Source organism: Capricornis sumatraensis, chromosome 16 (genome assembly GCF_032405125.1).
Source record: "Capricornis sumatraensis isolate serow.1 chromosome 16, serow.2, whole genome shotgun sequence".
Classification (NCBI taxonomy): Eukaryota; Metazoa; Chordata; class Mammalia; order Artiodactyla; family Bovidae; genus Capricornis; species Capricornis sumatraensis.
Window position 1 is genome coordinate 49,039,876 of NC_091084.1, and position 72,089 is coordinate 49,111,964.

The 72,089-nt window shown below is 40.2% G+C and overlaps 4 protein-coding genes across 4 annotated transcripts; all 4 read right to left on the bottom strand.

Annotated features, from left to right (window-relative positions):
• Positions 1-16,774: 16,774 nt before the first annotated feature.
• Positions 16,775-17,722, bottom strand: LOC138092820 (olfactory receptor 56A3). Its single transcript, XM_068988865.1, has one exon. The coding sequence runs from the start codon at positions 17,720-17,722 to the stop codon at positions 16,775-16,777; it is 948 nt and encodes a 315-aa protein (XP_068844966.1).
• Positions 17,723-31,199: 13,477 nt separating this feature from the next.
• On the bottom strand, positions 31,200-32,141 carry LOC138092819 (olfactory receptor 56A4-like). Its single transcript, XM_068988864.1, has one exon. The coding sequence runs from the start codon at positions 32,139-32,141 to the stop codon at positions 31,200-31,202; it is 942 nt and encodes a 313-aa protein (XP_068844965.1).
• Positions 32,142-50,358: 18,217 nt separating this feature from the next.
• On the bottom strand, positions 50,359-51,300 carry LOC138092572 (olfactory receptor 52E5). Its single transcript, XM_068988615.1, has one exon. It carries the CDS (start codon positions 51,298-51,300, stop codon positions 50,359-50,361), a length of 942 nt encoding a protein of 313 aa, XP_068844716.1.
• A 16,610-nt stretch (positions 51,301-67,910) lies between these two features.
• On the bottom strand, positions 67,911-68,840 carry LOC138092549 (olfactory receptor 52E4-like). The gene is given in 1 exon segment (XM_068988569.1): positions 67,911-68,840. A coding segment is annotated over 1 exon segment (930 nt).
• Positions 68,841-72,089: the final 3,249 nt, after the last annotated feature.

A 72,089-nucleotide genomic window follows, 5' to 3' on the forward strand; every position in this document is an offset into this window, starting at 1 on the left:
TTAGTGATAAAGATTCTAAGATTCTCCTTCTCCTGAATTGTGACTGAGAGTGCAGAGAAGACTGCAGCTGGGCTAAATGTACAGGTCTGTTCTTTCAGATCATGTAGTCCATTGCACTTTTTTTTTTTAATTTTTAAAAATTTAATTTGCTTTATTCCAGGCTTTTTGAACACCAAAAAAGAGTTCAGCATGTAGAAAAGCAATATGTATGAATATGTTTCTCGAAGCATTGTTTATACCAGGAAACATTGGGAAATAATTTAAATGTCTCATAGGTGAATAGTTAAAAAAATTATGAGACTCAACTCAATGACCATTTGAAATAGTTTAGCTCATTGCCTTTAAATCTGTCAACAAAGACAGATGTCTCTGTTAAAGTGTTATCTTGTGGGTTTGAAACTTTATATCAGTAATTTAAGAACATCCCTCTTCATTTCTCACTAGGCTCACTAACATAAAATCACATGTTGTTTAGTTTTTGAACTCATACCACTACTGGGAACTGTGATCAAATATCTAGGGTTTCATCTCACTGAATCATTCACCCTCCTGTGAGATATACTTTATTATCACCACATTACAAACAGGAAACTGATTCTCAAAATCTTAACCATTCTCACAGTATTAGGCTAATTCTTCTCCTGTCTAATCCTAGTCCAACGTGTTAGATTTTAATAATTTCTAAGTTACCTTTGGTCCTAATGAATAATTCTGTGATAATGTATTTACCTCATCAATACTGTTGAAAAATTCACCCATGATAAAATTAATAGTTTTGAAACTAGAAATGATAGAGGAGAAACAGCTTTGGAGTAGGGGCAGGGTGGCAAGGGAGAGGAACATTTAACCAAACTGTGAGCCTTATTTTCATACTGTGAACAATATTTTCATAAAGATAGAAACATACTTTGTGTTTTAGTGGTTCACATAGTGGTTTTGCTTCCAGCTATGAATTCTAGTCTTCAAATGCATTCCAGTCCTCCTCAGCTGTCTCCTCCCAGATTCTCCTCATCAGAGAGTCCCTGTCAGTGGCCAGGGCTGGCTCTCAGAGGGGGAAGGAGGAGCACCTTCTCCCAGGGTTCCTGTCTTCACTCCTCCTGGTCCTTTGCTTCCCCAGACTAAAGGTCCTGTCCATCTAGTGTCTGCTAAGCATGGCCTTCCCACTTGATATGTAGATGAGATTAAATGATCTTCCAATTCTTCTTCTCTTGCTGATAACAGAATACACTAGTAGTGATCAGACAAGTTTGAAATTAATTTTAAGCATATTATATCATTTACTAAATTAAAGTATATAAATGATGAATAGGAATTAGTATTAATCTTGGAAAAGTATTGGTCTATTGTCAATATTGTTCAACAAGATCTGGAGACAAGAAAGGGGGATAAGGAGAGATAAGTTATAATGATAGGAGTGAGAAAAGCATTGAGTGGACATGGTGCTCTAAGCTTGCTTTCCCTGGGGGTCTCTGTTGGTCTGGAGGAAGTTGCACATGGTGGAGTGACTTTTGGCCAAATGAATGGAAGAGAAGGAGCAGAAGTGGGGAGAACACAAGCATATGTGCCCAGAAAATAGATGATGGAGAGAAGATGCGAAAAGAGAATTCTGAAATTAAAACAGAATAGAGTGGATTGAGAAGAGAGAAGACAAAGGGAGTCAGAGAAATAAAGGAGAGAGCAGAACGTGGATCAGATATTTTTATGAAATGGGAATGGCAATAAAGGGCAAACTAGTGAAGATTTCTAAGTAATGATAACCAAGGGAGTGTGATAAAGAACCTTCTTTCTTTTCTAAATCTGTGTTTTTATTCATGTTCCCAGAAGAGTTCGATGAAAGATGTTCAAGACCTCTTCAACATGATACTCTGGTGCAGATTCGTGAACTCCCACATGGACCAAACCTTTCCCCAGCACGCACAGAATCTGGACCCAACTTTGGCATGCTCATCTTCATCTGGCCTTATGCCACTTTTTGCTCTCACATCCCTTCAACTCCTATCCTCAAACTTCAACCCTGCAGCTCTTCCATCTGCAAGTGCAGTTTTATTCCCAGTGCAGTCCCTGCTCTAGCGAGGGGTCCACTATCACAGTGGTGACTTGGTTTCTTCATTTTCTGCTGGAGTCAGACTTACTGGATGGAGACAGTGATCTCTGCCAGGGAGGGAGAGTTCTGCCTCTGTCTGGCTCTTCTACACTCTGGCTTTCAGAACAGAGAGTTTATGCTTGAGTTTCTACTTCCTCAGGGAAAGACTGCCTTGCTGGCCCTTCAGGGACCAGAGACTCAAGAGCCCAATATCTTCTTATCCCACTGGGAGAAAGACCTCCTATCAGTTCTTCAAAATCTGTTTTCCCTAAGCAGAGTCAATATTGCCCCAAAGGAGTCTCACAGTCAATTGTTGGACCAGTTAAATGGGTAAAATGCAATGTGTACTGCTTAGTCATGTCTGACTCTTTGTGACCCTATGGACTGCAGTCTGCTGGGCTCCTCAGTCCATGGGGATTCTCCAGAATACTGGAGTGGGTTGCCATCCCCTCCTTCAGGGTATCTTCCCAAACCAGTGATTGAACCCAAGTCTCCTGCATTGCAGGCAGATTCTTTACCAGCTGAGCTACCAGGGAAAATGCAATACTTAAGAAATAAAAACATAATTAAATCTAGACTTCACTTTCACTTTTCACTTTCATGCATTGGAGAAGGAAATGGCAACCCACTCCAGTGTTCTTGCCTGGAGAATCCCAGAGACGGGGGACCCTGGAGGGCTGTCATCTATGGGGTCGCGCAGAGTCAGACACGACTGAAGTGACTTAGCAGTGGCATCAGAGCAAGAAGGTTGAAGGCTAAAAGCTTTGATACCAGTGAGTATCAAGTTCTGATTTTTCTTGATAAAACATGCCTTATGCATAAATCCAATCTTGTTCACTTTTATGCTGACAGCTTATAGTAACTGTAAAACACACAGATCCACTCCCTAATCTTTTCACGTAGAACCAGTAGTTCTGCTTGAGTGAAGTTTTCAAGGAGTCCTACTCCTGTGATACTTTTGATGTAAAATTTCAAGATAACAGCTTATATCTACTTACTTACTTTGTAATATATTGCATTACTGCCTGGAAGGTCAAAAGTATGGTTGATCCTCTGTTTTTCATTTGGTTCATAGCCACAACTTAATTTAACAATATTTAAGCCACATAGGCTTCCTTTCATCCTGTTGTATTGATTAATGTTTGTTGTTATGAGATAGAGTGCTTTTAGGCCAATAACACCCAGTAAAGGCCAAACTCAGATAAACAGTGACTACTTGCACTTAAATCATTTTATAATCAGCATGTTCTTCATTTAATACTCTTTCTACATATTCAGTTGTAAAGTTTATGTGATTTTAAAATATTTATCATCAATACTCACTTTAAAGCAAGGTCAATTGAGTATTTTTCGAGAGTTTTTAAATGGAGAAAAGCGTTACCTGGCATCTGGAATTTGCAAGATGTCAAGCCAATCTTGTTACAAACCAGTGAGTTAGAAAGATAGCAGAGGATTTCTCCTTATGGAATTACCTCTTATAACCTGTAAACTCTTCCTTTTAGACCCTTTCCACTGTAGATTCTCATTTGCTTATAACATCAGAAAAACATTCAGAGGCTCAGTTTTATTATTTGTTAAGGAGGGGTAAAAGAGAGTTAGCAAAAAGAATGATTATTTCTACCAACATCCGTTGAATAATTTTAATGTGACTTGCATTTTTTTTTTAAATTTTCATGGAGCACTATGAAATAGGTTATATTACATGACCCATTTTACAGATTTGGATACTAATGCTCAAAGCAATTTAGCAAATTTTTAACATCAAAAAGCTACAGTTGGAAAAGACAGGGTTAGAAAGCAGATCAATGAGATTCCAGAGCAGAGCTCTCTGCAGTAACATTATATCATCTTAGTATTAGTTTTGTTGTTGTTGTTGTTTAGTCACTAAGTTGTATCTGACTCTTGCAACCCCATGGACTGCAGGTGGTCAGGTTCCTCTGTCATGGGACTTCCCAGGCAAGAATACTGGAGTGGGTTGCTGTTTTCTTCACCAGGGAATCTTCCCAACTCAGGGATCAAACTCATGTCTCCTGATCATCTCCTGCATTACAGGCATGTTCTTCATGGCTTCATGGAGTTACCGGTGAAGCACAAATTGCCTGATATATGGTCCTTTGTAAACACTATTATCTGTCACTATTATTAAGGAGTCCTATTGTGTAAAGGAAATGGTAGGCACTAAATTCAGGTGTGGTTATTCTCAAAGAAAGGGACTTTGAGGGTTATAAAAACCAGTAATAATGGGGCTCAACTATTAGTTAGTCTAATAGTTTTGAAGGTCAGGTAAAGGCAACTAAAGTAAACCTAGAGATTGAACAAGAAGGAGAAGTAGGAACCAGCTAAGCAAAGAGGATGAAAGAGTATCTCAGAAAGTGACAGCTGCAGCATAGAGAGGCTGTGTGTCATGGTCTAGACATCCAGGAAAGGAAAATAAAGCTCAGTGAAAACTGAGATATATTCCATTATTTAATTGAAATCATTTAAAATCTCAATTGGAATCCTCATCCATCAGAATAGAGATTTATTAAAATGTATTGTTCTTGATTAGAATACTGAGAGTCCCTTGGACTGAAAGGAGATCCAACCAGTCCATTCTGAAGGAGATCAGCCCTGGGATTTCTTTGGAAGGAATGATGCTAAAGCTGAAACTCCAGTACTTTGGCCACCTCATGCGAAGAGTTGACTCATTGGAAAAGACTCTGATGCTGGGAGGGATTGGGGGCAGGAGGAGAAGGGGACGACCGAGGATGAGATGGCTGGATGGCATCACGGACTCGATGGACGTGAGTCTGAGTGAACTCTGGGAGATGGTGATGAACAGGGAGGCCTGGCGTGCTACGATTCATGGGGTCGCAAAGAGTCAGATATGACTGAGCGACTGAACTGAACTGAACTGAACTGAACTGATATGCTTTTACTTATTGTTTTTATGTGAGTGCAAACTTACTTTTCATATAGTAGCTCACAGTGCTATGCAGGAGCAGAGAAATCAATGGTCAATTTATTGTTCTTCACTGTGAGATGAAGAAGAAAAAGTGCAGGACAGAAGGACAGAATTTTGCAGGGTGAAAGTTTAAGTAGATTATGGGATGTATCCTTGGTACTTTCAGTGAAGCCTGAAAGAACCAGAGTTTGGGGGAAGTGGTGAACTTTTGGAAGATTTTCCGTCCATGGTAAAAAAACAACAATACATGTATAAGTTGTCATTGAGGCACACAAGCTTACATCTAGAAAGGATCTCCTAAAACAAACTGTTCACTCATCTCAAGTAATGGAGTGAAGAAACACAGTGAGAATACCTCATTTGTTCCCAGGAATTTTTTTTTTTTTGGTGGTTGTGCAAGGCTCACAGCTCAGAACATCTAACTCTACCCAGTGCTTTCTTATGTTGCCAAGTACTTTAATGCCATTCAGTTCAGTTTAGTTCAGTCACTCAGTCGTGTCTGACTCGTTGCGACCCCGTGAATTACAGCACGCCAGGCCTCCCTGTCCATCACCAACTCCCAGAGTTCACTCGAACTCATGTCCATTGAGTCGGTGATGCCATCCAGCCATCTCATCCTCTGTCATCCCCTTCTCCTCCTGCACCCAATGAGATCTCTAGTCTTTCCCATTCTGTTGTTTCCCTCTATTTCTTTGCATTGATCGCTGAGGAAGGCTTTCTTATCTCTTCTTGCTATTCTTTGGAACTCTGCATTCAGATGCTTATATCTTTCCCTTTACAGGTACATTATTCCATCCCTAACCCTCTTCATTTAAGAAGAATATATTCCTGGAATTAATACTTGTATTGTTTCTAATCAAACTTTAAGCTCTTGAAAGCAATAGTAATGTTCTGTTTCTTTTGTACCTTAATAGCCAACAGAAGATTCCCAGGACACCAAGTGTGCTTACAAATTGTCCAATCAATTGGAAGCAATGTCCAAATAGTCTATTTTGTATTTCACTCTTATTGTATTGTTGTTTAGTTGCTAAGTCGTGTCCAAATCTTTTGCGACCCCATGGATTGTAGCCCACCAGGCTCCACTGTTCATAGTATTTCCCAGGCAAGAATACTGGAGAGGGTTGCCATTTCCTTATCCAGAAGATCTTCCCGACCCAGGGATTGAACCCACATCTACTGCTTGGCAGGTGGATTCATTACCACTGGGCCACCAGGGAAGCCCAATGGAGTACTATTTACCCATGAAATGTGAACTACTGAAGCACACAGCCCTGTAGACAAAACTCCAAAACATTATATTAACAAAAGAAGCTGTTGACCTTAAAAATAAAAGAGTCAGAAACAAATTAATAAGCAGAACAAAATAGAGACAGACTTACAAATACAGAGAACAACTTTTGGTTCCTGAAGAGGAGGGGACTTAGGGGTTTGGATGAAAGAGGTGAAGAGGATTAAGGGGGATAGCCTTCTAGTTATAGAAGAAATGTCAGTGGGAAGTAATGCACAGCACAGGGAGTAGAGTCAATAATATTGTGATAACTTTGTATATTGACAGATGATTGCTAGACTTATTGTGAGGATCAGTTTCTAAAGTATAAAAATGTCAGATAGCTCTATTGTATAGCTGAACCAATATAATGCTGCATATAAACTATACTTCAATAAAACCAAAGAAAATGCATATAAAGGCCAGTCAGTTTACTTTACCGGCAAAATATGGGTTTATTTAGATATAGCGGAGAAACTGCAATTCATGACAAGCAAGCTATATATAGCAAAAACCACAGGCAAGACCAACAAACAAAAGTTATTTTGGAGAAACAGAAGAAAATTAGAAAGGATTGTTTTGAATGAAAGTCAATTGGAGAAAAGTGAAAGTTCAGGGCAATGATGGTTTCTCACTGGTTGAGTTGCTGGGGGTAGTGGATTTCTTGTAGGAGATGCAATGTACATCTTTCACTGTTGAGCCTACGTTGTTGTTCAGTCACTTCAGTCGTGTCTGGCTCTTTGCAACCCCATGGACTGTTGCACGCCAGGCTTCCCTGTCTTTTACCATCTCCTGGAGTTTGCTCAAACTCATGTCCACTGAGTCAGTGTTGCCATCCATTCTGTCATCCTCTTCTCCTCCTGCCTTCAATCTTTCCCAAAATCAGGGTCTTTTCCAATGAGTCAGCTATTTGCATCAGGTGGCCAAAGTATTGGAGCTTCAGATTCAGCATCAGTCCTTCCAATTAATATTCATTGGTTGATTTTCAATCAATCATTGGTTAATTCAAAGGTTGATTTCCTTTAGGATTGACTGGTTTGATCTCCTTGCAGTCTAAGGGACTCTCAAGAGCCTTCTCCAGTACCACAGTTTGAAGGCATCAGTTCCTTGGCACTCAGTGTTTTTTATTGTATGATCTCACATCCGTGCATGATGTTTTTCCAGTAGTCGTGTTAATGCCCATAGTTGATGGATATTTCCTATTGATGTCTCTTCAGTTGGGGTCTACAATAGAAGATTCTTACTGTAAATTGATTTCCAGTAGTACTGTATGAGAGTTCCTCCTTCTGGCATATTGACTCCATTTCAGTGAGTTCTCCCTTTGATAACTGTCACAAAGCCAAGCACAGAACACATCCTGCCTGATTCTATTATATGAAACTGCAAAATATGGAAAGCTAATGCAGAGATGCGTTAAATAACCACTGCTTGACTAAGGCCAGGGGTAGAGGAAAAGTTCAACTGCAAGTAAACTGAGGCAACTTTTCTTCAGTGTTGGAAATAGTCTTTTTCTTGATTTTGGTGGTTTTTAAAATGATGCACACTGTATAAAAACTCTTTATTTCAGATGCATCTTTGTATGTATAAACACTATCTTAACAAAAAAGATAGAAAAAATACAAACTCAAAAAGACCAATGAGGAATAAGGATGTCACTTTATATTTAATCAAGTTTAAATGTTAAAATATTACAATGTGCTATAATTAGTTGTGCCTGTGGGAGGAGATGAGCTCAAGGTCTTCCTACTCTGCGGTCTTGCCCACTTCTCCAGTGCTGTTCACTGAAGGCCTCTCTGGTTTTGTAGTTAAAATAAACATTGTAGATAGTGTATGAGATGAGCCTCATTTTGTGCTTTTCCAATCTCATCTGTCTGTTTTTGCCTTTCATTTGGATTATTTAGACGAGAGTTTCTCAAGTAGCATTGGCATTTTTGTCAGACAACTCTTGTATGTGTGGATCCAGTGTGTGCGCTGCATTCCTGGCCTCCTCTCGCTATTTGTTATTAGCACCACTCCTTTCTTCACTTCTGGTCCCCACAATTGTAACATACAAAAATATTTCTGGACAAAAAATGTTGTCAAATTTGTTCTGGGTGTCAAAATGGACATCTCTTCCTTCATCAATAATACTGATTTTAAACAACACACATTTATGCTATGGATATGATCAGTCTATCTACACCCATACTTGGTTTCTTTTATTATACATGGAAGAGTATTTGGATCAGAGACCACATGCCTTTAAAACCTTGATCTTAAAAATCTGGGCTTTTTAAAGACCATGTTGGCTATGTTCTGCTCTATGGTTTTAAATATGCATCTTTTGGTTTTCACAGTCAATGTTCAAATAATAGTACGTTATTTCACATGCAAAATAAGAAATCATAAACATCTATTTCTATTTTACCTCTCCATATATTTCTTCTATTTTACCATACAGTTTATTTTAAAATATTTTGTAAATCCCTGTATATTGTCACTATATTTTTCTTCCCTATTTCCTTTTTTTTCTATTTTCATACCATTTTATATAACTCATAAAACAGTGCTTGTATAAAAATTCACACAAAATTGCCAGAGAGCATATAATTATCAGTAAGAGCCTCTCCATTCCCCACCTTTCTGGTTCCCACTCCTTTTTTGGGAGGGTGCACAGCATGTGGGATCTTGGTTCCGTGACCAAGGATCAAACCCATGCACCTGCAGTGGAAGCACAGAGTCTTAACCACTGGACCACCAGGGAATTGCCTCTACTTCATATCATCTATCTACTCAGCACAAGCTGGAATCAAGATCGCTGGGAGAAATATCAAGAACATCAGATATGCAGATGACACCACCCTTATGGCAGAACAGTAAGAGGAACTAAAGAGCCTCTTGATCAGTGTGAAAGAGAAGAGTGAAAAAGCTGGTTTAAAACTCAACATTCAAAGCACAAAGATCATAGCAGCTGGTCCCATCACTTCATGGCAAATAGATGGGAAAAAATGGACAATGGAAACAGTGAAGACTTTATTTTCTTGGGCTCCAAAATCACTGCAGATGGTAACTGCAGCCATGAAATTAAAAGATGTTTGCTCCTTGGAAGAAAAGCTGTGACAAACCTAGACAGCATATTAAAAGACAGAGACATTACTCTGCTGACAAAGGTCTGTCTAGTCAAAACTATGGTTTTTCCAGTAGTCATGTATGGATGTGAGAGTTGGACCATAAAGAAAGCTGAGTGCCAAAGAATTGATGCTTTTGAACTGTGGTGTTGGAGAAAACTCTTGGGAGTCCCTTGGATTCCAAGGAGATCTGAAGATCTGATGCTGAAGCTGAAGCTCCAATACTTTGGTCACCTGATGTGAAGAACTGACTCATTGGAAAAGACTCTTATGCTGGAAAAGATTGAGGGCAGAAGGAGAAGGGGACCCCAGAGGATGAGATGGTTGGATGGCATCACCGACTCAATGGACATGAGTTTGGGTAAACTTCGGGAGTTGGTGATGGACAGGAAGGCCTGGCGTGCTACGACTCATGGGTTTGCAAGGATTCAGATATGACTGAGTGACTGAACTGAACTGAAATGAGCTGATCTACTCAGTGAGGCAGAATAAGAACTCAATGATCTCCAATTCGGGGTCTTGAGGTCCTCTGCTTCAATCAGGCAAGAAATAACCATGTGGGGGCAAAGTGGAAACTGAAGCCATCTCTGCAGGAACCGGAGTGGCCATGTGGTGGTGTGGTCAGAACAGTGACTCAGCATTTAAACAGCTAGTCCATTTACCACTAAGTAGATACCATTGGTGGGGCTTCCCTGGTGGCTCAGCAGGTAAAGAATCGGCCTGCAATGCAGGAAACTCAGGTCCAGTCCCTGGGTTGGGAAGATCTTCTGAAGAAGGGAATGCTTCCCACTCAGTATTCTTGCCTGAAGAATTCCATGGACAGAAGAGCCTGGTGGGCCCCAGTCCACGGGGTTGGACATGACTAACACTTTCACTTTTTTCAGATCCTATTGGTTGGTTGATGATTGCTGTTGATGTGGCTCTTCCTCCCCTTGAATATAAAAAAGAAAGGAAGCTTCAGGGCCAACACTGAAGAGGGAGAGACACAATAACATCCATGACACTGGACACAGCTTTGTTCCCTGTCAGCCGTGTGTTGTCATGTAGACATAGCCGAAGTGGACCGAAGCAGGTGTTGAACACTTAGTACATTAGTGACTATTTTCATACATTCCTTTAAAACTGTGTTGTTATTTAGTCGCTCAGTCATGTTTGATTCTTTTGCCACTTCATGGACTGTAGCCCACCAGACGCCTCTGTCCATGGATTTCCCAGGGAAGAATACTGGAGTGGGTTGTCATTTCCTTCTCCAAGGAGTCTTCCCAATCCAGAGATCAAATCCACGTTTCCTGCATTGTTAGGCGGATTCTTTAGCACTGAGCCAGCAGGAAAGCCCTCTTTTAAAACTCACTAACAGAGGAAAATGAGGGACACTACCACCTACTGTGACTTGCTATTTTACTCAGCATCAGAATGTGTCTGTGCTGCTTCTTCAGTCCTCTGGATATGAGAGGGGAAATAATCCCCAAAACCCACAAACAAGTAAACATTAGATAATTAGATGGGGAGGGAGAAGGGGTTTTGCCATCAGATTTTATGGAAAATATTAAATTTTGAAAAAAAATGTACTTTGTATTTCTATTACTTCATGTAAAAAAACCCCCCAAAAAAAACCTGCCCCTGGAGCCCACTTTATGGCAGGAGCTCTGAGGACACCACCCAGACAGATATAGGGCTTGCAGGTGGTTCTTATAAATCAGTCCAGAGAGACAAGAAACAGCTCAGAGTGCATCCACCTCTCTTCACTGGACCCTTTGTCCATTTTTTTGTCTATACCTTCAGTTACCAAGTTTAGAACATGAATACCAGACTGGTTAATATTGTCTCATATTTTTTTCTTTGTACATTTTGTCTCTATATCTCTTCTGCATTATTTCTCTCATTCTTTAATTTAAATAAGCTGCATTTCTGTACCTTTATCTACATAAGTTTTTTTCTTTTTTTCCTGCAATGTCAAATCTGCTATAAATCCATTCAGTGACTTTTAATTTTTGTTCAGATAGTATTTATTTTTACTCTAGAAATTCCATTAATTTCTTCTTTAACTTTCCTTTTCTTTGCTTTTTCTCTCTCCTCTAACATATTTATAATATTGTTTTAATATTTTTAGCTTTATAATTGCATCATTTCCATAAATTTCTGAGTCTGCTTGTGCTAACTAGCTTTTCTCCTGGTTATGGGTCACATTTTCTAGCATCTTAGTATGGGTATTGGTTTTTTGTTAGATGTTGAGAATCTTACAGTATTAGAAATCTAGCTTTTTGTTGGAGAAGGAAATGGCAACGCACTCCAGTGTTCTTGCCTGGAAAATCCCAGGGATGGGGGAGCCTGGCGGGCTGCTGTCCATGGGGTCGCACAGAGTTGGACACGACTGAAGCGACTTAGCAGCAGCAGCAACAGCCTTTTGATAGTTGTTTTGGTTTAAAGTGTGTTTTAGTTCATTTGGGCTGCTGAAACAAAATATTACAGGCTTGTAATATTATCTTGTAAACAATGGAAATTTCTTTCTCATAATTCTGGAGACTGAAAGTCCAAGATCAAGGCACCAGCAGAGTTGCTTTCTAGAGTGGCCCTTCTTCCTTGTTCATTACTGGTGACTTCTAGCTCTGACCTGACATAATGGAAAGGTGAGAGGCGCTTGTGGGGTCTCGTTTATAAGAACAGTAAACCTGTTCATGAGGCCTCTACTCTCATTTGACCTTAGCACCTCCCAAAGGTCCTAGTTCCTGATAGCATCATCAGTAGGGTTTGGATTTCAACAGATCAGTGAGGGAGGGCACAACAGTTCACACCAAAGAAAAGAGTATGTGAGTTTGTTTTGGCAAGCCAGTAAGGTATGTTTTGATCAGGCTGTCCCTCTCAGGATTTGTTTTTAGCTTCTTAAGGTAGATCTCGAGTAACCTTATCTCCAGGGCTACTTTAGTATCACTAATTATATATGGCTATCCTGGAGATCCTCCTGAATACCAGGTATTGAATATAGTCTCTCCACTCTGGCTGGCTATGACAGTGTTAGTCACTCAATCATGTTCTACTCTGTGTGATCTCATTGACTGTAGCCTGCCAGGCTCCTATGTCCATGGGATTTTTCATGCAAGTATAATGGAGTGAGTTGCCATTTCCTCCTCCAGGGGATCTTCCTAACCCAGGAACTGAACATATCTCCTGCATTGGCAGTCAGATTTTTTACCACTGAGCTACCTGGGAAGCCCCTGTTTCGACTACATGAGCTTTCAAACCCACATTTACCTGTCTTTACCTGTCTCTCTTACTGTACTGTGAGCTTTTTTTGACCAGGGACAGTGTGTAATTCATCTGTTTTCTTGGAATTATGGTATAGGGCCTGGCACAAAGGAAAGAAAAACAAAAATTAATGTTTTTTCTTTTTTTAATTTCCAGTAACCAACATCTAGGTTATGGAGTTCTATTATAAAAGTAAGTACAACTTTGACAACAATAAAAATATACACTAAAGTAATACATCACAAGTAATCTTATCTTCATATACACAAAATAGGGCATACAACCATACATAAGATTTACAATTATGCAAAAAGAAAAATATAAATAAGTTTATTTCATTAGTCACTAGTATTAGAAAGTCCTCATTGACAAAAGACAATGTGTCCCTGGTCTTGGAATTAGATTCTCACTCTTGTTTTAGGTTCTACTGTAAGCAGCTAGATGTGTGGATTTTCTGCTACTTTTCTTAGCTTTAACCCACACAGCACTTCATCTAGAAGGGTTGGAGTAAAAATATAAATATTGGTTTACTGTTTTGGAGAACAGGGGTCTTACTGTTGAGCTATTATCACTGCTAGATTACTGGACTGTGGTGTGTTTTCTCTGGTTTGTGCCTGATTTTGATAATGGGGCTCCTTTTTCAGTTTTAATTTCTTCTGTATGTTTACAGTTTAGAGGATTATGTTTCTGTTTTGGCTCAAACTCAAGTTGAGCTTAGACCAAGCTCAAGTTCTGCTTAGACCTTCAAATCCTAACTTAGATTTAGGTCTGGACTTTCTGCCAAGTGGCCATGGCCTTGAACCCCTACCTTAGGTTCTTCTTGGCTATATCCTTCCCATCTATTGATGTTTCCCACTGCTTCTTGAACTACTGCTTCTTCCAGGTTCGGAGACTTAGCACTTACACACATGGACCTTGCCTATTTACTCATTTTTGCAGCCTTAGCACCATATCAAGGGTTTGTTTATGTTAGGGATAATGCATATTTGATAGATGATTGTTGTTAAATGTTGGCCCTGAATGTGCTCTACATTGTTCTCCCAGCTCAATATCCTATGTCTGCTGGGTCTGCTCTCAAATATGTCTCGTTCTTTTTGGATAGAGGAGGAAGGATGTAACTATGGGTAATGTGTGACCAAACTGCAAGGTCTCACCAACAAAATCTGAGCTTTAACATTTTAATAATAATGGCTATCAGGTTTGAAGAGACAGGTTTCCTGCTCATATGGTAGTAAATTTTAATAATCTCACTATTAAATGTTTCATAGAAAATATATTCTATTAAAATAATTCAGTTAATTTAAAATACATACACTTGTGTGTAAATAGTGTAAAAAGAAACATAAATTATGATTATTATCATCTACCTTCTGGTAAACCTTTGAAAATAACACTTATTTACTGTAGCCCTAAGCACTAATATTCCCTACTTATGATGAGTAAAACTTTTATTACATTTTTTCTTAGGCTCTATAACTTCGAAGATTTATACAGGGCTCATTTTCAACTTTGTCATTGCAAGATTTGAAGACTATATGTTGTAAAAAGCCAGTATATAAGCCATCTTTTATTTTAATCTTTACACATTGAAAGAGAAATCGCTCAATCCTGTTCGACTCTTTGCGACCCCATGGACTGTAGCCTACCAGTCCCCTCAGTCTATAGAATTTCCCAAGCAAGAATACTGAAGTGGGTTGCCATTTCCTTCTCCAAGGGATCTTCCTGACCCAGGAATCGAACCCGGGTCTCCCACATTGCAGGCAGATGCTTTACCGTCTGAGCCACCAGGGAAGCCCTCTTTACATATTTGTTCCTAGGAATTAACATTCTTAATATGCACCTTTTAATACAAGAAATCATCATTTAAAGTCTAAAATCCTGGCTTCCTTTTCTCCATGTGGCAAAGCAAAGAAAAAGAAAAATTACAACAAAGAAGAAAGAAGATAGCTGTACCTCTTTTCCAAAAAAGATTCATTTATCCCCAATTCATTTGGTCTCCTCCCCATTTGGAGTCTAGAGCTGCATTAATTAATACAGTAGCCACAAATCACATGTGTCTATAGAGCACTTGAAATGTAAATAGTTCCAACTGAAAAATGCTTTAAATATAAAATACACACTGGGTTTCCAAGTTGTTGTTGTTGCTTAGTCACTCAGTTGTATTCAACTTTTTTGTGACCCTGTGGACTGTAGCCGGCTAGACTCCTCTGTGCAGGTGATCTCCCAGGCAAGAATATTGGAGCAGGTTGCCATTTCCTCCTCCAGGGGATCTTTCTGACCGAGATCGAACTTGGGTTTCCTGTGTCTCTTGCATTGCAGGCAGATTCTTTACTGTTGAGCCACCACGGATTTCAAAGACGTAGCACATAAGAAGACTGTACACCATTTCACTATTAAATTGTTTTATATTCATTATGTACTGTAATGATAATGCTTAGATTATATTGGAGTAAATGAGATACACTATTATAATTAACATTTTAAGTTTTGATTTGGCTACCAAAAACCCAAAATTAAATATGTAGTTCAAATATTCTAGAAGACATCTTCCTTTGTATCATCCATTTTATTTTATTTTATTTTTTTTTGTATCATCCATTTTAGAGAAATAAAGCCATTGCTAACTCTGTTTACCTTGTTTATCAAATAAGTCTGTCAATACTGCTTTGATATGGGCCACAAATGTGTAAATGTATATAAACAAAACAATGTAAAGCTTTCAGACATATATTTTAAAAATGTGAACCTTGTACTGGTCTATTTTGGGACACAAAGTTGGGTAAAATTTCCTTAGTCTTGGGAAAGTATGTGCTCTAAATCTCACAATGTAGCTCATTGAAAAAATTTTTTTACATTCAAGTTTTTTCTACTGGAGAGATCTGAGCTTGATATACAAACACTGTTACCCTAATACAGATCTGTCCATAAAGTTTTAAGTTAGTATATTAATGTAATATTGTTAAAACTTGAAGACTTTAATATTTTCTAAGAGTGTCTTAAATTTAATTTAGAGGAATATTATATCTGTATTCGTAAGACCTTCCCATTTGGCACCCAGTTATGCACATTTTAGACTAGATAAGTTTTTTGTTATGCTAAAATCTTTGGGAAAATGAAATTTTGGGGAGATCTTTCATTTGAGAATTGTTATTCCTGGAATTAATGTTTGTATTCCTCCAAACGAAACTTTGAGCCACTGAAAACAGCAATAATGTTTTAATATCTTTGTACTTTAATAGCTAACAGAATTCCCAGAGATACAAGAAACTCTGGGAATGAAACTGTCCAAAGAAAAGAAAACATTGTCCATCTAGTCTGTTTTATATTTCAGAATTATTACTAGATCGTATTTATAATGCTTACAGTTCTTCAACTCATTAGCAGAGCTCTATCTGCATACCAGATACGGTGACACTCTGGATTCCAATGACAGGTGGTCATGAGAATTTAGAAGTCTCTTAAATCTAATAAAACTCATTGATAACTCATGAGCAATTCAGAAGAACATCTTGCTTTTTTGCAATGTACATTGCCAGAAATCACCTTGCTTTCTAGAAGAGAAGATAGAGACAAAGGCCCAGACAAGAACAGAGCAGGGACCAGAAACAGAATCACTGGCAAAGAAAGACAATCACGTGGTTCAAGGATGAGAGATAAAGACCCAATTAAAGACTGGTAGCAATTCTCCACCATTCAGGACTGAAATGTCAACTCTTATTTTTATTCTCCAGTATATTCCTTACCATGGAATAATAAGACATTACACATTATACAACACAATCCACCAAATATCCACAGTTGTATACTTCACATTATAAATTTTATGTCATATTAACAGTTGGCTATTCAGGAAAGTAAATCTTTCACTTTAGAGCCTTCCCTAAGAAAGCATAGTATTTTATACAAAATAGGATAGTAGGTGTGGGGGAAAAAAGGAGAAAGGGCCAAGAAAATTCCTGATTGAGGAGTGAGAGAAAGAGAAACTCTAAATGAAACTTCAGCATTATTGAAGGGAGACACATAGACAGTTCATCCAATTTGAGAGTAAAACTTATGAACTTCAGTCCACTCATCCATTATTGATTCAAAAATCATCCTATTTTAGGATGCAGAGATCCAAGTTGTCTTAATTACCAATCTTTTTTCAGTAACCTCTGGATTCCTTGCTTGATTTCCTGGGTTCGCACCCCATAGACAATGGGGTTGAGGGCCGCAGGAATAACATGGTGGAGGACATTGAGCAAGACTGGCACATCAGGGGACACCTTCTTCTTTGCCACATGAGTGAGGACAAAGACCAGGAGGATGGTGCTGAAGAAGAGGATCAGGATGAAGTGGGAGCCACATGTGCTTAGGGCCTTGGCCACAGCTCCTTCTGCCTTGAGTCTCAGAACAGCCCGCAGTATGAGGGTGTAGGAGAGGAAGATGAGGATGAGGTCAGATCCCAGCAGAGTCCAGCCTCCAGCAAACTGGTAGACACTATTGATGGTGACATCATCACAGGAGAGCCTGGACACAGACATATTAGCACAGATGCAGTTCTCAATGACATTTCTCCCACAATAATGGAGTCGTACGGAGAGGATGGGGATGGGCACTGTGAAAAGGACATTTCTGGCTACAATAAAGATGGTTGCCTTTGCAACAAATTGGTCCGTGATGATGGATGGGTACCTCAATGGTTGGCAGATGGCCACATAGCGGTCATAGGCCATGACCATGAATGTGCAGGACTCCATGGCAAGGAAGCAATTCATGATGTACATCTGAAGGAAACAGTTAAAGAAGCTGATCGATCTGAGATCAAACCAAAAGATGGCCAGGACCTTGGGGATGACAGTGAGGCAGAGCGCCATGTCCAGCATGGAGAGCAGGCTGAGCAGGTAGTACATGGGCTCGTGCAGAGAGGCCTCTAGCCGGATGGTGATGAGGAGGGTGGCGTTGGCCCCCATGGCCAGGAGGAAGAGGAGACTGAGGGGCAGGGACAGCCAGTGCTGCCAGCTGGGGGACCTGACAAAACAGTTCAGGAGGAAGTCTGAAATTTCAGTGGAGATGCTGCCATTTTGATGTGCTGTCATATTTTGTCATATATTTCTTTTAGTGATCTGTAAAATTAGGATAAAATTTAGCTACTGATTCAAGGTGCATGAAGATATTGTAGAATAAGTTGCTTTAATTAAGTGAAACTGTTGCATCCTAGCAGATTTTCCAGAGCCAAAGAAATTTATTTGTATATCCTTTGTGCCATACTACTGGTATATTCCTTTTATGTTAAAAAAATAGAACTGGAGTGATATGATTTGTCTATATATGCTGGATTTATTCAAGATTATTAGAGCTTTTAAATCTTTATAGAAACTAAAATAAGGGAGAAATAACTTAGAAAACTACTTTGTGAAAGGTGAATCTCCAAATTTGTACTCCTAAGTTTCTTCCTCTTTTTTGCTTTTATGGACTACATAGACTACCATACATATGATTGAACTATAGCAGAGACATTACGTTTCCAACAAAGGTCCGTCTAGTCAAGGCTATGGTTTTTCCTGTGGTCATGTATGGATGTGAGAGTTGGACTGTGAAGAAGGCTGAGCTCCGGAGAATTGATGCTTTTGAACTGTGGTGTTGGAGAAGACTCTTGAGAATCCCTTGGACTGCAAGGAGATCCAACCAGTCCATTCTGAAGGAGATCAGCCCTGGGATTTCTTTGGAAGGAATGATGCTAAAGCTGAAACTTCAGTACTTTGGCCACCTCATGCGAAGAGTTGACTCAATGGAAAAGACTTTGATGCTGGGATGGATTGGGGGCAGGAGGAGAAGGGGACGACAGAGGATGAGATGGCTGGATGGCTTCACTGACTCGATGGACGTGAGTCTGAGTGAACTCTGGGAGTTGGTGATGGACAGGGAGGCCTGGTGTGCTGCGATTCATGGGGTCGCAAAGAGTCAGACATGGCTGAGCGACTGAACTGAAATGATAGCAGTAAAACCAAGTAAGCAGCAGATCCTGGCACAAACTAGGGCAAAAGAAAATGACTCTAACTCCTCAGCTTCCCCAAGCTGACAATTCACTTATACTTATTTTTCTTTAATTAGGTAATTTAAAAACTATACACTGAAAATAAAGTTAGTTAATCTGCTTTTTGCCTAAAAATTCATTTTCATTTGATAGGTACAGATCCTGATAAGAATAGCTTTTTTTCTCTTTGTCAGATTTTCATATTAGTAAGATTCCTAATCTTTGGAAGAAACAACCTTAAAAGGAGAGTAAGAAAATATCTCATAGCTATTGGGGAGCAATACCTGTCATTAAAGATGAAAAGCTGATTCTTCTGATTACAATAGTGTGAAGGTGTTGAAGTCCGCCTCTAGAGTCCTTCCATCTCCAATCTGCTTCCCTTTTCCATCTTACAAACTATAACCCCAAATCTCACCATCTCCAGGATACTTTTCTTATCTGAGGATTTTAAAGTAATTCTCGAAAGAATTCATAATTCCCTGCATAGAAGCAGGGAAAATCTTGAAATGATCTTCAGAGGGTACTGGAATAATTAGCAATTCAGACAAGAATATCCACGGGGAAACCTAGTGGAAGAAGCATGATTTTCATCTCCTAAAGTGCTTTGGGATAATTATTTCTAGTAATAAGATGACATTTCTGAGAACAATGCAAAAAGATTATTTTGTCTCTTTTCCTACTAATTGACCATTCTTTTCTCCTCTTTATCTCTGGAAGGTTTGTTCCTACATGTTCTTCAATCCATGTCATTCAAAAAGCACTGAAAAACCTGTTCAACCTTAGAAGTAAAGAAGCGTCAGTTTCTCACCCTCTCCTTTTCCATCTTTGCTTGCAATCAAAACTTGCCAATTACCGCGCTAGGGCTGAAGACCTGGGGCTAATGGATACTGGTTCTAGCCAGGAGTAGGAAAAAGCCAGGAAAGTTGAAGGTTCAAGACTAAAGTGGAGACATAGACACCCAAGCTTTCTCCTAAGCTTCAGGTTAAGCCACAGCATAGCACTATGGAAGCCCTGTTTCATGAAGTGGAAATGTTGTTAGAGATCACCTAACTCCACAAAGGGCTTTCCTGGTGGCTCAGTGGTAAAGAATCCACCTGCCAGTGCAGAAGAAATGGGTTGGATCCCTGGGTTGAGAAAATCCCCTGGAGAAGGAAATGGCAACCCACTCCAGTATCTTTGCCTGGGAAATCCTATGGACAGAGGAGCCTGGCAGGCTACAGTTCATCAGGTCGTGAAAAGTCAGACACGACTTACTGACTGGACAACAAAACTGCACAAAACTCAGATAGACCTGTAAGGCATCTCTCCAAAATTATAGACATTATTGAGGGTATCCAGTGCCAGATACTTCATTGATCTTTGAGCATTATTTTCTTGTTTTGGCAGCCACAGCTTTTTGAAACCCTTTAATCTGAAAATCAATCTGATCTGAAAACTGAGGAACTATTTTCAGATCCCCACTGACCCCTAGTTGTGGTCTCTGTCCTCAGTCTGTGAAGTTATATAGACTAGGTTAAATTCCTGCTCCATGACTGAAGCGTTTGTGGGCAGAAGGTTTGCCTTAGGGCACCTAAATGACCATATTTATAGTTGTAAATACCCCCATTTTTACCAATGGGCCCTAGATGATGCATTTTCCAACTCTTCCACTATTTATTAATCTCCTATGAGCAAACTCCAGCTTCTCTGCCTCTCTATTGCCACCAAGAGATGCCACCAAAGAAGAGAAGGACAAAGGAGGGAAGGAGGTCCCAGAGCAGAGGATCTCACCTGTGCTTACTCACCTGAGACAGGAGGCAGCATCTTCCACCTGGTTTTCCGACTACTTCAGCAGTACTGACTCAGGAATAGTGAGGAACACAGATCACCAATGAAGATATAGGTCTTTCCTGTTTTCTGGTTAATCTTGGTACAGCTGCCTCTCAGGCACCCTTCACCGAGACTTGCTTGCCAAAGATGTGAAGATGGGGTCTGGCTCCCTGGATACTGGAGCCTTAGATAGTTCCTGAAGTACCTGGGGTAGTTATACCTCTGGAGCCTAAGGGACTCTGCCCCTTGGGAACTTCTCCATTGTTGCTCCCTTTGGAGCAAAAAGCCATTCTGAACTAGGAAGGCAGGCAGATGGGAGAAAAATTATCTTTTTGCTTTTCAAAAGAAAGTACTTCTAATGATGGAGTCATATATACACAGGGTGCTCTGTAGGCAATTAGTTCATTTCCTGGGTTTGCGTATCTTACATACATCCCTACATGTTCATACTAATTTGTACATGCACACTTGGTACTTCCATAGATCCAGGAACTTCACTCAGAAGTTCTCTTGGATTTCCTGCACCTGCTATTAGATAGGTACATCCTGAATCATGCTATTGAATAGATCAATGTTATCTTATCATGAATTTATCATGACATTATAATGATAAAAGTGTAAAAGAAAACTGAACAAAACATTATTGAGAAAATGCAATGCGTTTTTCAGGAAGAAAATTCTACATTAATTTTTGCTTTAAAAGATTCTTAAATGGGATTTGATTACAACTGATTTTTAGGAAACATAATTTGTTGTTTATTTTTTATTTTTGTTAATAACTTTTTAAGAATTAATCATTTATCTCAAGTTATGGGGACATGTTTTTTTCAATTTCTCTAAGGCCCTTTGCTTTATTTTTATTTCTCGTCTGCATGCTTCAACATTCCTCCTTGTTGTCTCCCTTTCGGAAAAGTAAAAACTCAAGTGCACTTAAAATGTCTTTCTAATTAGTCACTAGTATGCTTATTTAGTTCTATGCTCATTTATGGGAGGATAGTTTGGTGGTGAATTTATACAAAGGTCATAGGGTTGTAAGTCTGCTGCTACTTAATTTTCCATCAACCCTAAATATTAAAAATATATATACATGCTCCAATATGTTCATATATGTAATTCATTATTTTAAACTGCCGTTCAGTTTCTTTTATGTGCATTTGCCCTTTTTCATATAGGTAGCCAACACCCATGTGACCTATAATTAATTGTTCAGTTCAGTTCATTTCAGTTCAGTCACTCAGTCGTGTCTGACTCTTTGTGACCCCATGAATCACAGCACTCCAGGCCTCCCTGTCCATAACCATCTCCTGGAGTTCACTCAAAGTCACATCTATCAAGTCAGTGATGCCATCCAGCCATCTCATCCTCTGTCATCCCCTTCTCCTCCTGCCCCCAATCCCTCCCAGCATCAGTCCTTTCCAATGAGTCAACTCTTCCCATGAGGTGGCCAAAATCCTGGAGTTTCAGCTTTAGCATCATTCCTTCCAAAGAACACCCAGGACTGATCTACTTTAGGATGGACTGGTTGGATCTCCTTGCAGTCCAAGGGACTCTCAAGAGTCTTCTCCAACACCACAGTTCAAAAGCATCAATTCTTTGGCGCTCAGCTTTCTTCACAGTCCAACTCTCACATCCATACATGACCACAGGAAAAACCATAGCCTTGACTAGATGGACCTTTGTTGGCAAAGTAATGTCTCTGCTTTTTAATATGCTATCTAGGTTGGTCATAACTTTTCCTCTAAGAAGCAAGTGTCTTTTAATTTCATGGCTGCAGTCACCATCTGCAGCGATTTTGGAGCCCAAATAAAAAAGTCTGACACTGTTTCCACTGTTTCCCCATCTATTTCCCATGAAAGGGTGGGTCCAGATGTCATGATCTTTGTTTTCTGAATGTTGAGCTTTAAGCCAACTTTTTCACTCTCCTCTTTCACTTTCATCAAGAGGATTTTTAGTTCCTCTTCACTTTCTGCCATAAGGGTGGTGTCATCTGCATATCTGAGGTTATTAATATTTCTCCCGGCAATCTTGATTCCAATTTGTGCTTCTTCCAGCCCAGCATTTCTCATGATGTACTCTGCATAGAAGTTAAATAAGCAGGGTGACAACATACAGCCTTGACGTACTCCTTTTCCTATTTGGAACCAGTCTATGGTTCCATGTCCAGTTCCAACTGTTGCTTCTTGACCTGCATACAGATTTCTCAAGAGGCAGGTCAGGTGGTCTGGTATTCCCATCTTTTTCTGAATTTTCCACAGTTGATTGTGATCCACACAGTCAAAGGCTTTGGCATAGTCAATAAAGCAGAAATATATGTTTTTCTGGAACTCTCTTGCTTTTTCAATGATCCAGCAGATGTTGGCAACTTGATCTCTGGTTCCTCTGCCTTTTCTGAAACCAGCTTGAACATCTGGAATTTCACGGTTCACATATTGCTGAAGCCTGACTTGGAGAATTTTGAGCATTACTTTACTAGTGTGTGAGATGAGTGCAATTGTTTGGTAGTTTGAGCATTCTTTGGCATTGCCTTTCTTTGGGATTGGAATGAAAACTGACCTTTTCCAGTCCTGTGACCGCTGCTGAGTTTTCCAAATTTGCTGGCGTATTTAACGCAGCACTTTCACACCATCATCTTCCAGGGTTTGAAATAGCTGAACTGGAATTCCATCACCTCCACTAGCTTTGTTCATAGTGATGCTTTCGAAGGCCCACTTGACTTCACATTCCAGGATGTCTGGCTCTAGGTGAGTGATCACACCATCATGATTATCTTGGTCGTGAAGATTTTTTTTGTACAGTTCCTCTGTGTATTCTTGCCACCTCTTCCTAATATCTTCTGCTTCTGTCTGCTCATAGCAAACACCCTCTTCCAATAACACAAGAGAGGACTCTACACGTGGACATCACCAGATGGTAAATACCCAGATCAGATTGATTATATTCTTTGCAGCCAAAGATGGAGAAGCTCTATGCAGTCAGCAAAAGCAAGACTGGGAGCTGACTGTGGCTCAGATTATGAACTCCTTATTGCCAAATTCAGACTTAAATTGAAGAAACTAGGGAAAAGCACTAGACCATTCAGGTATGACCTAAATCAAATCCCTTATGATTATACAGTGGAAGTGAGAAATAGATTTAAGGGACTAGATCTGATAGATAGAATGCCTGATGAACTATGGATGAGGTTCATGACATTGTACAGGAGACAGAGATCAAGACCATCCCCATGGAAAAGAAATGAAAAAAGGCAAAATGGCTGTCTGAGGAGGCCTTACAAATAGCTGTGAAAAGAAGAGAAGTGAAAAGCAAAGGAGAAAAAGAAAGATATAAGCATCTGAATGCAGAGTTCCAAAGAATAGCAAGAAGAGATAAGAAAGCCTTCTTCAGTGATCAATGCAAAGAAATAGAGGAAAAGAACAGAATGGGAAAGACTAGAGATCTCTTCAAGAAAATTAGAGATACCAAGCGAACATTTCATGCAAAGATGGGCTCAATAAAGGACAGAAATAATTAATTGTTAGCATAAATTAATTACCTCTATTGTCAATATCATCGTACAACTCTCTTTATGGACTCAGTAACTGTATATATGATTTTTTCAGTTATAAAAATATACACATATTTAAATATAAATATCGGGTTTTCCTGATGGGTCAGACAGTAAAAAATCTTCAGGCAATGCTGGAGACTCAGATTTGATCCCTGAGTCATGAAGATCTCCTGGAGAAAGGAATGGCTACGCACTCCACTATTCTTGCCTGGAGAATTCCATGGACAGAGGAGCTAATTTGAGTAGGAATTACCAAATTTCTCTCCAAAATATTTACAAAATCCCAGAAGAAATTCCTGACATTTTTTTGTATTTTTCGCATTCTTTACACCATTTGATACTTTTTTGGAAAACTCAATGGATGTAAAATATCTCATTATTTTAAATTTATTTTCTTCTGATAATTGAGCTTTCTTTATGTATATTTATCCATTTGTTAGTTTTGTAGTATGAATTACATATTCACATCCTGTGCCTTCTGTTTCTGTTAATTGCTGTTTTCCTTGCATATTAAAATTTTTTTCTTGTGTAATTATATATTAAAGCCCCTGTTGACTAGATGTTGTTAATATCCTCCTGGTCTGTCATACGGCTGTCAATTTTAGTGCATGCTGTCCATTACTTAATGAAAATCTTTAAATTTGATCAAGTCAAGCTATTTTTCTATAAATAGATTTTCTTTGAGGATTGTATTTCCAGAACATTCCACAAAATCACAAAGTTTTGTTTAATTTTTTGGTTTGCCTTAATGTTTAATTTAAACATGTTATCATGTTTCTTACTGATATATTGACATCTACTTGTGGTTTATATTGTCAAGAGTTAGAAGTATTATTTAGTATGCACTGCTATAGTCATATGAGGTGTGAAAATACAAATAATACTGCTTGTTATTTTTATAACTGTTTTCTACTGTGAGCCAGTCTCAACCATGGCCCCTTTTTGGTATCTAGACCTCCCCATGATCCATCAAGTAGTGGGTTAATGCCTGAAGAGCAGGGTCTACCAGTGCCTAGCTTTAGAGCAAGGCCTAAGTATCTTCTGTTTTGTTGGTGGAAGTGCTTTACTAGTTACTAAGTATTTTTTGAATACCACTCCTGTTTATAGTGTTAGATATGACTCTACCTTTATTATTCTCCACATAGGAACAATTGATCCTGTTTCCACTGATTTAAGTTCAGTTCAGTTGCTCAGTCGTGTCCGACTCTGCCACCCCATGAACTGCATCATGCCAGGCCTCCCCATCACCAACTGCCAGAGTCTACCCAAGCCCATGTCCATTGAGTCTGTGATGCCATCCAACCATCTCACCCTCTGTCGTCCCCTTCTCCTCAGCTTTATTACATACCAGATTCTAATTTATACAGGTCTCTGTTTCTGTTCCATCACTGGTGTGTCCGACTTTACTTAAAAGCAGTGACACAATATTTTTATTAGTAATGCTTTGTAAGTCATACTATTATAGAGCAAAGTGAGTTCCTATTAGAATTCTATCTAAAAAATTTTAGGGATTTTTATTTATTATTATTATTATTTTTAATTTAAATTTATTTAATTGGAGGCTAATTAATTTACAATACTGTATTGGTTTTGCCATATATCAACATGAATCCACCACAGGTGTACACGAGTTCCCAATCCTGAATCCCCCTCCTACCTCCTTCCCCGTACCATCCCTCTGGGTCATCCCAGTGCACCAGCCCCAAGCATCCTGTATCCTGCATCGAACCTAGACTGGTGATTCGTTTCTTATATGATAATATACATGTTTCAATGCCATTCTCCCAAATCATCCCACCCTCTCCCTCTCTCACAGAGTCCAAAAGATTGTTCTATACATCTGTGTCTCTTTTGCTGTCTTGCATACAGGGTTATTGTTACCATCTTTCTAAATTTCATATATATGCGTTAGTATACAGTATCGGTGTAGGGATTTTTAGATTTTTATTCTCTACACATCTTTTCTAATCAGCATCACTTCTGCCATATTCTTTTGATTATGAGTGAATCACTAAAGCCAACCCAGATTCACAAGGAGGGACAGTAAACAACTTCATGGAGAAGTATAAAACAATTTGTGGTCATCTATAAAACTTTCACAGGTAATGTTAATTTTTCTGCTTGGTGATTTTCTTTCTTTATTACTAAAATTGCTACTTTGATTTACTTATGTTTCTCTGTCCTTTTATCTTTAATGTCAACTCTCCCAAATGCCAACAAATATCAGAATCCCCGAGCTTGTTTAGGAATCTATCTAATCACATGCAGCCTTAAGAGTTTATTCTTTTCCTCTGATATCACCGTCAGGGTTCACAAGAGTCTCATGGCATCTAGTTAAAATATGGCCTATTGTGGTGACCTGACGAACAAGGGGTGAAGTCACAGTGGCCACATCCTGTTTTTCCCTAAGGTGATATCCTATTTTTCCCTTCTGGTGCTAGTTTTTCAAGACTACATGTCCACCCAACCCATGAGACCCCTTCAACTACTTGACCACAAGATCCCAGCTGCGGGCCAAAGATAAACTGAGGCCCCCTCCCTCCGGGGCATAATTTCCCATTGATAGGGTATAAGAAGGGTCAGCTGTAAAAAGAGAGCACTAGTTTTATTCTAAAGCCAGTCACTTTCATTCTTTCTATAATAAATCTTTCTCTGCGTGAATGTCTGGCTTGCTCTCTTTTTCTCCATGCTTGCCTTACAATCACCATAGTATATGTAGGAGCTTTCTTTATTAGGATCTAATTTGTCTCTTTACAACACCTTTCAGTTTTACATTTTAAAAATATATGAGCAATTCTTCATTTCCATTCATTTATTTCCTTATGTAATTTTTTATTAGACCAAATTTACATTTTGGCCCCTTTGCACAAAGTCTTTTAATCATTCTCTCTTCCTTATTTCTGCATCTTCTGACCATTATTTACTATGACTGGGAAGTTTTTTTTTTTGGTTACAGACAGTTCATTAATTCAGCTCTCAGCTCTTCAACTCATCCACTGGATGCCTCACGTCAACTATTTTGTTCCTGAATTTATATTTCCAATATCTTCCATTAATTCTCTGAGGGCATCAATGCTTTTACTTACCAAATAATTGCTTATTTTGTACTTTCATGCTAAATATAGCCAACTTGTCTGCAATAGTTATTTTTTCTAACTAGTCATTAATTCTGATGCCTACAATGTGTGTTGTTTAGTTCATTGCCTTTATTTCATAGTGCTTGTTATTTTCTTATTTTTTAAAATCTTGTTCTCATATTTCCTTAAGATATGAATACTTTGTTTAGTCTAGTGCACCTAGGGGTAGAGGGAATCAGGGATAAAAGAGCAAGTTCCAGGCTGTGAATCCTCCAGGTGAGCTTTGTGATTGTCAGAGAAATGCTTCCTTGCCTCCTGGGCATTAATATTTCTTGTTTTCTACAACTGAGGCAAACAGGCTTGTTAGTTAATCACCAATTATATCTGCCCCAGCACTTCTCTTTTCAGGGTCTACTATTAAGTAAGATTATACAGACCTCAGTTGAAACTACAGAGGGCCTGCTCTGTGCTTACATATATCTCAGCCATGACAAACACTCCGCAGCTTTCTTCCCTCTCAACAACTTCAGAAATGGCACCACAATCTCATGCGAATGCATGGGCGAAGTAAAGATTGCCATAAAATTTATCTCTTTCACCTAGTTTCCTCTAAGGCTGATCCTCTCCTGTTCCAAGTGCTAGGGATGAAAATGACTTCAAAATGTTCATAGGTTTTGTATTGTATTCTGTGATTCAAAATTTCTCTGATATCATTAGCATATTAAAGATCTGGGGTAAGAGGCAGGTTGCATTTTGTTAGATGTTTTTCTGTATTTACTGAGGTGATTATAGGGGCTTTTGTTTGTTAATATAGTGAAATATTTTAATTGATGTTTGAATGTTAAATCAACTCTGTATTCCTGGAATTATCCAAACTGGATCTTATCTAGTTCTGTTTGCTCAGTTGTGTCTGACTCTTTGTGACCCCATGAATTGCAGCACGCCAGGCCTCCCTGTCCATCACCAACTTCCAGAGTCTCCCCAAACCCATGTCCACTGAGTAGGTGATGCCATCCAAACATCTGATCCTTTGTCTTCCCCTTCTACTTCTGCTTTCAATCTTTCCCAGCATCAGGGTTTTTTCAAAAGAGTCAGCTCTTTGCATCAGCTGGCCAAAGTATTGGAGTTTCAGCTTCAGCATCAGTCCTTCCAATGAACACCCAGAACTGATCTCCTTTAGAATGGACTGGTTGGATCTCCTCGCAGTCCAAGGGACTCGCAAAAGTCTTCTCCAAAACCACAGTTCAAAATCATCAATTCTTCGGTGCTCAGCTTTCTTCACAGTCCAACCCTCTCATCCATACATGACCACTGGAAAAACCATAGTCTTGAATAGACGGACCTTGGTTGGCAAAGTAATGCCTCTGCTGTTCAATATGCTATATAGGTTGGTCATAACTTTCCTTCCAAGGAATAAGCATCTTTTAAATTCATTGCTGCAATCACCATCTGCAGTGATTTTGGAGCCCAGAAAAATAAAGTCAGCCACTGTTTCCACTGTTTCCCCCTCTATTTCCCATGAAGTGATGGGACCGGATGCCACGATCTTCGTTTTCTGAATGTTGAGCTTTAAGCCAACTTTTTCACTCTCTTCTTTCACTTTCATCAAGAAGCTCTTTAGTTCTTCACTTTCTGCCATAAGGGTGGTGTCATCTGCATATCTGAGGTTATTGATATTTCTCCCAGCAATTTTGATTCTAGCCTATGCTACGTACAGCCCAGCTGATAATCCCATCTCTTTCAGAATCTTCCACAGTTTATTGTGACCCACACAGTCAAAGGCTTTGGCATAGTCAATAAAGCAGAAATAGATGTTTTTCTGGAACTCTCTTGCTTTTTTAATGATCCAGCGGATGTTGGCAATTTGATCTCTGGTTCCTCTGCCTTTTCTAAAACCAGCTTGAACAAATCTGGAAGTTCACAGTTCACTTATTGCTGAAGCCTGGCTTGGAGAATTTTGAGCATTACTTTACCAGTGTGTGAGATGAGTGCAATTGTGCAGTAGTATGAGCATTCTTTGGCATTGCCTTTCTTTGGGATTGCAATGAAAACGGACCTTTTCCAGTCCCGTGGCCACTGCTGAGTTTTCCAAATTTGCTGGCATACTGAGTGCAGCACTTTCACAGCATCATCTTTTAGGATTTGAAATAGCTCAACTGGAATTTCATCACCTCCACTAGCTTTATACATAGTGATGCTTCCTAAGGCCCACCTGACTTCACATTCCAGGATGTCTGGCTCTAGGTGAGTGATCACACCATCGTGATTATCTGGGTCATGAAGCTCAGCTCTTTTTTGTACAGTTCTGTGTGTTCTTGCCACCTCTTCTTAATATTTTCTGCTTCTATTAGGTCCCTATCATTTCTATCCTTTCTTGAGCCCATCTTTGCATAAAGCTCAAGATTCAGAAAACTAAGATCATGGTATCTCGTCCCACCACTTCATGGCAGGTAGATGGGGAAACAGTGGAAACAGTGTCAGACTTTATTTTTTGGGCTCCAAAATCACTGCAGATGGTGACTGCAGCTATGAAATTAAAAGATGCTTACTCCTTGAAAGGAAAGTTAAGACCAACCTAGATAACATATTGAAAAGCAGAGATATTACATTGACAGCAAAGTTCTGTCTAGTCAAGGCTATGGTTTTTTCAATGGTCATGTATGGATGTGAGAGTTGGACCATGAAGAAAGCTGAGTGCCAAAGAATTGATGCTTTTGAAGTGTGGTGTTGGAGAAGACTCTTGAGAGTCCCTTGGACTGCAAGGAGATCCAACCAGTCCATCCTAAAGGAGATCAGTCCTGGGTTCATTGGAAGGACTGATGCTGAAGCTGAAACTCCAAAACTTTGGCCACCTGATGAGAAGAGTTGACTCATTGGAAAAGACTCTGATGCTGGGTGGATTGGAGGCAGGAGGAGAAGGGGATGACAGAGGATGAGATGGCTGGATGGCATCACTGACTCGATGGATGTGAGTCTGAGTGAACTCCGGGAGTTGGTGATGGACAGGGAGGCCTGGCGTGCTGCGATTCATGGGGTCACAAAGAGTCGGACAGGACCGCGTGACTGAACAGAACTGAACTTGCATGAAATGTTCCCTTGGTAGGCATAGCAGTAGCCCATTCCAACAGGATTGTATTTTGGGAATTGCCTAGGTCAGGGGTCTCCGAACTTCGGGATCTAACACCTGATGATATGAGGTGGAGTTGATGTAATAATAATGGAAATAAAATGCGCAATAAATTTAATGCACTTGAATATTCCTGAAACCATCCTCACCCTCAGTCTGTGGAAAAAATTATCTTCCACAAAACTGGTTGGGGATCACTGGTTAGAGCAAACATAGGGGCATAAATTATACAGTCGGTTGCCCCAGACCTTATTTTGCCTACCTCATTTAAATGACTTTCCTTCTCTTCTCGTTAATGGCCTTAAGGAGGTTCCAGGCCTAGTAATGAATATTACTACGTTGTGCAAGCTAAAATGTTGTCACATTACAGCGTTAAGTCATGAGTGAACTACAAAGATGGAGGCAGAACTTTAAGCAGTGTATGTGGTCATCAACTTGATGTACAGGGAGAATTAGCAAGACTTGACAATCAGAGGCAAAGAGGCTTTGGGGAAGAAGCATGTGAATACTCCCATGGGATCTGGCAAAAAACATGCAAATCTAATGGTTCATATTAATGACCACCAAGGAGCTTGTATCAGGGAAGAGGAGGTGAGGAACAATGGGGCAGCTAGAGGTTTAACAACATAACCTAGGCTGCTTAGTCAAGACCTCAGTTCAGTCACTCAGTCATATCCAACTCTTTGCAACCCCATGGACTGCAGCATGCCAGGCTTCCCTTTCCATCATCACTTCCTGGAGCTTGCTCAAGTTCATGCCCATTGAGTCAGTGATGCCATCCAACCATATCATCCTCTGTCATCCCTTTCTCCTCCTGCTTTCAATCTTTCCCAGTATCAGGGTCTTTTCAAATGAGTCAGCTCTTTGCATCATGTGGCCAAAGTGTTGGAGTTTCAGCTTCAACATCAGTCCTTCCGATGAAATTATTGCCTGTTAGCAATTTCTGTTCCCAATTTTTTGGCCTGTCGCATTTTACCTCTTATAACCTCCTGAGAAGTTTCTGGATTCCCTGCTTGATCTCCTTGGTTCTCACACCATAAACAATGGGGTTCAGAGCTGGGGGGATGAGGTGGTGCAGGATGTTGAGCAGGATGCTGACATCGGGGGGAATCCTCTTCCTGGCCAGGTTAGTGATGACCAGGACCAGCAGGACTGTGCTGAAGAAGAGGATGAGGATGAAGTGGGAACCACAGGTGCTCAGGGCCTTGGCAGCAGCTCCCTTAACTTTGATCTTTAGCACAGCTTTCAGGATACAAGAGTAGGAGAGAATGATAAGGATGAGGTCAGAGCCCAGTAGGGTCCAGCCTGCCACAAACTGGTAGAGCCGATTGAAGGTGATGTCATCACAGGAGAGTTTGGACACAGAGAGGTTAGTGCAGATGCAGTTCTTGATGATGTTCTCTGCACAGTATCTGAGTCTGGCGGAAAGGACTGGAACTGGGAGTGACGCAAGGGCATTCCGGGCCACTACAAAGACGGTGGCTCTGGCCACAAATTGGTTAGTGATGACAGACGGGTAATGCAGAGGGTGGCAGATGGCCACATAGCGGTCATAGGCCATGACCATGAATGTGCAGGACTCCATGGTCAAGAAACTGTTCATGATGAACATCTGGAGGAAGCAGGGAAAAAACCCAATAGACCTGAGGTCAAACCAGAAGATGGCCAGGACCTTGGGGATGACGGTGAGGCAGAGCACCACGTCCAGCAGGGAGAGGAGGCTGAGCAGGTAGTACATGGGCTCGTGCAGAGAGGCCTCCAGCCGGATGGTGACCAGGAGGGTGGCGTTGGCCCCCATGGCCAGGAGGAAGAGGAGACTGAGGGGCAGGGACAGCCAGTGCTGCCAGCTCTGGTAGTTAGGGAAGCAGATGAGAAGGAATTCGGAGACTGGGGGAGAGGAGTAGTTGCTGGGTGATGCCATGCAGCATATCCTGATCACACTGGAAATCCAGAGTCCTTAAAATGTAGAACAGAATGTAGCACCATGGGAAGTGTATGTTGTAATTGTAGTAAAACTTGGGTTTTCACTAGAGCTCTGAAACTGCCTCAGTGATGATTTCAAGTCATCCTCATCATTGTTAATCATTGCTGACATTTAACTAAAAACTTACCATGCATGTGGTATCATGCCAAATACTTTATATGCATTATATCACTTCCTCTTTTAAAAACACGAAAAAGTAACTAATATTATTATTTTCATAGATAATGAAGGGAACAAGAAAAGGGAGGCTGAGCACTTTGATCAAAATTGGAAAGCTAGAACATAAGCCACATTCCCTGGTGGCTCAGATGGTAAAGAATCTGCCTGTAATTCAGGAGACTTGGAGTCAATCCCTGAAGAAAAGAATGGCAACCCACTCCAGCATTCTTGCCTGGAGAACTCCATGGACAGAGGAGCCTTGTGGGCTACAGTTCATGGTGTCACAGAGTCAGACATAACTGAGTGACTAACACACACACAGACACACAGACACACACACAGACACACACGTGGCAAAACCAAACTGAAAACCAGGGAATCTGATTCTAGAGCCTGTGCTTTCAGCCCCTGTATAAGATTTAGCCTCATTCAGCACAAATACTTAACTCAGCTTTTCCTTTCCTCAGAGTTTACAAGGAAGAGAGCTCTGTTCAGCTGATTCTAAAGGAGCCAAGCCCTTTGCTCCATACAACTGGACAGGGATTGACTTCAGGATTCTTTATTTTCAGTATTCAGGAAATATTGGATTAGAGGTGGAGCAGCCCTTTGCACCATCCCAGGACAACAATTTCGTCCAGCTCCAAAGAGGATTTCACTTCAAGGTATAATGTTTATCATTCTTTTACTGGATTAACTGCTATTGCTTCTCTTTGTGACATTTCAAGAGTGTTTTATTAGATTTGAGTCCTTTAGAAAAGACTGTGAATTTCCTATTCTCGTGACAGAAACAGTATCGCCAGGTACACCAGGAGGTTACCAAAGGTGAAATAGAAGTTTTCAATAGTTAGTGAGTAAGTTTTCAGCATATAAACTCAAATAGGGCTTGCTTACCTGGTGAGCAAAATTATCCATGAATCCTTGGGACCAGGATCCAATTATTTCAGCATATGGAATCTGTGTTCTGAAAATTTAGCTGCTGTGATTCTAGTTGGGATTTTTTTTTCTTGGTGTTGGGTTCTGGCTTAACTCCCTCACTGCTATACAAAAATCAGACTGACCAACACTAAGAAGAGTGGCGACAATGACTCCAGCACCTGAAGACCAGGAAAGAGCCAGGGATGCGGGGATGGGAGAAGCAGCCCAGGAGACATACACTCAGTAGACTTGGGGCTACTGATGCTGCTCATGTATCCCACCTGAGCCGCCGCCTCCAGGAGAGTGACGTGTGTATGAGAAGGTATCAGATGCTGGCTGCCAGAGAAGGAAATGAAGGGTTTTTCTTGATCCAAAGAATTTCACTTTCAATATCCTAGACTTTCTAAATACAGACTATGCAATAAACAAACACAACTTTCTACTCAGTGTAGGGCTTTAGGAAACCAAAGATTCAGGGGCTCAAGGGTCAAATCTGGGGTAGGGACAGCTATGTATTAGCTCAGTTCTGTATTTCCATTTGTTTTATTTTTTTAATTTTACTTATTTTACTTTACAATACTGTATTGGTTTTGCCATACATCAACATGAATCCACCACGGGTGTACATGAGTTCCCAATCCTGAACCCCCCTCACATCTCCCTCCCTATACCATCTCTCTGGGTCATTCCAGTGCACCAGCCCCAAGCATCCTGTATCCTGCATTGAACCTAGACTGGCGATTTGTTTCTTACATGATATTATACATGTTTCAATGCCATTCTCCCAAATCATCCCACCCTCTCCCTCTCCCACAGAGTCCAAAAATCTGTTCTATACATCTGTGTCTCTTTTTGTATTTCCATTTGCGATTAGAGAATTTATTCTTAGTATGAATCAGAGAAATAAGGAGGATAGAAAACATACCTATCTCTTCTAAAAAGCCTTCTCCTTCTCATTAATCAAGTTCTAGATTCTCAGAGTGACTGAAACTATTTGAAAAGTCAAGAAAATGATCAGTGCCTTTTCAGATCTGATCTTGTTTGGCATATAGATGTGTAACGTGGATTAAGTAAAAATGATTATTTTCAGGGAAATTAACTAATAGAGAAAACTTGACTTATAAACATATATAACACATCTTATAATTGTGGTTATAGTAAAAATGATCTTACAAGCAGTGGAAAAGAGACAAAAGTACAGATGAATGAAGCAATGTTCTGTAGTTGAAAATCTGAGTTCCAGCTCTGGCTCTCATACTCATTACATGACCCTGAAGGCTATTTAAACTCTTTGGTGCCTGATTTTCTCATATGTGAAACAGATAAATGATACTTAGCTTTGCTGTTGTTGTGGGGACAGAAAGGATTATTTCCTGAGACCCTATTAGCCCAGGGACATAACAAGCTTAAAGCATCTGAGAAGGACACATAAAATGGTTATATTCATCTGGGGAGAGGGGAGGGTTACTCTTGTAGGCAACGGCAAGAGAAGAAAGGTCTGCCTAGTTGGATGTTCAGTAATGATTAATGATGAGGTATTAGGGGCCAGTAGATCTTAAGGTCTTTGTGGGAGAGGAGGTAGGTGAGCAGAGTATCAGGAGACAAGGTTTAAATGTGAGCAGGAGCATATGCAGCCATTCACAGCCCACCTGGCAGTAGGCATTGTCAGGTACATCCTAAGGAATCAACAGAGAATTTGACACAGGGAAGTGCCATGCTACAGATGGGACAAAGGAGAATCACACACCAGCCTTTTAGAGAATCCTGAAGAGTCCAGAGGAAAAGTGATCAATATCTGAACACAGGCAGGTAGCTGGAGAAGGAAGGATATATTAATATTTGAGAGGTGAGAAGGACACCTAGATTTAGTGTAAGGAAGACTGAAGGCACAGAGAAACTGGAGTCAAGAACATCATCAAAAGTCTTTTAACAGACACAGGGAAGAAATGTCCTTTTCAGACCTCATATAACACTAATGTAGTATAGCAATATACTTTTAGTCCCATCTTAGAATCCTTTTAAATTCCTCAATAGCTGGGAACATTTTTTCTCTATATACATATTCTCCTCAATGAAACTCAAGCCTCTTAATATGAGAAATGAGGACTTGTTGGCCATCTGCGGCATTGCTTTGATCTTCAATACTCCAATTTCATTAATTACTCCACTAATTCTATTAGTTACACTCACAGACTGATATTTACAAAGGAGTGGTCATAATGGTTCCTTATTCCAAGTGCTAAAGAACAGGACATGATCCCTGACCATGAAATGTTGAGAGTTTGGAAAGGACAGATAAGTCTTAAATAAGCCAAATGATAACAGAAAGTCTGAACCTAGCTATGATTGACTAGAAACAGAGTGATCACTTTGGCTCACAGATGTGTTTAAGACAAGAGAAGAAAGGAAGGTCCTGACCCAGCCGGGCACACCACCTTGGTCTTCTAGCCGTGATATGGATGGGGGCTTTGAGTCTACAGTTGTTTGAGGTCAACAACTTTGTATGGCCACAGGATCTAAGTGTGTTGACAGAGTCAACATCTATATCAGGCCCTATTGAAAGATTTCATCTTCTTTTCATTCCAGGCTCCTGGACTCACCTTTCTTCATTGTCTCCTTCCTCACAATTTTCCTGGCCTCAACTAGGACTTACCAGCTTCCAAAGTTTGCACTGCCTCTATTTCTGGTTGTTGGAAAAAACACCTGAACTGGCCTCTTCAAAGGCTCTAGAGGCTGATTTTATGGCCTCTGGCTCCTCTGTGCTCCTTCCATCTCCATTACTTTCAATGGTTGGTGCCCTTGTTAGACACCTGGACCCCGAGGCCCTATGGTCTGTTTCCCAGGAGAGTGTATTGTCAAAGACTTAATTCAACACTGTGTACAGAGTGAGAGAGATCAAAGGCTCTTGGGGAGTCTGAATAAAGGAAAAACACCCCAAGCAAAGAAGGGTAAGAAAGCTGAGTGATGAGAATCTTTTTGGGAAAAATTTCTATGGTTGCACCAGTGGGGAAGGAACTGAATTAATTACCCTCAGAAGGAGATGACAAAGTTACATCCTTGGTAATCAAAGGAACAGGGGCCTCCAAGCAGCTTGGACTGTGGGCAACTTTGGGGGCCAGGAAGTCAGAAATGTTCTTTACAGGGAGGAAGGACTTATTTCCTCTTATAATGGTGTGAAATAATCTTCAGTGTGCAACATGAGAAAATGACACTAAGTAGGAAATGTCTGCCCTCTAAAATTTTGTTAGCTTTATTCATGTAATTATTTTCTCTCCTTCTGGATTTAGCTGGGCAGATAATTAAGCTGGTTACCTGTACTTTATCTACCTGAGTTCAAAACACGTACTAGATTATCCAAAGTAATTGATTGATCTTGAAAGTAAGTTTTAATGGTGACCCACTTTGGAGGAAGAGAGTATGAAAAAACCAAGATAGTCTTGGGGTCACAATCAAGAGCAGAATAATTTACCTGAGATTCTTATGAAACAAAGGAGGAGAGAATAAAGAAGAAAATGGGTGAAATAGAGAGGAAAGGAGCTATGGAAAATAACAAAAAAATAGAAGAAAAAGACAGGGAGGGAGGGGAAGGAAGACAGTTTATAAGAAAGAAAAAAGCACAAAGATAGTGAATTAATGTTTTTACATGCATATATAATTGAATGAAAAAAGTCAGTAAAATAATTGCTCTTTTCAGTGTTTTAGACAATGAAAGGGCTTCCCTGGTGGCTCAGACGGTAAAGTGTCTGCCTGAAATGTTCGATTCCTGGGTCGGGAAGATCCCCTGGAGAAGGAAATGGAAATCCACTCCAGCACTCTTGCCTGGAAAACCCTACGGATGGAGGAGCCTGATAGGCTACAGTCCATGGGGTCGGAAAGAGTCGGACACGACTGCGCAACTTCACTTTTAGACAATGAAACAGAAATATGGGGAGTTTAAATTAATTACTTATTTTGTGTAGCTGGCAATAGCCTAGCTAATCCAGAATATTAAACCTGGCTTTCACACTTAAAATCCAGGATTTTTTTACACTGAAAGTGAATGTCAGGAAGTTATTTCTTAAGAGTATATGGCATACTGACCAATCTGTCACTCATAGAGCATAGGAAGAATCAGCCATGGTGATCAATATAACATGTGCATTATTTGGTGAACTAAGCAGTCCTGTTCTCTAAGAAAAGAAAATTGGTGCAAAAGGAATATGAAGTGACAACACTAAGCAAGGCAGTATTATCCCACAACAGGAAAAAAAAATCTCAGAAATATCTTCTCACTGATATTAGTTGCCTGGATAAATGTACAATAACTTCTCAGACATCTCTTAAGTCAGCAGAGTACCTAAAGTCAGGCAGCCTGCTCTCACCTCAGCTGTGAGGAAACAAGATACTCAGACCCATAAATAACATCCCCTCCCCCCACCTTTTGGCTCAATCTACAGACAAATCAATATTTACTTTTACGGGAGTTAGCTCAGGTCTTGGGAAACTCTCAGCCTAATTCTCAAATAGGACACAATTCTTAATTCTATTATAAGCATCCAAGCAAATGTAAATTCAATTATTTTGTTGGGGAAATCCATCAAGTTCTATCTTCCTTAGATATTAACTCCTCTAGAGCCCCTTCCCAATTATATCCCAACAATCGTGTCTGACAGACAACAAACTGTGTAAACCCAAAGAGAATCCTCATTTGTTTGAATTAACTGTTGAACTCCTGATGTCCCCCTGGCAAAATGGCAAAGCAGGTCTCTGGAGAATATTTAGATGGTCCTGGGCTGGGGGCTGAGTCTGGGGAGGAATTCAAAGCCCGGTACCCAGTCTGTTGAACTTCCGTCTCTGACACGCAGTTTACCCCTACTCCACCCAGCACCTTCTCTTCCTTCCTACCACAGGTGAGGGGGATGATGGGAAAACACGGAAGGGATCTAAATGTGTCCCTCTGCTTCTCTCTCTTTTGTCTAAAATAAACATGAGGGATTATTTAATGAAGCATCTGGAGAAAGTAATCAAGAAGTAGATCAGGCTGTAGGACAGACAGTGTCTCAGTGAGACCAGAAGAGCGAGCCATAGACGTATTGGAGGTTCTCCTACCGCTTCTCACCATTTTCACGCCATGGTTGGATTTTAGCTTGGCAATCAGTGTATATAAATGACAGAGACAAGGCTAACGTTTCCAAGCAGAGTTCTTTTTCCTCCTAAATACAAGTAAATTTACATTTTCCAGGCATACTTGCTGTTGCACGTGTGCTCAGTTGCATCTGACTCTTTGCAACCCTATGGACTCTAGCCCACCAAGCTCCTCTGTCCATGGGATACTCCAGGCAAGAATACTGGAGTGGGTTGCCATGCCCTCCTCCAAGGGATCTCCCTGACCCAGGAATCGAACCCTTCTGTCCTGTGTCTCCTGCATTATAGGAAGATTCTTTATCCACTGAGCAAACTGGGAAGCTCATACTTGCAGTTGTGCGGGGCTTTATGACTCAGTCTGGGCAAGGGAATGACATGCACCTCTTCCAGGAATGGCTTTTACAACCTCCTTGATGTCCTCTGCATTCTATCTCTTCCTCCTCCTCTGGCTCATTGCAGATAATTCACTGGAAGACATAAACCCATAGGAAATAGTGGAACCACACAGTGAACAAGGTTAGGACCCTGAATGATTGGAAGGAAGAGAGCTTTCACCTTTTACATACACTGAATTCGATGTCATTAAAAAGTATAAAATTGCATTGTGCTAATCCACTGCTAAGTTGGAATTGTTTGTTTTGACAGCTGTTAAGTTATGGTGCTGTGGTAAAGAATCTGCTGGTCAGTACAGGAGGTGGAAAAGACATGGATTTGATCCCTGGGTTGGGAAGATATCCTGGAGAAGGAACTGGCAACCCACTCCAGTATTCTTGCCTGGAAAATACCATAGACAGAGAAGCCTGTTGGGCCACAGTCTATGGGGTACAAAGAGTTGAACATGCCTGAGTGACATGCCTGACTGAACACACACACACACACACACACACACACAAGTTGGTAATTCTAGGGGAAAGGTTTAAAGAATTCAAAATAATAGTGTGTGTTTGCAGTTGTTGATTTAATTTGATAAGTTGTTATGAGTAATAAATGAGCTTAACAGAAATTTAGCTGGTTTCCAAGAAGATCACGCTAGATAGTTTGTAAATATAAAGTCTTGAAGAATGTTCCTAGTACTTGGGAAGTCAAAGGTTAAGAGAAAGATTTAGAATGCAAAGACTCATAGAAAATGACCCTGAGAAAAGACTAGATTATGTGAATTGCTGTCCTCTCAAGTCTGATAGCCTTAGATAGACACCATTACGTATAAAAGCAGTTGCTTGGGAAAAGCAAAAATACATAAAAAAGGAAAGAAAGTTTACCTAAGAAAAATCTTGTTAAATTTTTAAGGGGATTGCTAAAGGAACATGATATAGACTTTTAAAAAGTTTTTGATTAAAAATTAAAACACAATGGAGTATTACTCAGCCATCAAAAAAAATACATTTGAATCAGTTCTAATGAGGTGGATGAAACTGGAGCTGATTATACAGAGTGAAGTAAGCCAGAAAGAAAAACACCAATACAGTATACTAACACATATATATGGAATTTAGAAAGATGGTAACGATAACCCTGTATGTGAGACAGCAAAAGAGATGCAGATGTATAGAACAGACTTTTTGACTCTGTGGGAGAGGGAGAGGGTGGGATGATTTTGGAGAATGGCATTGAAACATGTATAATATCATATAAGAAACGAATCGCCAGTCTAGGTTCAATGCAGGATACAGGATGCTTGGGGCTGGTGCACTGGGATAACCCAGAGGGATGGTATGGGGAGGGAGGTGGGAGGGGAGTTAAGGAGTGGGAACTTATGTACACCTATGGCGGATTCATGTTGATGTATGACAAAACCAAAACAGTGTTGTAAAGTAATAAATAAATAAATAAATAAATAAATAAATAAATAAATAAAATAATCATTGATTTTAATACTTGACAGACACAAAGCAGTCTCCAAATGCAGTATCTGCAAAATAAGTCACATTTTCCACTGCCTGCTTCATATAAGGCAGTGGGGGAACATTAAAGAAGACACAACCCCACAGATGCAGAAAAAGGACATGAAAGCAATGGCCAGGAGAGTTTCTCCCAGAATGATATAAAGTGGGAGGTCAAGAGAACTTACCCAACTGTTAGGAGATAAAAGTATTGCAGTGCCTGCCTCAAAGCACTTCAGAATTACCACTGACAAGTTCCTGCTAAATGTATTGCACGCTTCAGTTCAACTGGGAATCTTTTTGGTTTATGCCCCACTATTAGATATATGGTAGGAGGAGGAAGATGACTCATCCAAGAGGGACTACATCAGGACCTGATGGAGATGACCACACACCCCTGGAGACCTTGGACTCTGAGAATACAGTGCCTAGGTGAGGGTTCTGGTAGTCTCATTTGGGAAGAGGTTATATATGCTTTACCTGTGAGGGTCTCTCATATCACTTTTCTTATTGTTATTCAGTCACTAACTGTTTGTGACTAAATAACATCTAACTCTTTGGAACCCCATGGAGTGCAGCACACTAGGCTTTCTTGTCCTCCACCATCTCCCAGAGTCCACTCAAATCCCTATCCATTGAATCAGTAATCCCATCCAATCATCTCATGCTCTGCTGCCCCATTCTCCTCTCACCCTCAAGCTTTCCCAGCCTCACACTCTTTTCCAATGAGCCTGCTCTTTGAAACAGGTGACCAAAATATTGGAACTTCAGCATCAGTCCTTCCAATGAATATTCAGGGTTGATTTCTTTTAGGATTGACTAGTTTGACCTTATTTCTCTTAAGAAATAAATATTTAGTCACCAGCCCTCTCCAGCTAGATTTATGTAAAGATTCTGGCCAAGGGAATGACAGAAAAAATGGTGTAAATCTCTCTTAAATTGAATCCCTAAAATATCTTACAAAATCCTGCTCACTCTCCCAGTTTATTTGCCTGACATATTTAGAAGCACCAGTGGCAGTCTGTAAGGGATTAGAACATGAAGGAGTCAACTAATCAAAGAAGCGTGGGTCTCTAAATGCTGACGTGAAACAAAGGCCACACGTATTGGAATGGTAAGTGGATGAGAATAAACTGAAATTGTTAAGTGTGTTAAGTTACTGTGATATCTTTGATGGAGAAATCAACTTTACTTACACTGAGCAATTCACTATATGTTTGGTTATACAGTGGTCTGCCTTTGCTATTTATAATATGGACCATGAAAAAGTCCACAAAACTGCAAAACCATCCAGCTGAAGTCTAACAATTCAACTCACTCTTCAAAAATGTAATAGGAAAAGCAGATTTATTTATGTAGCAGATGTGCTTAACTCGCTCTTGACTCTGGCCACTATTAATTAAATGATCATTAGGAATTTATCATTTTGCTTAATTGCCTAATTGGCAAGGTTGGAAATAATGATAAGTCATGGGCTGTTTTGAACATAAGCTTTCTTAAAGTAGCTTTTTTCTTGGTAACTGTCTGTACTAACCACTATTTTGTGAATCATACATATGGCACACTTGATAAATATTTTTTTAGTTGAAAAATGAATAAATGTTATTTTTATGTATAGCCTCTAGTCAAATATTGCTAATGTAACATCTTATAAAATGCTGAGATATATTCTATTTATGAATACTTGACTCATGTCATTGATTTGATATTGACTTTTCAATGTCAAAGGAGAAAAGGAAATCAGAGTATAAATTGTCATATGTATCTTTTATTTTTTAAATGAATCATTAAAATTCCCATTGGCTTGATCATGAAGTACAGTATTTTCTTCTTTAAGCTATCCACAGTCCTTCCCCTACTGTTGGAGATCCCAGAAATTTTAATTTCAAAGTTGTCAGTCTCCTTTCAAACACCAAACAGACTTAAGTGGAATCACTCCAGTGTTGCTATTCTGGTTAATAGCCACAAGGAGACACTGTTGAGTTGCCAGCAATGAAGCCTTTGATGGGTCCTTTTGGAGAGTTCTGACAAAACGTGGTCCACTGGAGAAGGGAATGGCAAAACACTTCAGCATTCTTGCCTTGAAAACCCCATGAACAGTATGAAAAGACAAAAAGATTTGACACTGAAAGACGAACTCCTCTGGTTGGTAGGTGCCCAATATGCTACTGGAGAAGAGTGGAGAAATAGCTCCAGAAGGAATGAAGAAGCTGAGCCAAAGTGTGAGTGTGTCTGGTGGTAAAAGTAGTCTGATGCTATAAAGGACAATGTTGCTTAGGAACCTGGAGTGTTAGGTCCATGAATCAAAGTAAATTGGAAGTGGTCAAACAGGAGACGGCAAGAGTGAATATCGACATTTTAGGAATCAGTGAACTAAAATGGACCAGAATGGGCAAATTTAATAAAGATGACCATTACATACACAACTGTGGGTAAGAATCCCTTAGAAGAAATGGAGTAGCCATCATAGTCAGCAAAAGAGTCCAAAATGCAATACTTGGGTGCAGTCTCAAAAATGACAGACTGATCTCTGTTTGTTTCCAAGACAAACCACTCAATATCACAGTAATCCAAGTTTATGCCCCAACCACTAGTACAAAGAAGCTAAAGTTGAATGGGTCTATGAAGACCTACCAGATCTTCTAGAACTAACACCAAAAACTGATGTTCTTTTCATCATAGGTGATTGGAATGCAAAAGTAGGAAGTCAAGAGATACCTGGAGCAACAGGCAAGTTTGGCCTTGGAATACAAAATGAAGCAGTGCAAAGGCTAACAGAATTTTGCCAAGAGAACGCACTGGTCATAGCAAACACCTTCCTTCAACAACACGAGAGATGACTCTGCACATGGACATCAACAGATTGTCAATATCAAAACCAGATGATTATGTTTTTTACAGGCAAAATGGAGAAACAATATATAGTCAGCAAAAACAAAACTGGGAGCTGATTGTGGCGCAGATCGTAAACTGCTTATTGCAAAATTCAGGCTTGAATTGAATAAAGTAGGGAAAACCACTAGGCCAGTCAGGTATGACCTAAATCAAATCCCTTGCAATTATGCAGTGGAAGTGACAAATAGCTTCAAAGGACATGATCTGAGAGACAGAGTGGCTGAAGAATGATGGATGGAGGTTTATAATATTTTACAGGAGGCAGTGACCAAAACCGTCTCCAAGAAGTACAAAAAGGCAAAATGGCTGCCCGAGGAGGCCTTACAAATAGCTGAGAAAAGAAGACAAGCGAAAGGCAAAGGAGAAAAGGAAAGATATACTCATCAGAATTCAGAGTTTCAAAGAATAGCAAGGAGAGATAAGAAAGCCTTCTTAAGAGATCAGTGAAAGAAATAGAGGAAAGCAATAGAATGGGAAAGACTAGAAAGACCTCTGCAAGAAAATTAGAGATGCCAAGGGAATATTTCATGCAAAGATGAGCACAATCAGTTCAGTTCAGTTCAGTTCAGTCACTCAGTCGTGCCCGACTCTTTGCGACCCCATGAATCACAGCACGCCAGGCCTCCCTGTCCACCACCAACTCCTGGAGTTCACCCAGACTCACGTCCATCGAGTCAGTGATGCCATCCAGCCATCTCATCCTCTGTCGGCCCCTTCTCCTCCTGCCCCCACTCCTTCCCAGCATCAGAGTCTTTTCCAATGAGTCAACTCTTCGCATGAGGTGGCCAAAATACGGGAGTTTCAGCTTTAGCATCATTCCTTCCAAAGAAATCCCAGGGCTGATCTCCTTCAGAATGGACTGGTTGGATCTCCTTGCAGTCCAAGGGACCCTCAAGAGTCTTCTCCAACACCGCAGTTCAAAAGCATCAATTCTTCGGCACTCAGCCTTCTTCACAGTCCAACTCTCACATCCATACATGACCACAGGAAAAACCATAGCCTTGACTAGACCGACGTTAGTTGGCAAAGTAATGTCTCTGCTTTTGAATATGCTATCTAGGTTGGTCATAACTTTCCTTCCAAGGAGTAAGTGTCTTTTAATTTCATGGCTGCAATCACTATCTGCAGTGATTTTGGAGCCCCCCAAAATAAAGTCTGACACTGTTTCCACTGTTTCCCCATCTGTTTCCCATGAAGTGATGGGGCCAGATGCCATGATCTTCGTTTTCTGACTGTTGAGCCTTAAGCCAACTTTTTCACCCTCCTCTTTCACTTTCATCAAGAGGCTTTTTAGCTTCTCTTCACTTTCTGCCATAAGGGTGGTATCATCTGCATATCTGAGATTATTGATATTTCTCCCAGCAATCTTGATTCCAGCTTGTGTTTCCTCCAGTCCAGCGTTTCTCATGATATACTCTGCATGTAAGTTAAATAAGCAGGGTGACAATATACAGCCTTGACATTTGGAATCAGTCTGTTGTTCCATGTCCAGTTCTAACTGTTGCTTCCTGACCTGCATATAGGTTTCTCAAGAGGCAGGTCAGGTGGTCTGGTATTCCTATCTCTTTCAGAATTTTCCACAGTTTATTGTGATCCACACAGTCAAAGGCTTTTGCATAGTCAATACAGCAGAAATAGATGTTTTTCTGGAACTCTCTTACTTTTTCCATGATCCAGTGGATGTTGGCAATTTGATCTCTGGTTCTTCTGCCTTTTCTAAAACCAGCTTGAACCTCAGGGAGTTCACGGTTCATGTGTTGCTGAAGTCTGGCTTGGAGAATTTTGAGCATTACTTTACTAGCATGTGAAATGAGTGCAATTGTGTGGTAGTTTGAGCATTCTTTGGCATTGCCTTTCTTTGGAATTGGAATGAAAACTGACCTCCAGTCTTGTGGCCACTGCTGAGTTTTCCAAATTTGCTGGCATATTGAGTGCAGCACTTTCACAGCATCATCTTTCAGGGCACAATAAAGGACGGAAATGATATGGACTTAACAGAAGCAGAAGGTATTAAGAAAAGGTGGCAAGAATACACAGAGGGACTTTACAAAAGAGGTCTTAATGACCCAGATAACCATGATGGTGTGATCACTCATCTAGAGCCAGACATTCTGGAATGTGAAGTCAAGTGGGTCTTAGGAAGTATCATTATGAACAGAGCTAGAGGAGGTGATGGAATTCCTGTTGAGCTATTTCAAATCTTAAAAGATGATACTGTTAAAGTGCTACACTCAATATGCCAGCAAATTTGGAAAACTCAGCAGTGGCTTCAGGACTGGAAAAGGTCAGTTTTCATTCCAAACCCAAAAAAGGCAATGCCAATGAATGTTCAAACTACCACACAACTGCACTCATCTCACATGTTAGCAAAGTAATGCTCAAAATTCTCTATGTGAGGCTTTATCAGTACATGAACTGAGTACTTCCAAATGTTCAGCTGGATTTAGAAAAGGCAGAGGAACCAGAGATCAAATTGTCAACATCTGTTAGATCATAGAAAAAGCAAGAGAATTCCAGAAAAATATCTATTTCTGCTTCATTGCCTACACTACAGCCTTTGACTGTGTAGATCACAATGAACTGTGGCAAATTCTAAGAGATGGGAATACCAGACCACCTGACCTGCCTCCTGAGAAATCTATATGCAGGTCAAGAAGCAATAGTTAGAACTGAACATGGAACGATGGACTGGTTTCAAACTGGGAAAGGAGTACATCAAGGTTGAATGTTGTCACCTTGCTTCTTTTTTTTTTAATTTTAATTTTTACTTTATTTTACTTTACAATACTGTATTGGTACTTATATGCAGTGTACATTAGGTGAAATGCTGGGCTGGATGAAGTACAAGCCGGAATCAAGATTGCTAGGGAAAATATCAATAACTTCAGATATATTGATTACATCATCCTTATAGCAGAAAGTGAAGAGGCATTAAAGAACCTCTTGTTGAAAGTGAAAGAGGAGAGTGAAAAGGCTGGCTTAAAACTCAACATTCAAGGAAACTAAAATCATGGCATCTGGTCCTATCACTTTATGGTAAATAGATGGGGAGACCATGGAAGCTGTGACAGACTTTATTTTCTTGGTCTCCAAAACTGCTGCAGATGGTGACTGCAGTCATGAAATTAAAAGACGCTTGCCTTTTGGAAAAAAAAAAAAAAACTTTGAAAAACCTAGGCAGCATATTAAAAAGCAGAGACATTACTTTGTCAGCAAAGGTCTGTCTAGTCAAAACTATGGTTTTTCCAGTAGTCATGTATGGATATGAGAGTTGGACCATAAAGAAGACTGAGCACCAAAGAATTGATGCTTTTGGATTGTGGTGTTGGAGAAGACTCTTGAGAGTCCCTTGGACAGCAAGGAGATCAAACTAGTCAGTCTTAAAGGAAATCCATCCTGAATATTCATTAAAAGGACTAATGATGAAGCTCTAATACTTTAGCCACCTGATGTGAAGAGCTGAGTCATCAGAAAAGACCCTGATGCTGGGGAAGATTGGTAGGAGGAAACGCGGAGGATAGAGGATGAGATGGTTGGATGACATCACCGATTCAATGGACATGAGTTTGAGCACGATCCAACATATGGTGAAGGACAGGGAAGCCTGGCATGCTGCAGTCCATGGGGTTGCAAAGAGTCAGACATGACTGAGCAACCGACCAAACAACAACAAATGCTGTTTAGACTCCCAGATTCCCTGTCTTGATGTCCCACTCTCGGTCTCTGAGGTCACAGTTGTCATCATTAGCACTCACATGCTTGGAATATATCATAAGCAAAATATAGCATCAGATGTACTAAGAGGCTTTCAAACTCCACTTTATGATATATGGAATGCATAGTTTTATTTCCTCAACAATATTTAGCTGTTTGTTTTGAGTCTTGGTCACTAGATAGATTCTGTTTTCCTCTAGATATTTAATTCCCAGGTAACCTGTTGCTCTCTCTTGCTACTGGATCTTGATTAAAATTTTCTCTTGTTTCTCAGTACTGTTCAATGGTTTCAGATCTTTATTTCTCGAAAGGATCTGTGTTGCTCATGTAAATTTCTCATGCAAATATGACAAACCTGCAAACCATGGAGTGAAGTGAGTGGCTTTGATAGGTCCCATCTTACCCGTCTCTGTTTCTTAATACAACTTCTTCCAGAATAGCTGAACCATAGACTATAATAGCAAAGCGACTCTTCATAGATTTTCCCAGTTAAATTGACAAAAACAACTACAGTCTACAATTTAAAATACATTTAGTTAATACTAAATCTGGCCAACTAAGACTGTGCTAAGAGGACTTTTTTTTTTTTTTTAATATTATTGAAACATCTTGGCAGTGTTGGATCTGCCCTTTAAGACCTGGTTCTTAGAGTAATCCTGGCCCCCTATTCCCATTCCCTTTACCTGTATGTAGAGTCACCCTAAACCTTGTCTTAGGACCATTTTTTCCAGTTTCTTGAACCACCTTCCCTGGTTTTGACAATTCTATGAGAATCTGTGGTCCTTTTTAACCTCTCGGCTTAGAACCAGAGCACAAAGACACTCACATTTAGGGACTGACTTCTGTAGAACTAGAGATCCATTGTAGACACTATTTGTCAACTCTACATTTATACACTTCAGTATTGTAAGTAAAGAAATGTTTTCTAAGCCCCTTCATGTGCCAAAATTGTGCTAGTTATCATGAGGAATGACAACTGGTATATGGAATCCTACATCCCTTACAAATCCTTACAACAAATTGGTAGTATTTATCCCTGTGAACACTGACTTTGAGTCAAATTTCTCATAATTGTGTTGCTATTTGCGTTGATTTAAAGACTCTGTATTTTCTTCTCTATTTTCTGATTTTGTCATCAGAATAACATTAATTTTCTAAATGATTTTGAAAGATTTGCAAATTTGTTAATATTGCAAAAGAGTTAATATAGTATTAATATGCAAAACATATGATAAGTTATCATGGCTTCTTACCATCTTACCGGGGCTTCCCTGATGGCTCAGTGGTAAAGAATCCACCTGCAATGCAGGAGATGTGGGTTCAGTCCCTGGGTAGGGAAGATCCCCTGGAGAAGGAAGTGGCAACCCACTTCAGTATTCTTGCCTAGAAAATCCCATAGACAGAGGAGCCAAGGGGTAGCAAAGAGTTGGATCAGACTGAGCACACACACCATCGTACTTGGATGAAAATCTGCAATAACCTTTTTTATCATCTCCCTTCATCATTTTGATCTGTTTAGTCTTTTAAAATCTTGTTTGTGTCAATATTATAATTTCTATGTAGAGACTGATCATTTGGTCATTTTATTTTATAAATTTATAAAGAGTATCATTTTTTTTTTTAAGTTCCCCACCTCTCTTTGTTTGCATTACTGTAGTCCCATTCTCTGTTTATTCCTTGCTCACTCTCTCTTGAATTTTAACCAGGGTCCCATTTCCAATTAGAAGCCAACTAAATGTTTCTGCAGTTCCTAGAATACCCAAAAAATCAGTTATACTGTCTAGCTTCCATACTCAGATGGGAATGACTTTATGTTAGTAGCCACTCTCGTGCATTCTTCCCTACAGCTAACCATTCTGCCTCATGCCCTAATCAGGACTGTAGGGCATGTAGTTTCACTGAGTCCTCAAGCCCAGAGAAAGCACTCTTAACTCTTTAGGCATTATAGCCTTCTGACTAGGCTTTGACCAAGGTCAGGGTTGAGTCCCTGCAGACCCCCAAGCATCAGGGTCATCTGCAGCTGGAATCAGTGACGGTAGAGTAGGATTGAAATTAGTAAATTTATCTATATGCACCAGAAGTAACAACCACACCAGAAACGCATGTGTTTATTTTCATTGTTTCTTTGTTCATAGAAGCTGCAAAGATGTTTACAACAGCTTTTTTTTTTTCCAGTTATTTTATCAGCGAGTATACTGACACTCAAAGAGCTCTAAGTGACAAACTCAGGTAAACCTTCCAGTCAACGATAAAGCCTGAGTTTAAACCTGAATCTCATGACTCATATATGTCCCTTACCACTGTGTCCTGCTTGACTTTCATGAAATTCATCATTCTTATAGTCATGAACTCCAGCTTCTGACCTGTGAATAACAAGACCATAAGAAATAAAATTATTGAAGGTACCGGGGGCATGACTTTTCCAAACCTTTTCTTCCATTTAGAAATTTTGTAGCATCAGTGGGATTTCAGTGTGAGAATTTTTGATGTACTTTTCCTGTGGCAAAAAGTAGAGTGATTATTTTGGAATCTTTGAGCTATGCCTTCCAATGGGAATATACAGATTATGACTGATGGGCAAAAAAGCAGTGTGACTGGCTTGTGTGGAAATGCCAGAGGAGTTTAATGAAAATATTTCCAGTGTTTACTATTGCTTTGATCTTATTATTATCCCACTGATGGTGAAGAGGAACTAAAAAGCCTCTTGATGAAAGTGAAAGAGGAGAGTGAAAAAGTTGGCTTAAAGCTCAACATTCAGAAAATGAAGATCATGGCATCTGGTCCCATCACTTTATGGGAAATAGATGGGGAAACAGTGAAAACAGTGTCAGACTTTATTTTTGGGGGCTCCAAAATCACTGCAGATGGTGACTGCAGCCATGAAATTAAAAGACACTTACTCCTTGGAAGAAAAGGTATGACCAACCTAGATAGCATATTCAAAAGCAGAGACATTACTTTGCCAACTAAGGTCCGTCTAGTCAAGGCTATGGTTTTTCCTGTGGTCATGTATGGATGTGAGAGTTGGACTGTGAAGAAGGTTGAGTGCTGAAGAATTGATGCTTTTGAACTGTGGTGTTGGAGAAGACTCTTGAGAGTCCCTTGGACTGCAAGGAGATCCAACCAGTCCATTCTGAAGGAGATCAGCCCTGGGATTTCTTTGGAAGGAATGATGCTGAAGCTGAAACTCCAGTACTTTGGCCACCTCATGCGAAGAGTTGACTCACTGGAAAAGACTCTGATGCTGGGAGGGATTGGGGGCAGGAGGAGAAAGGGACAACAGAGGATGAGATGGCTGGATGGCATCATAGACTCGATGGACATGAATCTGAGTGAACTCTGGGAGTTGGTGATGGACAGGGAGGCCTGGCATGCTGTGATTCACTGGGTTGCAAAGAGTCAGACACGACTGAGTGGCTGAACTGAACTGAACTGATGATCATGGAAGATTTCCTTGGGGCTAAACATCAATAGCTTTTTGGGTTGAGCATCCTAAGTACTCGTTCTCTTATCTGCTTTGTCCTGACCCCATAGATGATAGGGTTAAGGGCAGGAGGTACAACCACGTATAGATTGGCCAGAAGTATGTGGATGCAGTGAGGGACATTGTGGCCAAAGCGGTGGGTCATGAAGGAGAAGAGTGCTGGCAGGTAGAAGGCCAACATGACGCAGACATGGGATCCACAGGTGCTGAGTGCCTTGAGCCGTGCATCCCAGGACGGGAGGTGGAAGACTGCTCTGAGGATCTGGACATATGAAAATCCAATCACAGAAAGATCAATGTATCCCACAGAGAAAGCAATCAAGCCATAGATAACATTGACCCTAATACTGGCACAAGACAATTTTGCCAAACCCATGTGTTCACAATAGGTGTGGGGGATGATCCGGACTTCACAGAAAGGCAGTCTCAGGATAAGGAAGATAAATGGAGTCACAAATACCAAAGTCCTAAATATGATGACTATTCCAAGGATAGCTATTACCTTACTGGTGAGGACCATGCTATACCCCAGGGGGTTGCAGATGGCAATGTATCGGTCTATGGCCATGACTGTCAGCACCACAGACTCCAGGCCAGTGCATATGTGAATTGTGTACATCTGTGTGATGCAAGCACCAAACACAATCTCCTTGAGATTGAACCAGAAGATGCCCAGCATCTTTGGGATGGTGGCTGTGGACAGGCCAAGGTCAGTGAAGGCCAACATGGCCAGGAAGTAAAACATAGGTTGGTGGAGGCTGCGTTCAGTCTGGATCACGAACAGGATGGTAATGTTTCCCAGGAGAGCTATTAGATAGACTGCAAGGAAGGGGAAGCCGATCCAGATGTGCACGTCTTCCAGCCCTGGAATCCCCAACAGAAGAAAGGAAGAAGGATGGAGCTGTGTCTTGTTGGGGTGCAGCATATCTGGTTGGAGTGGTTATAGATACATTTTTTGCAGTTTTCTTGCTTCCAGGGAGAGACCATAACCTCTTTCAGAGCATGTCACCTGTTTTCTGGAATCTTTAATTTCATAATACAGCTGAGGAGACCTAGAGATGGAATATGAGACAGAATTAAAAAGACGTTCTCACTTCAAAGTATTTACCTCACCAACACAGAAAACTACGTGGAATATTTCCCCAAAAAAGCCATTTTGCACTTGTATATTTTTCCCTTCACTCTTTAAGGAAGAAATTGTATATGGCTATAAAATAACAAATATTGATTGTTAATTATATCTATTAATCATCATGTAAAGCCTAAACAAAATGGTCTGTCTGTGTGTGTGTGTATAAAATTATAGGATTTGTATTGATATAGATGGTTTAGGAGAATGATACATTCTTTCAAGAGAAGCCTGAAAAGAAGATAGTATGTGGATATATAAGCAACAAGGTCTTACTGTATATCACAGATAGCTATATTTAGTATCCTATAATACATGATAATGGAAAAGAATACAAAAAAGACAACATTATAAATCAACTATACTTTAATAAAAATTTTTTTATAAAAGAACAAGGAATTGCTAAATGAAAAGAGAAAATGGTGTGTGGTAGGGAACTTAATTATGGTGGAGGGGTGGACAGCTAGTGTTTAGATCTGAGCTAAGGAATGGAATTAAGAAATTTTGACATATCAGGAGACTAATGTATAATTCCAGCAAAATAATAAACCTTCTCAGAGCTATAAATTCTTCTAAGTCCAATCACCAAAATAATTCTTAGTCTAGATTTAATGAAACACTATCCACAGAGCCTTCCCCAGCTGGCTTATTTCATGATTATTTATTATTTTTGTTATTTTCTAGAAGTCTATTTATCTTCCTGTTATGCTAGTCATTATTGATTATTAGTGGTTTTTAAAGTGTAGTACCTGGGCCATGGGTATCAGCATCATCTAGTAATTTGTTATAAATGCCAATTACTGGACACTACCCCAGACTCAATTGATGCTTTTGAACTGTGGTGTTGGAGAAGACTCTTGAGAGTCCCTTGGACTGCAAGGAGATCCAACCAGTCCATTCTGAAGGAGATCAGCCCTGGGATTTCTTTGGAAGGAATGATGCTGAAGCTGAAATTCCAGTATTTTGGCCACCTCATGCGAAGAGTTGACTCATTGGAAAAGACTCTGATGCTGGGAGGGATTAGGGGCAGGAGGAGAAGGGAATGACAGAGGATGAGATGGCTGGATGGCATCACTGACTTGATGGATGTGAGTCTGGGTCAACTCCTGGAGTTGGTGATGGACAGGGAGGCCTGGCGTGCTGCAATTCACGGGGTCACAGAGTCGGACATGACTGAGTGTCTGAACTGAACTGAACCCCAGACTCTCTAAATCAGAATCTCTGGGATTGAGGCCTATTAATAATGCTAATTAAACCCTCTAGGCAATTCTAATGCTCATTCTAGCTTAAAGAAACACTGCTAGCTTTTTACCACTAGGGTATAATGTCTTTGAGGTCAAAATCTGTGCCAGATTTATGTTCATGGTATAAAGTATCTTTATACTTTACATAGTGATAGGCAGAAATCAGCAATAATTAGCGAATAAAAGTTAAAGGTTTAGTGGAAATAATCTTTCCAATTATCATATGAATATGATATCCTAGATAAACACAAACTGGGTAATAGAGTGGCATGCAGAGGGATTTTGGAGATCTAAAAAAGCTAGTAAAGTAGGACTGGGTCGAAGGAGAAGCTGACTCACCATGAGACTGCATCTGGGGCCTCCAGTGATATTATGGGAAGCTCTGGAGCTGGAATGGCCCTTCTATGTTGTCCCACGACGATGCAAGGAAGTCAGTTATTTGCATTCCACGGTGTCCTGCCATTGGCTGTGTGTTATCCTGAGTGATGGGACAAAACTTTGGTTGGGATAGTTTCTTGGGTTGGATGACAGTTCCAGAAAGGGGTGCAGATGTGAGCTTCCAGGATCTGATATTCCTAGTAGCTGGGAGGTAGATGCATATTTCCTGAAAAGCAGATCTGGAAAGTGTGTCACAGGGCATACCACAGATGGCATTGTGTTTCTGCTCATTCTTGGCTGTATTTCTCTTTCAGTCTCAGGAAACTTACTCTTTCCTTACTTACTTGTCTGCATTTGAACTTCACATCTTACTTTTTCTTCTTTCTCTACTTGTCAATATTCTCTGTATTTCTTGCATCAGGGGCAAAAGTTTAATTTGCTTCTGGACATGGCTTGGACTAAAATTCACATTTGTGTGTATGCTAAGTTGCTTCAGTTGTGTATGATTCTTTGTGACCTTATGGACCATAGCCTGCCAGGCTCCTCTGTCCATGGAATTCTTCAGACAAGAATACTGGAGTGGATTGCCAGGCCCTTCTCCAGGAGATTTTTCCGACCCAGGGATCGAACCTGGGTCTCCTGCATTGCAGGCAGATTCTTTATGATCTGAGCCACCAAGTACTTTAATAGTGTTAGTCTTCAGAAATATCTATCAAATCTATTTTTCTTCTCCCTCACAACTACTGAGTTAATTAAGACTTCTATAATATTTTATCTTTATTTTTCAATAATTCATCCCTCTTCACCAATGACTCTCAGTAATTTTCCTTTTGAAAAACATATAACTGATTAATATAATAGTATCAATAAAATGTGATTGAGATGCTGTGACTCATATCCTGTTCAAAGGGAGTAGGGGGTTCAAAGATTCATGTCCTGCTCAGTAAGATTGTCCAGTGTTTCCAATGTTTACTACTGTTTTGATCTTATTATCATCCCACTGAATGATCATGGAAGATTTTCTTGGGGCTAAATATCAATAGAAGCATATTGTCATTGGCAAAAATGCTGTCTGTTTAGGTCAATATGTTGCAACCATTGTCTTTACTGGGCTTCCCTGGTGGCTTTAGTGGTAAAGAACACACCTGCCAATGCAGGAGATTTGAGAGATGCAGGTTCAGTTCCTGAGTTGGGAAGATCCCCTGGAGGAGGGCCTGGCAACCCACTCTAGTATTCTTGCCTGGAGAATCCCATGGACAGAGGAGCCTAGTGGGCTACAGACCATAGGGTCACAAAGAGCAGATATGACTGAGAGACTGAGCGTGCACACATGCATTACCATCACTATGGCCACTACTGATGCAGTCCTCTTCACCTTTTGTGTGCTCAATATTATTTTCTGTTTAATAAACACTTCCATGCATATTTTTAAAGTTTATATTCACCATAACTCTCCGATGCTCTTTATTTTTCTTTCAGAACCTCTCTTTCCTTTCAGATACACAGTTCCCCAAGTAAACTGCGGTGAGCTTCTCCCAGGGACTGGCTTCCATCTTTGCAGCAGAATTGAATAATATCTTTGCCCAGGTTTCCAGGCTTCCCATCTCTCAACCCCTCTGTGCCTCATTTTCAGAAATGCTGTAACCTCCCACTAGGATGACCATGCCCAGTGTTAAGGGGTTCTCTTCCGAGAGAAGGAAGGAGTTCATTTGTTCCAGCCAGTGAGTTACCATTAGTATTTTTCCCTCCTGTTTGCATATCCCATTCTTTGTTCACATGTCTGAATCTATCTGTTTAATATCTATCTACCTATCTGCTGAGTTTGTTGATAGCAGTTTTCATATTTAGTCCTGTGTTTGCTATGTGATTTTGTGTTAGTGACCAATGTGCATCTATAAATTCAGGCTTTTCTCAACACAATTTCTTGCTGCTCTGCTCGGAGATGGCCGTCTCTACAGAGACTCTGATGGAGCCACTGGAATGCCATCATTCCATGAATCACTTTAGTTACTGTCATTGTGATCCCTCTTCCAGTACAACCAGAAACTGACTCACCTACCTCTGGCTGGCATCTGAGAAATCATTTGTGAAGAACTGGATGCCACAGACTGCAGCCTGCACATGTCTGAGTTCTCAATAGCCAAGGCCAAGGAGTTATATAACGCTAGCCCCCCCGGAAGTGCTGTCCCACTGTGGGTTGTGTCCTTGGACGTAATATGGCATGGAAAATTTCCATATCCCTGAGGACAACCTTAAAATTTTCTGGTCAGAAATTCCCTCAGGTTACAGATCTGTAACCTCTGCATCCTCCAGTGAGTACCCTCAGGAGTCCAGTCAGTCAGAGGAATAATGGCCTCCCACCAAACTGGCAGGCTGCAGACCATGGGTCACAAAGAGTCAGACATGACTGAGCGACTTTCAATTTCACCTTTTTTTTTTTCACCAACATCTTAAACCTCACTGTGGATCAGGTGAAGTTACTTTTGGCAGACAGGGAAGACAGTGAAAGAGCACTATAGAAAAAACCCCAGCATTTCTCAAACTCAGTGCAAAAATATATGCACATTAAATAAAGGCCAGAGCCAGAATTCTTATGTAAGTTTACAAACTTTGAGCTATATTTCTTTTAAGATTTACACTAAATGATTTTCGTGAGAGTATAGCACTTCTAACACTAGATATAATAGCAATTATGTATCATGTATATTAGGAACATGGTCCCTTCGCCCATCCCTTTGTTCTGTGATTTTTGTCCATTCAATTTACCTTTTGAACTTTGGTTTTCTCACAGGGAAATAAGGAAAGAAAACCAACTTAACAGGATTGTTGTAATGATATAATAAGATAATGTCTAGAAAGGAGTCTATCACTGTTTATTAGAAATTAATTGATATTAAACACTGGTTATTTAATTAATTTATGGCATTATCCCTGGAATCAACATTTTAGAGTCAGAAAACTTAAGTTTAAATCTTTTTTCTACAATACAATAACTTAGAAACATGGAGCATAATTCTTTACCTCTATAAGCCTCACATTCTGCCTTATAAATAAATAAAATATTTTAAAAGGGGTGAAAATGACAATTCACATCACATGTTTTTTTCTGAATTAAGATAATGCAATGAGAAAGAAGTGTTTGACAATAGATCCAAGCTATTACTAAAATGGTTATTGTCTGTACTAAAAGGACTCATTTAATTAAGAAATGCATTTAGCTTGACCACTAGGTGTCAGTAATGCTCATATGACAAGCAAACATTCTTGATTCAACCTATTATTTACTAAGCTCTTATTAGACAGCACATTATTAAGGTGTTCAATAAATATAGGATGAATCAATAAAACTTTATTTGTAATTTTACCTTTATATATATGCAATGGCATAATCAACTACTTTTTGAGCAAGTAACAAAAGATCTCTTGTGAGCTATCAGGTAAATAATTGTAATTTTTCAAGATATTTTACATATAGCATTACTTATATGACTCCAAAGTGAATCACCATCTTCTCTTCAGAAAGATTTGATTTATTTTATGGTAAAAGAACATAAAGGATAAAAAAAGTTTTCAACTCTTCTTCATCACTTTCAGTATTCTCCAGAAAATGTGTTATATTTGGCTATACATTTTCATATCAATTTTTTGAATTTCAGTGCTAGTTAAAGCTTTAGAAAGCTCAAAGTTTTCTTCAATACCCATGGATTTTATAGAACATGTAAAAGAATACTCCTGGCATTTCAGTTTTCCTTACATCTCACTTTAGACCTTAGGGAAAGAGTAATATAAAATTACTTGAGAACATATAGGGATACAGACATAGGACATGCATGGCAGTGACATGATTATCCATTCCTTCTTTTTAAAAAATTTTGACCCTCCAGGTAAACATGGTACATTTAATTTCAGAGTGAATTCATAACATGAGTTTTGAAAATCGGAAGTATTTTGCATAACTCTTGAGTGGTCTAAGAGGATGAAAAGAAATCCAAATCTGTTCTAAGGGGACTCTGAGAATGAATAACATGTGTGCATGCCTGCTAAGTCGTTTTAGTCGTGTCTGACTTAGTGCGACCCTATGGACTGTATCCCACCAGGCTCCTCTGTCCATGGGGATTCTCCAGGCAAGAATACTGGAGTGGGTAGCCATCCCCTCCTCCAGGGGGATCTTCCCAACCTACGTCTCTTTGAACCTACGTCTCTTGTATCTTCTGCATTGGCAGGCAGGTTCTTTACCTATAGCACCAGCTGGGAATCCTGAGAACAAAGAGAGACAGTATCAAATATCACAGATACAATCCTGAAAAAATAGTATAGTACTTGAAAGGAGAATACATAAAAATGCTGGTCTTCGAGCTTTTGTTCTGAATTTTTTTTTTAGCTCTTCGTTTATGTGGGCCAATGTGCTGCATATCTTCTCTGCCTCTCTAGGACCACTTCATACACTGTATCCTGGAGGACCCACACAAATGTACTGCACTGATTGCTTCCTTAGTGCTTTGACACCTGGTTGTATTCAGAATATAGAAAACACCAGCAGGAGGGTAGCAGGGAGGAAAGTCAGGGTATTCTCTCTGGTTTCCAAGTGCCCACCCCTTGTAGATGAACTGCAAGTCATCATGTGCTGAGTGAGTCCCTCAAAATAAATCCCAGCTCCTGCCAGGTAGGTTCCTTCACTGGGTCTTTGAATCTAGATTTCAGGAACCACACTGTGCCTATAGCTTGCCATAGTTTAAGGGCACCAGCTTGAGTTTGCCAAATATTTTTTTCTGAAATTTTCATAGTCAGTAAGCAACTTTATCTTTCACTGAAGATCTCTCTATTTAAATTTACTTTAGTTTATACAATAATGTACAATATATAACATATCTTATATATATGTATGTTTTACTGGTCCTACTTTTAACATAGGCAGTTTTATCTTTAACCTCAATTTTCCAAAGGCTTTTGAACTGCATTCAAATATATATTAAAGGAGCTAGTTTTGTAGTTATTGGAAAAGACTGGTACAAATTCAGGCTTCCCAGGTGGCTCAGTGATAAAGAATCTGCCTGCCAATCCCTGAGCTGAGAAGATCCCCTGGAGAAGGAAATGACAATCCATTCCAGTATTTTTGCCTGGGAAATCCCATGGACAGAGGAGTCATAGGGTTGCAAAGAGTGGGACACAACTTAGTGACTAAACAACAGCAACAACACAAACTTTATAAAGGAAGATTTAAAAATGGCCCATAAATGCCAAAAGTATAATCAATGTCACTAGCTATCAGGGAAATGAAAATGAAAACTACAGTGAGATACTGTTTCTCACACACTAGAACAGCTAAAATTCAAAAGATCAAAACCCCCTCAACATTGGTGAAAATGCGAAGCAGCTGAAGCTCTCATACTTGTTGGTCAGTTCAGTTCAGTTCAGTTCAGTTCAGTCGCTCAGTTGTGTCCGACTCTTTGCGACCCCATGAATTGCAGCACGCCAGGCCTCCATGTCCATCACCATCTCCCGGAGTTCACTCAGATTCACGTCCATCGAGTCAGTGATGCCATCCAGCCATCTCATCCTCTGTCGTCCCCTTCTCTTCCTGCCCCCAATCCTTCCCAGCATCAGAGTCTTTTCCAATGAGTCAACTCTTCACACGAGGTGCCGAAAGTACTAGAGTTTCAGCTTTAGCATCATTCCTTCCAAAGAAATCCCAGGGCTGATCTCCTTCAGAATGGACTGGTTGGATCTCCTTGCAGTCCAAGGGACTCTCAAGAGACTTCTCCAACACCACAGTTCAAAAGCATCAATTCTTCAGCACTCAACCTTCTTCACAGTCCAACTCTCACATCCATACATGACCACAGGAAAAACCATAGCCTTGATTAGATGGACCTTAGTTGGCAAAGTAATGTCTCTGGTTTTGAATATGCTATCTAGGTTGGTCATACCTTTTCTTCCAAGGAGTAAGCATCTTTTAATTTCATGACTGCAATCACCATCTGCAGTGATTTTGGAGCCCAAAAAATTAAAGTCTGACACTGTTTCCACTGTTTCCCCATCTATTTCCCATGAAGTGATGGGACCAGATGCCATGATCTTTGTTTTCTGAATGTTGACCTTTAAGCCAGCTTTTTCACTCTCCTCTTTCACTTTCATCAAGAGGCTTTTCAGTTCCTCTTCACTTTCTGCCATAAGGGTGGTGTCATCTGCATATCCGAGGTTATTGATATTTCTCTCAGCAATCTTGATTCCAGCTTGTGCTTCTTCCAGCCCAGCGTTTCTCATGATGTACTCTGCATATAAGTTAAATAAGCAGGGTGACAATATACAGCCTTGACATTCTCCTTTTCCTATTTGGAACCAGTCTATTGTTCCATGTCCAGTTCTAACTGTTGCTTCCTGGTCTGCATACAGGTTTCTCAAGAGGAATCAGTATAGTACAAAATCATGAAACCACCTTGGAAAACTATTGGTAATTTTCTTCAAAATTTCTGAGTTGGCACCTGGAAAATGGAAGTATCTGCAAGGAATTTTCCAAGTATTTAAAGATACCCCTGAATTATAGGTGGGAACTTCCCTGGTGGCTCAGATGGTAAAGCATCTGTCTACAATGTGGGAGACCTGGATTCGATCCCTGGGTTGGAAAGATCCCCTGGAGAAGGAAATGGCATCTGACTCCAGTACTATTGCCTGGAAAATCCCATGGAAGGAGGAGCCTGGTAGGTTACAGTCCACGGGGTTGCAAAGAGTTGGACATGACTGAGCAACTTCACTTCACTTCCTTTTGGCTTAGCTGGTAAAGAATCTGCTGGCAACGAGGGAGACCTGGGTTCTATCCCTGGCTTGGGAAAATCCCCTGGAGAAGGGAAAGGCTACCCACTCCAGTATTCTGGCCTGGAGAATTCCATGGACTGTATAGTCCATGGGGTCACAAAGAGTCTGGTTGCAAATGAAGCGCAAGCTGGTATCAAGATTGCTGGGAAAACGATCAATAACTTCATATATGCAGATGACATCACTCTTATGGCAGAAAGTGAAGAAGAACTAAAGAGCCTCTTGATGAAAGTGAAAAGGAGAGTGAAAAAGCTGGCTTAAACTCAGCATTCAGAAAACTAAGATCATGGCATCCGGTTCCATCATTTCATGGCAAAGAAATGGGGAGACAATGGAAACAGTGGCTGACTTTATTTTGGGGGGGCTCCAAAATCACTACAGATGGTGACTGCAGCCATGAAATTAAAAGATGCTTGCTCTTTGGAAGAAAAGCTATGACCAACCTAGACAGCATATTAAAAAGCAGAGACATTACTTTGCCAACAAAGGTCTGTCTAGTCAAAGCTATGGTTTTCCCAGTAGTTATGTATGGATGTGAGAGTTGGACTATAAAGAAAGCTGAGTGCCAAAGAATTGATGCTTTTGAACTGGTGCTGGAGAAGACTCTTGAGACTCAGACTGCAAGGAGATCCAACCAGTCAATCCTAAAGGAACTCCGTCTTGAATATTCATTGGAAGAACTGATGCTGAAGCTGAAACTCCAAACTTTGGCTACCTGGTGCAAAGAACTGCCTCATTTGAAAAGACCCTGATGCTGGTAAAGATTGAAGGATGGAGAAGGGGGAAGATTTCAGGAGGAGAAGGGATGACAGAGGATAAAGATGGTTGGATGGCATCACCGACTCGATGGACATGAGTTTGAGCAAGCTCTGGGAGTTGGTGATGGACAGAGAAGCCTGGTGTGCTGCGGTCCATGGAGTCACAAAGAATTGGACACACCTGAGCATCTGAACCGAACTGAACTGAATTATGGGCTGATAAGCCAAATGAATGGACCAATATGGAACAGATTTGAGAGATGTTGTTTCTGGATTAAATGTCCTGAATGTTTGCTTCTTTCTTTATTTTTTTTAAAACATGATTTATGTATATTTATAGATTTATACAATAGTAGCAAAGATTTTTCTTGTGTCTGTAAGTGCATCAGCCTCATTAGGCACTTCTCAGTGAGTATTGGAGTGGGCATGTGGAATCTGCACTGGTGCTAAACTCCATCAGCCAAATGTGGGTGGGCCTGTCTCTGTCTGGTTGGGATGAACATGGCCACCCTTGGCCAGGCTGCCAGGATGTCACCCCCCTCAGGAAGATGCCAAGAGTAATGTTAGGCTGTTTTATCTGCATAAACCACACTCCATCATTCAGTTGGAGAGTGGAGTAGGGTAGAGGGATTGGTAACATACATTCAGCAGCTAAGTAAGTCCAATTCATATACTTTGGGGGAACTGTGTCCATTTTGAGTGTCTTTATTCTCTTTTGGAATGTTCCATTGATATACTGCTCACTGGGATTTTAATTTAGGCTTTGTCAGATTGTCAAAGCAGACCTTTCCAAGTAACACATCTATCCCTAAATCTACTCCATATGTCTACATTATGGAAACAATACTTTATATTTAAAATATTTGAATAGCTCTATAATACAAAATGCTTTTAATAACAGTATAAACTAGAGGAAATAAATCAATTAGACTGAGTTATGTCCACTTTCAAGGTGCTGGTGAATAATATAGATAGAAACAATGCTAATATTCTATGAACTAGATGGGTTTCTTTATTCTGTGAAGTACCCCGTGATGTATAAAGGGTTCCCATAAAGGAGGGGTATCTGGGAGTGTAAGGGTGGCTTAAGAGAAAAGGCATTGTTTTGGAGCATTTAATCTGATAGAATATAATTAAAACTGGAGTCATTTTCCTCTTGTCACCATTTCCTTGACTATTTTTATGTTTATATATTTTTTCTTCTTCTCATATTGTTCAGTGTTAGTTGCTCAGTTGTGTCTGACTGTGACCCCATGGATTATAGCCCACCAGGCTCCTCTGTCTATGTAATCTCCAGGCAAGAATACTGGAGTGGGTTGCCATTTCCTTCTCCTATCATATTGCATATCTTTGCTATTAAGTCTGTATGTAAAGCATTTAACGTTCAGACCCTAGCAAATTCATGTCATGTGTAACACAAACATAAGCATGTGTGCACACATACACTTACACACAGCATTGTCCATAAACCAATAGTCAAACTGCATACATATTATTCTGAGAACACTGGGATCCTGTTCAGGTCCAGGATGGTATTACCTTGGCACAGATCATAGGAATGAAATGGGATGTTAGAAGTTTGGTTCACAGACGCTGAATGTAAAAATGTATGGAGGACTTGACCTATCCCTATATCTGGTGCCTGGGGCAAATGTGTTCTTTGGGTCCTGAACATACAAACAATTTGCCTAAAAAATGTATGATAAACATCATGTGGTATATAGTAATTTATCAATGAGCATTTAAGATAATGAGTAGAGAAGAATTAGTTATATATTTGGTTATTGTCTAATCACTGCAAGTAAAGATTCTTTGTAGTTTCCAGGTACTTTTTTCTTCCTGCTCAGCTCCATGAACTACTTGTTTTTTAATTGAGAAGACAGGCCATTTCTGGCCATTTCAAGTCTCCTGCTACAAAAGAAGGTTCTGATGTGGTTATTATTTACCATGACATGGCTGTTCAGAACAATATAGACCATCTTATTTCTAGCATTTCCAGATTCCATTTGTTTAATTCTGATTGTGTTATTAGAAGGATGCTGCATTCTCCTTTGTATTACCCATGGATAATAGCTTCCAATGACTCTTCAAAAGTTCTTTCTGTGTTTCATCGATGATGACTACAAATGCCAGGTTTAACCAGATCCTTCAGGAAAATGTGATTTTTTTTTTTTTTTACTGTTTATATTCCATTTATTTTTTTGGACTTTATAGCATTAATATAGAAAAACACATCTTTTGCCACCTAAAATATTTAATCCCTAATGACTGCACGTCTAGAAGATGATCTCTTTCAGTTCTTACTGCGTTGTTTCCTTTCACAGTGTCACCAGCTTGTAGCGTAGGTGAGGTGTCTGTAGTAAAATGCGAAGGGCATTCTCACTCCTGTAAGGAATACCCCTACCTCATCTGGTGTTATTTAACATTGACTCAGGGTGGTATGTCATCATATCAGTTGGCTCTAATGGTCACAAATCCTTTGTAGTACACAGATGTAATCACTTAGCTGACAGGTGGTATGGAGCTTGCAGAGAGAGTGGGATGGTCAGTCACTGTGGGTACTAGGGCCATGGTGAGGAAGACAGTAAGGTAAAGGAGGTCTCAGCTCCCGCTTCTACCTTCAAGTGCTGTAGCTAGGAAGCAGCATGAGAGTGTAAATGGAGACAGTTGAAAGACAGTGAACAGATCTAACACATAGTTCAAGCCCAGCATTTCAGAATGGACCATTGGTAGCCTAGAGCCCTGAACTCATCCTATGTCTGTCATGAGTGATGAGTGAGAAACACCTCCAATCAGCATGTCACAACCCTTCTGATGGGTTCATCTCATGTGATTCCATGAAAGAAAGTCTATGCTGTCCAGAAAGACAAAACTGCTGACCAGGCCACTCTCCTGAAACCAGGTCCCAGGATCCAGCAATGAGGTCCCAAGACAACCTGATAGTCATGGGTCATAGAGCTCCTTAGGGAAAATGTCTGACTCCATAAGGTGGTGGGTGTTGCAAAAAGAATCAGAGGCCTCTGAAGAGGAGAATTAATGATTAGGCATATGTGTGCTTGGTTCAAGTTCAAGGCACCCTGCACAGATAATTTTGCTATCTCAAGCTGACCCCAAGCAGCAGAAGTGAACTTAGAACAATTTGGGGAAGCTACTCCAAAGCATATGAGCTTCCCTGGTGGCTCAGACAGTAAAGCGTCTGCCTACAGTGTAGGAGACCCAGGTTCAATCCCTGGGTTGGAAAGATCTCTTGGAGAAGGAAATGGCAACCCATTCCAGTATTCTTGCCTGGAAAATCCCATGGATTGAGGAACCTGGTAGGCTACAGTCTGTGGGGTTGCAAAGAGCTGGACATGACTGAGCGACTTCACTTCACTCCAAAGCACAGAGTTGCCTTGAGAATGGAGCTTAGGGCGGGAACTCTGCTCAGCCACGTCCAAGCATAGCACTGCAGTTTGATTGTGAACCATTTCGGGGCCAGGACTACTGTTCACTTCAATCTACATTGTGTACACTGTTACTTTTACATTGAATTTTCCCCAATATCATAAGTAGATTTAATCATAAAGTTGCTTTTTATATGTCACAGGCCACTTTGTATCATTGACAGAGAAATGGGAAAGCATTGTCTTTATTTAGCCTGTTTATGTGTGGATAAATATGAATGACCAGGGAGCTAGTCAGTCCTCACCACTCAGGATTTATAGACCATAGTAATGAGAACTGTATTAACTTCACTCACTGTTTGCTACTATTCTGCTTGCACCTGCAGCAGAGTTTCTGTAGTCTCCTTTTCCTCATTACCAACACCAATCCTAGGTTACTTGCTCTGTCTTCTACTTTCCTAGCTATCTCTACCTGGAACTATTATTGGATTGTCACTTATATACACCAAGTATTTTCTATCCAGATGTCCTGCAAGAGTTAAGAGTTTGTGGTCAAAATGATTTATCTGAGTGATCATTTCTTGTTACCTCTGTGCATGCATGCTTAGTTGCTTCAGTCATGTCGAACTATGTGCAACCCTATGAACTGTAGCCCCAGGCTCCTCTGTCCATGGGATTCTCCAGGCAAGGATACTGTAGTGGGTTGCCGTGTCCTCTCCCAGGGCATATTCCTGACCCAGGGGTCAAACTTGTGTCTTTTATGTCTCCTGCATTGGTAGGAGTGTACTTTACCACTAGAGCCACGTTGTTACCTCTAAATGATGCTAAATGCAGATATGCTTTATGCACAAATTTCCTGCCTTTCTTTGAATTTTGGTTTTCTTATTTGTAAAATACAGGAGGTAGATTAGCTCTCTCCATCTTTAAAATTCTAAGTTCACATAAAATTTTAGGGACATGAGGAAGAGGCCTAAACAAAACAAAACAATTTATAACTCATGCAGACAGGCCTAAGGAAATTCCATAAAGTGTTATAGGATACAAGAATTGTACTTAGCCAGTGTTAAATTTCAGATCAAGAGCTGACAGATTTACAGAAATTGCCACTCCAGTATCTTGCCTGGAGAATCCCAGGGACAGAGGAGCCTGGTGGGCTGCCGTCTATGGGGTCGCACAGAGTCGGACATGACTGAAGTGACTTAGCAGCAGCAGCAGCAACATATGTTGTTGCTTTCCTTGTCTTATTGGCTATATCTTTCCTAATTTCCAGATATCTAACTCTGAAGAGCTTTGAATATTTTGCCTATCTTCATTAAACCTAGAGAGTGGTTCTAAAACACAGGATAGATAGAGACTTTTGATTTCTACACAAGAGTGTCGTGGTCAGTCACAAATTTCAAATCAGTCCTCTTTTTACCTAGTTTAAGCAAACCACACTTTCCAACTGTATCTAGAGTTTGCAGATAAGACTATATATGTGAAATCTACATTGTTAATAAATTACAGTGAGATAATTTTGGACTTGACACCAAGACTGGTCTTCTTAAACTATAGAATGATCCTGATTCCTTTTAAAGTGTTCTGAAGTCCTGTATATCTGAAGGTACGTGGTATAGAAAACAAGAAAAATTGCAAGTAGAACTTGATTGGAATTAGACATAGTACAGATGATTAGTCACGTCTAAAATGACTTTTTTGGCTGGCCGCCGCCTGCCTCCCTGGGGGTGCGGTGTGGCCCACTCTGCCGAGCGTGGGGACGGGGGTCCAGTGTGGGAAGCCCTACTTCCTGGGACACTGGGGCGAGGCCAGAAAGGTGGATATCCCCTCGCCAGTCACACACCTGCACTTTCGTGGGGAACCTGGTGCTAACCCATTCATGGAGGACCTGCTTCTTCACTGGGGTTTCCTAGGTAGCAGAGCAGCTCCCTCACTGCAATCTATTGCAAGTCAGCCCTGAACTCAAGGGTTTGAAAAGAAAATTAAAATATAAAAAATAAAATGACTTTGCTTCAGGAGGGAAAACAATATTATGTATTCTTAATGCTCACGCAGCAGATTCTCTTATTCTTTAATTCCCCAAAGCTTGATCTGTTAGAGAAAGAAAGAAGAAAGAAACAGAGAGAGGAACTAAAAGGAATAGTAAAGATAAAAAGGAGCAAATGAAAAGACTGAGGGATCAGAAAAATAAAAATGAGTCTAGGATTCTAGAGCAGGGAGACAAAATTCAGGGATTGTTATAAAGAACATAGTTCTATGGAACACGATATTCTAATTCAGACGTTACTACCCACCCATGGTTTGAACTTTATTTTCTTGATCTATATAATGAGATCAGTGTTCTATCAGATTTTAAACTTACCCAAAGAGAAGACATGGAGAAATGAGGGAAATCTCACCCTTTTCCTTCAGGCATTCTATCCAAGATCACTGCTGCCTTCAGAATATTGAGAGTCAATTCCTAGGCAGGTTGATAAGAAGTCCAGGGTACTGGGGGAGGAAAGAGGGGTCTGGGGCTCTCAAGGAGGAGATAGGGGTCTGGAATTCTCAAGGAGGAGGAAAGGACATATCTTTTTGATCCTCTACATGCCTTAGTCTTAGTCACATAAAATGTTTTTTTCTTTAAGCCTAGAACTGATGACTACGCAACAAACAACTCAGTTTAAGCTCTGTAGTAAGGATTATATAACAACAATGTATCCAGCTCGAGAACAGTTTCTCCTTCTTGAAAAGTTTCTGACTAATCCTGAAATCTTAGAATGTATATTATGGGAGTGGGCCTAGTAAGATCTTTACAACTTTGAGACAGTCTTTTGATTTACTGTAATGACCAATTAAAAAAGCATATAGCTCCTTTGCTAACATTAACAATGGGGGCACTCTCCGGCCCCCTTTTTACGTCTATGTCAGAAGCTTTCACTGTCTCTTTCATACTTTAATAAAACTCTGATACACAAAAGCTCTTGAGTAATCAAGACTGATCCCTGGTCCCAAAGCTAAATCTTCTTCAGAGATCTAGAATCTGACACCATTCATCGTAAGCTGTCATCTTGGGAGCTCATCCAGGATCTTCAGGACAAGGTAAGAACACTCAGAGCTCTAGCCTCTCTGCTTTCTCAGTATGCACGTTTTCTACTTTACTTTACTAACTCTATGGTGTACTTGTGTGAATGAATGACACGCCCTGGTACTGTTTACCATAAGCTATCAATATCTTCCTGTTTTGTTAGTCTTTGGGGGAGGTGAGCAAAGTGGATAAATATGGTAGTTTGCTTTATCTGGTGGCTCAGACGGTAAAGCGTCTGCCTGCAATGCGGGAGACCTGGGTTCAATCCCTGGGTTGGGAAGATCCCCTGGAGAAGGAAATGGCAACCCACTCCAGTACTCTTGCCTGGAAAATTCCATGGACAAAGGAACCTGTAAACTACAGTCCACAGGGTCGCAGAGAGACGGGCACGACTGAGCGACGTCACTTCATTTGCTTTATCTGTTTACCCAAGTGGAGTCTCTCAGTCGTGCTCGACTCTTTGCAAACCCATGGACTGTAGCCCACCAGGCTCCTCCATCCATGGAGTTTACTAGGCAAGAGTACTGGAGTGGGTTGCCATTTCATTCTCCAGGGGATCTTCCTGACCCAGGAATCGAACCAAGGTCTCTGGCATTGCAGGCAGATGCTTTACTGTCTGAGCCACCAGAGAATCCCGTTTATCCTAAACCATTTCTAATAAAAATGAAAAATCTGGAGAGTACTATACAATATAATGAAAGACTTAGATCTTAGATTATTAAAATTTGTGCATATATTTCCCAGTCATTTCACAGAGCTATTATTTCTATACAAATATTTTTACAACCTGCTCTCGGATTTGCTTTGTCCTGACTCCATAGATGACTGGGTTAAGGGCAGGTGAGACAATCACATATAGATTAGCCAAAAGAATGTGAATGTAGTGGGGAATATTACGACCAAAGCGGTGTGTCATAAAAGAAAAAAATGCCGGTGTGTAAAAGCACAGCACGACACAGACGTGAGAACCACAGGTATTGAGAGCCTTCAGTTGGGCATCCTGACAGGGGAGATGGAAAACAGTTTGAAAGATCAGTACATAGGAAGAGGCAATCAGAATCACATCTACAATAATATTAGAAATCACCATGAGCCCATAGATAACATTGATCTTAATGGGTGCACAGGCCAATCGGGCAAGACCCATGTGCTCACAGTATGTATGGGGAACAATGTGGTGCCCACAGAAGGGCAGCCTCAGAATGAGAAACACAAATGGAGTCACAAGAAGTAAATTTCTGCCCACAACAACAGAGGCTAAAATGCCGATGGTTTTACTGGTGAGGATGGTGGTCTACTGGAGGGGGTTGCAGATGGCAACAAAGCGGCCATAAGCCATGGCCACCAGTAGAACAGTCTCCATTCCTGTAAACATGTGGATAAAGAACATCTGAGCAAGGTAGCCTCCAAAGGTGATCTCTTGGAGGTTGAACAAGAAGATGCCCAGCATTTTGGGGGTGGTGGAGGTGGACAGACCCAGATCAGTCATGGACAACATGGCCAGAAAGTAAAACATGGGCTGGTGGAGACTGTGTTCGGTCTTGATCACATATAGAATAGTGATGTTCCCCACAAGGGCAATCAGATACGAAACACAGAATGGGAAAGCAATCCATATATGTACAGTCTCCAGCCCTGGTATTCCTAGCAGGAGAAAGAAGGGAGGATGGAACTGGGTGTCATTGATAGCAGGCATTTTTCTAGAGGTGTCATTGAATTCTTGTCAGAAAGTAGGATCACAGTGTTTTTCTTATCAATGAGTCCTGGAAAGATGAAAGACTTTCAATCAGCACTGGAGGTTATGGTAAAAGTAGTTAATTTAGAAATATTAGATATTCTCCTATTTCCTGAGAGTAGTCAACAACTCTCTCAATAGAAGTTATTGTTCTGAGATTCATCAGTTCAGTTCAGTCCCTCAGTCATGTCCAACTCTTTGTGACCCCATGGACTGCAGCATACCAGGCTTCAGTGTCCATCATCAACACCCAGAGCTTACTCAAACTCAAGTCCATTGAGTCAGGGATGCCATCAACTATCTCATAATCTGTTGTTCCCTTCTCCTCCCGCCTTCAATCTTTCCCAGCATCATGGTCTTTTTAAATGAGTCAGTTCTTAGCATGAGGTGGCCAAAGTATTGGAGTTTCAGCTTCAGCATCAGTCCTTCCAATGAATATTCAGGACTGATTTCCTTTATGATAGTCTGTTTCGATCTCCTTGCTGTCCAATGGGCTCTCAATAGTCTTCTCCAACACCACAGTTCAAAAGCATCAATTCTTCAGCACTCAGCTTTACGGGCACTATTATTTTTTGTTATATATGAGAATTTTGAAGGAACTGGCCATATTTCAAAAAAGAGTGCATACTATTTTTTATGGTATTCTTTTCCTTTCCTTTTCCAAGAAGTTTTTTGGTTACTTTTGAGAAATTATTATACCTAGTGTTTTTCAAAGTGCGGTCTGGTGTTAAAGAATCCTAGGTCTAAATGAAAACTGCTGACTTATACCACTGTTTCTGTTTGACATTATACAAATATAGGGATTTCCCTCATGGATCTGTTGCAGCCAAATTATGGGAAGCAGGGCTTCCTTCATAGCTCAGTTGGTAAAGAATCTGCCTCCAGTGCAGGAAACCCAGGTTCTATCCCTGGGTCAGGAAGATCCCCTGGAGAAGGAAATGGCAACCCACTCCAGTATTCTTGCCTGGAGAATCCCACAGAGGAGCCTGGCGGGCTACAGTCCATGGTGTTACAAGAGTCAGATATGACTTAGCAACTAAACCACCACCAGTCAGATGGTCTCTCTTAGAATTTTCTTCTTTCTCTTTATAGTGAAAGCCACTGCTATTTTTGATGCGTGCTAATCTTATGGAATTAACAAGCATCATAAATCTAATCTAAGCTGCTAATCTTACTTTGGCCACCTGATGCGAAGAGCCAGTTCATTGGAAAAAACCCTGATGCTGGGACAGGTTGAGAGCAGGAGAAAGAGGTGACAGAGGATGAAATGGTTGGATGGCATCACTGACGCAATGGACATGAGTTTGAGCAAACTCTGGGAGATATTGAAGGACAGGGAAGCCTGGCATACTGTAGTTAATGAAGTTGCAGAGTCAGACATGACAAGTAACTGAACAACTGCAACAAATCTTATGAAAAGGTTTGGTTTCTGATCTGATACCTACAGATTCCTGTTTATTCTGTAATCCCTTGATGTTCTTACAATAAGTACAGTAATTTGCTTTTTGTTTATTAGCTAAATCATGTTCATATGCCTTACATGCCTTAACATCACAAATTAATATGAAAAGTTGCACTCATGTCCTGAAATTATGCTTAGCTTCAGGTTTATATAGATAAAATGCCTAGCAAATTTAAGTGACACTAAAATTAAAGCATTGTGAATTTTTTTAAGTTTTGGCATCTCTAGGATATTATCCAACTCTGCAGCATCTAACATAGCATGATTTTATTTATATATTTATCTATTCCCTACCAACATAAATGCTGCTACTGGAGGTAACAAACCAGGAGTATTTACTTTAGTATCCCTAACATTGCTATATGAGGATATGGCTCCCAGTTTTTCAGAATGTAGCTGTTGAATAGAATAAGGATTTGTGTATGTGTATGTTTATATTTATGTATGGGTGAGAGAGAGAAAGTATGTGTGAATGTATGTGTAAAGGAGAGAGAAAGAGCAGAAATATTCTGTGTATAACTCAGTGACATATTACTGTTTTCTCACCTGTGGTCATCTGCTTTAATCCCATATGCTATGTCATGTTTTGTTTGTGTGGTGAGAATATAAAATGGTTACTTCGGATAACTTCTCAGCAAAGGGGAGGCTGCTGTCCCATTCTCTCCTCATTTGCCTCTTCTCCTCCTTTCTGTAGCATCTCATTTCCCTCTTCCATGTATCCTTACCTTTCCAATATTTCCTCCTCCAGGCCTTCCTTGGAACAGCGTGTCACAGTATAAGCCCTGGAGCTAAAGATGGTGATGAGAACCCCAAGAAACCTCTGGGTTTCAGTCTGTCCTATCACATGGAGAAAAACTTTATAGTGAATGAGAGTGTCTCTAAGTCTAAGCAAGTCCCAGAATCCCTGAGCTTAGCCTTCAAAGTCCTCTGGGCATAAACATGGGCTTATGGGTCATTAAACCCAGCTAACTCTTTGTTCTTCCATCTGCAGAGACACATCACCATAGCAGACATAATTCCTTAGCTCACAGGAAGGGATGTCTCTTGTGCTATTAGGAAGGAAAACATCCAAAATGGGGCGGAATCAGCATAGGGGATGGCACTGACTCTGTCCATTTCAAAAGGCATGAAAGTATTAAATGTAGACCATTAAGTTTTCAAAGTGTGTCTTCCTAGGGATCTATCCTTAGCAAGTCTTTTGCTTTGTTGAATATAAATATGTGAATCCTGATGCAGTTTGACAATGCTACAAGTGAATTTCAAAAGTTAAAGAAGATCTGTCAGGTAGATGCATTGGACTCTGTAACAGTAAATTTTGGTTTGGGGTGGTGCTCATCATACCTGTAGAAAATGACATCAACTTTCTTCCAACCCAGTAAGACTCTCCTTCCTGAATTATAACTAATGGTAACAGGTAAAATCTTCAGAGAGGGGCTTTCTTATGTTTCAATTCTCTGGGCAGAAGGCAAAAGAAACTCCCCAATCTCCCGAGAAGACAGAATTCAGCTAGAGCTCAAATTCTAGAGTTTACTTAGAATTTCTCCTCCTGGGTGGTGATGGAGTTGACCTGAGAGTACCAGGATGCACCATAGATCATGCTTTTCCTGAGTGCCAACAGAAAAAGACTGACACAAAATTGAATATACTAGACAATCAGTTTTTCTTTTTTATCTTTCAAGTTCAGACAATTTTGTGTTATTATGCAGAAGATAATGTTTGTGATAAAAGAGATTCTGGTTCAATCTCAA

What these genes read in the sequence shown, in the direction of transcription:
- LOC138092820 (XM_068988865.1), bottom strand. Translation starts at nt 17,722, where the DNA reads ATGACAGCACATCAAAATGGCAGCATCTCCACTGAAATTTCAGACTTC.
- LOC138092819 (XM_068988864.1), bottom strand. Translation starts at nt 32,141, where the DNA reads ATGGCATCACCCAGCAACTACTCCTCTCCCCCAGTCTCCGAATTCCTT.
- LOC138092572 (XM_068988615.1), bottom strand. Translation starts at nt 51,300, where the DNA reads ATGCTGCACCCCAACAAGACACAGCTCCATCCTTCTTCCTTTCTTCTG.